Source organism: Wolffia australiana, chromosome 5 (assembly GCF_029677425.1).
Source record: "Wolffia australiana isolate 7733 chromosome 5, ASM2967742v1".
Lineage (NCBI taxonomy): Eukaryota > Viridiplantae > Streptophyta > Magnoliopsida > Alismatales > Araceae > Wolffia > Wolffia australiana.
The window spans coordinates 613,702-685,268 of NC_135839.1; the positions used below are offsets into that span (position 1 = coordinate 613,702).

Genomic DNA, 71,567 nt, shown 5'->3' on the forward strand with positions numbered 1-71,567 from the left:
TAGGCCCATGTATCAGTCTAGTTAATGACTGGAGCAGCCCAATAACCTTTATTGGCCTTCCAAATTAATTAACTATATCAACATACAAATTAATTAATGTCGGATCGATTTAACCCAATCGATAGGTTGAGTCTCCAACACGTGTAGCTCGTGATCTAGAAGATACAAAGGAGTGTGTTTCGATTCACTCATGGAACTTGTTTGTCATCGATTACCGTGTAGTATAGTCCCTCATCCACTTGACACTCTGGGATGAATTAGGGTGTGGTCAACTGTCAAACACTAATCGGTCATCCGAGTTAGCACTAATGAGTTTGGATTTCATCAGAGAACTCTTCTCCGATATTTCACTACCTTGGCCAAGGACTTCATTGCATCATCTTCCTTGAGTTGTCACCTCTTATACTGAGGGTGGACGATCCCATCTTGACCACTCAATCATCTTCATGAACTTCTTGATCTACCCGAACTAAGATCGTTTGGAATCTCATGATTAGAGACTCGTTGGCCATAGCCAAAGTACAACCGTCCATCCACAAGACGTATTTGGTGTCTCAGGTCTAAGAATCACTTACACAAACATAACGTGAATCAACCTGATTGAAAGTTTAGTATAACACCATTCAGGGATTTGTATGGATCAATTAAGTGAACTCTTTCCACTAAAGAGCACCCACTATCTGTCCTTAGTGTCTCCACACTAATGGCTACTGGAATGACCATACTCATTATATGAGTGAGTCTAGATAGTGCTATTCTATGTAGATACTTTGATGTACTTCTCGTGTATCCTTTGAATAGGAATATGTAGAACACATGCTTAAAGACTAGTGAGCTCCGTATTATGATATCATCATAATTCACTAAGTTCGATCATGTATTCATGGACTTCATTATGTGCATCACACGTGCACTATAATGAATATGTTCTATTAATGAACATGGAACGAGATGTGGAATGTGTGATTGGCTTGTTGGACACAGTTATTTTCGTCATAAAGAAGAGATCAAAAGTAGCATCAATCATGTGGATATCCCAAGAGATCATGCATGTGAATGGCTTAAAGACACTCTACCAATGAGCGAAGTAAGAGTGGAACATATTTCAATTTCTAATTAAATATGATATGATTGACATTGATACTGAAATATTTAGCGTTCTAATGTTCAATCAAGCCCAAGAAAAACCCAAGTTGTCTTTCTAATGAAGCACTTTGTGAGAGCTTAGAGCCAATCCATTAGTCTGTGTCATAATGCAATATGTGTGGGCATACACTAATGTGAAGGCAGTTGAATCTGAATTCAGAATAGATAAAGTGGAGAGGAACCCAGAAAAGTTACGAATAGATGGATAAATTAAATAACACTTAAGTAGGAGTATCTTTACATATCATTTTCATCTTCAAATTCGTTGGAAAGGAATGAAGTAGATTGACCATCTCGTCCATAAATAACATGGAAAAAGTTTTAGAATCTCCAAGTGTGAGTCTCCATGAACAGGCATCGGCCTTTAAGTTTGCTTCCTATGTAACATCCTCCTCTTCATGTCCAGCAGCTAGTTAATGCCTACATATTCCTAAACATTGACTGTTAGAACCTTTTCATCTTATTAGATAGACTTTCCAGCTCATAAAGGGACGAAATACATGTGGTGGGAAATTGGTGTATGCAGGCGTGGAAGGAGAGAAGGATACACACCAAAAAATCCTCCACTTGCATTTTTTTATTTTCTACATGGATTTCTTATGAATTCAATGCTTTTGTATGTTTTATTTCCATGAATTCTTGATGTGGAACATCGGGTTGGGATCAAGCAATCATTCCACCATCAATTAGGTGGGTAAAGATGCAGTGAGAATGCCAATGCAGATGCATGTGGAAAAGTTATGAGAAGTAAAAACAGGACGTCAATAACGCCAACGACCAATAAATCACAGTTAGGGGATCCTGGGTATGCCACTAGGCTCCCAATGACCCGGATAACAGGTGAAGGCCGATGGTGCGAGCAGGGCTACTACCGATAGTGTGATCAAACCAAGGGCATATCAACATGAATCCTATCCCTCGAGACAACAAGCCTATCTAACCCTGTTAGTGAGATAGGCCTTATATGGCTAATGGGCCTTGTTCTATTAGCCCATTAGCCCTTTATCCACATTCTCTCTCCTAGGGTATATATACCCTTTCTCTTGTAACCAGTTGGTATGAGAGTATTCTTCTTCTCGCTCTCATCACTCTTCTTCTTCTCCTAACCTAACCTAGGTTAGGATTCCACATGGTATCAGAGCCTTGCTCTTGATCCGTTTCTCGTCCCTAGCCCTTGCTGCCACTGTCTGCCAGCCAGACTCACCAGCCAGCCAGTGGACTCTTCTCCACTACCTCCCTGACCGCCAACCACAGCCGCAACACGCCGCAGGCTGCAAGCCGCAGCCGCAGCCCGCCGCAGGCCGCAAGCCGCAGCCCGCAGCAAGCCGCCGCCACAGCCTGCAGCCGCAGCCCGCAACCAGCCGCAGCCCGCCAACCGCAGCCCGCATCAAGCCGCGCGGCCGCCGCCGCAGCCGCCAGCTGCAGCCCGTAGCAAGCCGCAGCCGCGCGCGCCGCGGCCGCAGCCTGCCGCAGCCGCGCAGCAAACCACAGCCGCAGGTCGCACGCCACGCCGCGCGCCGCGCGGGCCACCAGCCGCAGCCCGCGGCAAGCCACAGCCGCAGCCCGTCGCAGGGCACACGCCGCAGCCTGCAGCAAGCCGCAACCATAGCCCGCCGCAAGCCGCCCGCCGCAACCCGCAGCAAGCCACAGCCGCAGCCCGTCGCAGGCCGCACGTCGCAGCCTGCCACAAGCCGTAGTCGCCGTCCGCCGTAGTCGGACCAGCTGTTGTAATCGTCGCAACTAGTCATGACTACCGACTCCACCATTCACTCAGGGTCTTCTCTCCCTGAGCCCCACCCGACAACGTCTCCCATCTTCACGGTTGCCGACTTCGGGCGAGATCTACCCTCACCCAAGATTAGCCTTCCTCTCCCGCCTGCCTCGGACTGTTGTCGGCTGAGTGCTCCGCAACTCTTGGCCTGGATCAATTTTGTTGAGTCTACGCTGAAGGGCCGTCTCCTCCACAAGCATTTGTTATGCCCGTCCCTGGCGTCGACCGATCCGCATTATGTTGCATTTGACGCCGAGCAGAATTTTGTCCACTCCTGGCTGCTGAACCACATGCTATCTCCCTCGGTCTACGACAAGTTCCTCCACTTGACCACTCCGAAGGAGATTTGGGATCATGCCCACAAGTACTGTGGTCACGATGCCGACCACTGGCGGATTTTTTCCCTCGTGGAGCGTGCTGGTGCCCTTCGCCAAGGAACTATGTCCATCATGGACTATAGTTTGGCTCATACTGCACTCTGGCGGGAAGTCGACTACTACATGCCCATTGGCGATCCGAACGGGGTTGATAGACGTCACACCCTTCGCCTTCGGTTTCTGTCATTCCTTGACCGCCTCAATCCCGAGTATGCCGACGTTCGCCGGCGGACTTTGCGCACCAAAGGTACTCTCTCGGAGTTCGAAGCGGTGGTCAAGGAATTGATAGAGACGGAGAGCAGCCTCCATCGTGATCGCTCTGAGGTGGAGCCCTCGGCTGACTCCACTGCCTTGCTCTCCCGCCCTGGGGATTCCTTTGGTCTGCTGTCGCGTCCACCGGAGCAACCCAAATCTCTTGCCTCGGAGCCGGCCTCAGACCCGCGGGACAGCTGGTGTGTACCTACTGCGCCAAGCGTCGTCACACGGCGAAGCGGTGTAGGAAGAAGCAGTTTGATCTTCAAGCTGCCAAGGATGCCAAAGCCCATGTCGCCGCCGCGCCCGACAGTTCTGTCGTGACCATGGAGCAGTTGCAGACTGACCTTGCTCGCTTGAGTGCGCAATTGACCGCCTTGCAGACTCAGCCTATGGCCCCCTTCTTCAGACCAGTGGTACTGTGGACATACGGCTCTCACAGTCCCTCTCGTGTCGGATACCACGTGGGTGCTTGATACGGGGGCCACGGAACACATGACCCCATTCAATAACCGCTTCGTAGCCTACGAGCGGCATGTTGGGACTCGACTGTCCTCACCGCCGGTGGTGGACGTCTTTGAGTGGCTGGCATCGAGACTATCCACGTGGATGGTCTCGGTCTCATTCACAACGTCCTCCATGTTCCGTCTCTCCGTGCCTTGCTTATGTCACCGCAGCACCTTGTTGATGCGGTCCAGTGTTCCTTCCATATCCAACCCAATGGGATCTTCTTGTCTAACAAGGTGCGAAAGACTACACCGATTAGGCAGGACCGGGGGTTGCTGCTGTTCGATGATGGGAGCCGATCGTGCCTCATGGTGCAGCGAAGTCCTCGTCCAGCTGCTGATTCTCGCAGCGACCGCCTCCTACTTGCTCACCAGCGCCTCGGGCACCCCCCCCCCCTCTCTACTTTACAGCGTCAGTTTCTGTCTTTATGTATGGGCTTGGACCTTAAGACTGTTGTTTGTGAGGCGTGCCGGTTAGCCAAACATCGACGCTCGTCTTTTCCTCCATCTGCTTCCCATACGACGGTGCCGCTGTATCGTATTCACAGTGATGTCTGGGGCCCGGCCCCACAGCCCAGTCTGAAGGGGCACCGGTGGTTTCTGATCTTTGTTGACGAGGCCACCCGCTACACGTGGACTTGCTCCAGCCAAGTCAGTTGTGGCAGCCACAGTTTGGCAGTTTTGTGCCATGGTTCAGACCCAGTTTGGCCGTCCCATTCAGCATTTCTGCTCGGACAATGCCCGCGATTATGTCAACCAGGAGTTGGCGTCCTACTTTGCCGAAGGGGGTGTCCTGCATGAGACGTCGTGCGTTGCCACCCCAGAACAGAATGGCATGGCCGAACATCGTATTGGCTATGCGACGTCCACTGCCCGCACCTTGCTGCTGAATTATTGTTTCTCCTGGACTTATTGGGGCGAAGCCATTTTGACGTCCACTCATCTCATCAACTGCCTGCCCTCCCAACCTCTTCATTTCTGCAGTCCGATTGATCGGATGTCCACTGCATTTCCTGCCGTCACGTTGCGCACCAACCTCCTTCCCCGTGTCTTCGGGTGCACCACGTACGTCCATGACACCACACCCACCTTGACGAAGCTTGATGCCCGGGCTCTCAAATGCATCTTTGTCGGCTACTCCTCTCTCCAAAAAGGGTACAAATGCTATCACCCCTCCACTCGACGGTTTTTTATTTCTGCGAACGTCACCTTTGCTGAATTTCAACCCTTCTTTGGCTCCTCCTCGTCCGGCCTTTCGCTGGGTGAGGCCTCGTCGTCTCCCACTTTGGACCCCTTTCCTGTTGTCGAGCCCACGCCTTCTCCCACGGATGTCGCCTGTGATCCTCCTCTACCTCCTCATGACTCCTCTCCTGTGGTGGCCTCCGACCCATGTTCTTCCCCGAAGTCTCCTCCTCAGTTTTCCTCTATTCCCCCTGAGCTCACCCCCCCCCCCCGATTCCTCACCTCTGCTCTCCCCTTCCTCCGAGTCATCCGTCCCTGCTGCGACATCCTCTCCCTCCACCGCTTCCGCTCCCTCCTCCTCTGACCATCCCTCTCTGTCGGCTCCCCCTAGAGCTGACGATGCCTCCCTTGGTTGGTCGATTGCTCGTCGCAAAGGGGTCCACAAGTGAACTCACACACCTCTTTATCCTCTTTCTCACTACCTTTCCTACGACCGCCTGAGTCCTCCCTACCGTTAGTTTCTGACCCCCCTTACGTCTATATCCATCCCACGCCGCCTTGTCGATGCTCTTGCTTGTCCTCATTGGAAGGCAGCCATGGATGAAGAAATGCATGCCTTGGTTGAAAACCACACGTGGGATGTGGTTCCTCTTCCGCCTGGTAAGAAGGCCGTAGGGTGCAAGTGGGTTCACACCCCAAAGCATCGTGTTGATGGGTCCCTTGAGCGTCGCAAGTCTCGTCTTGTTGCTCGGGGCTTCACGCAGTCCAATGGGGTTGATTACTTTGAAACCTTCTCTCCCGTGGCAAAGATGGAATCAGTTCGTCTACTCTTGGCTCTCGCTGCTCATCATGGGTGGCTGATTCGGCAATTTGATGTCAAGAACGCCGTTCTCCACGGCGATCTTGAGGAAGAGGTCTACATGAGCCACCCTCCCGGGTACCCTCTGGGTCCTCTGAGAATCGTCTGTCGATTGTGGAAGTCCTTGTACGGACTGAAGTAGTCTCCGCGGATGTGGTTTGGTCGCTTCTCCTCCGTCATGCGTGCTGAGGGGTACACCCAGAGCAACGACGATGCTACCATCTTCTTCCGTCATGGCCCGACGGGGGTCGCTATCCTGGTGGTCTACGTCGACGATACTCTGATTACTGGTTCGGATATTGTTGAAGCCTCTCACCTCGGACTTGCTCTTGCTCGGGAATTTGAGATTAAGGCACTCGGCCCCCTCCGTTATTTTTTGGGTCTTGAGGTCGCCTACTCGTCTCGCGGCATCTTTGTCTCCCATCAGAAGTACACCGTTGACCTGCTGACACTGACTGGTATGACCGATTGCTCCCCACTCCGGACGCCCATTGATCCCAACGTGAAGTTGGGTGACGGGGGTGACTCTCCACCGGTCAACCACTATTAGTATCAGCAGCTGGTGGGGAAGCTCTTGTATTTGACCCACACTCGCCCCGACATCAGCTTTGCCGTCAACTTTCTCAGCCAGTTCATGCATGCTCCGCATGAGATCCATCGCCAGGCCGCCAATCTGGTCTTTACATACCTGAAAGGCTGCCCCGGGAAGGGCCTTCTCTTCCCACGGAGCTCTGACACGACTGTGAAGGTCTATACGGATGCTGATTTTGCCGAGTCCGTCGTCGACTACCGTTCCACCACGGGGTACTGCGCCTTCGTGTTCGGTGGCCTTGTCAACTGGAAGAGCAGTAAGCAGGACAAGGTGTCCCGCTCCAGTGCCGAGGCGGAATTCCGGGCTCTTGCCGATGGGGCTTCGGAAGGCCAGCGGATCTACGGGATCTTGCGCGAGCTTCGCTTCAAGTATTCCGGCCCGATTCACTTCTACTGTGACAACAAGTCGGCTATTGCCCTGGCCAGACCAGCCGGATCAAGCACATGGAGCGTGACCACTACTTCTTCAAGGAGCGGATGGACGAGGGCATCTTCGACCTCAATTTTGTGTCTTCCTCCGACCAGGCCGCCGATGTCTTGACCAAAGGCCTTTCTTATCCCCTCCTAGTGCGTGCTGTATCCAAGCTCGTCATGGACGACATCCATACCTCGCTTGCGGGGGGCTGTTAGTGAGATAGGCCTTATATGGCTAATGGGCCTTGTTCTATTAGCCCATTAGCCCTTTATCCACATTCTCTCTCCTGGGGTATATATACCCTTTCTCTTGTAACTAGTTGGTATGAGAGTATTCTTCTTCTCGTTCTCATCACTCTTCTTCTTCTCCTAACCTAACCTAGGTTAGGATTCCACAAACCCAATCGTAACCCCAGTGGTGGGACGGGTTCGGGAGGCACTGAAGGAAATAACGAATACGTAATAGGGAGAGGCATGAGTGTACAAGGATAGTGATAAGCCAAAAATAGGGGTAGAAATTATGCAGTTTTTAGCCCTTGTCATTGTAAATTTTGGCTTATGCAATAAATTTATAAAGACTCTACTTAAAGTGTACAGTGATAAGTACGAGTGTCGTCCAAGGGAAGCTAGTAAGGAATTCAATTTGATGGTTTTCTTGGTAGTTTAACCCTAATTAGAGTGAATTTGATCTTCAAAAAGGATCATTCACCCTAATTAGAAGAGAAATTTAGAAAGGGGGGTAGAAGAAATGAGATGAAAAGAAGAAATGGGGAGCTCTAAATTGGCTTGTTTGATCCAAATAAAATGGTCAAAGAAGTCAATTAGAGAGGTTGGAAGAAATTTTTGATTTCAGTTTGGTTGGTTTTGTGAGTTTGCTGATTCAGAAATGAAATGGGGGAACTTTAATCTCCTAAAAATTAAATCTAATTTTTTTAGAATTTTTCTTTGGGAATGCAGTTGAATGCCTAGTTAAATTCCTCACTTTCTCCTCTCAATCCTGATTAGGGCTTGTACATGCCACTCAAGCCAAGCGATTTAGAAGTTCAGATCAGAGTCAAGAAGAAGGAACAAACAACTTAACTAATTTCATTCAAAATGCATCAAAATTCAAATACAATGAAGGAAAAAAGTACCAAACAGGTTGATCCAGGCTGGGCTCCTCTCTTTCTAACAGCTGTGATAGAGAACCATCATAATGATCCCCCCTTCTCGAAATTTGGCTTTTATACCAAGGTAAAATGGAAAATACGACCATTTTACCCTAATTAGTAATTCACTAATATCTATCAATGTAGGCTTGATCTCACTGATCCAACCATACAGATAGAAAGAGGGGATCATTACGAGAAAATCCATAAAAAAAATCGTCTCAATCGGAGTTCTGGATCAAAAGTTATTAATAAATGAATTTAAACCTATATTAACCATTGGATTTAAATCATTTATTCATTTTTTTTTTCCCTGATCGCTGACGTGTCGTCCGCTTATTGGACGATGACTCTTCAACGCACGTCCATGTGCGTTTCTTCACCGATCTCCCCTTCAGTAGTTTGCCACGTCACCGCCCGTGCATGCGCTTCGCATGCGTCCCACGGGCGGTCATCTTACCGCAACTGGCCTCTATCACTGGTCGCCGTCAGATTTTCATCTGACGGTCGTGATGAGGCCACGTAGTCGCTTCAAGAAATCGGCCTGCAATTTTCATGTAAGTCCTTTACAAAATAAATATTTGTTATCCGACGCCGCCCAGAAATAATTATAGATATACCCCTTTGCGCATTCTCTCTCCTCCGCTTTTCTTCTAAAATATTAAAACAATAAATAAGTAATTGCAATAAAACCCTAGAGAATTTTAAATTAGATCTTTACGCCTGCAGTGGCGACTGAGAGCTGTTTTCAGGGACTTTTTGCAACGAAAGTTTTGTAAAACGGCCCTTCAATGTTCAAAAATTATAAAAATACTTTTTCTTTTCTCATAAATATACCTTTTTTCCTTGAAATAAATACATTTCCTCTTCAAATAAATCTCAGAAAAATCCTAAAAATTCGTAAAAAATTCTAGAAAATTCTAAAAAATTCACTGATTCATCCCCATGCTGATAAATGTCGAAATTAAATATTAAATTTGCCATTTTCATTCAAAAATAGTTATTTTGAGTTTCAATAATTCCTTTAAAATTCATAAAATTAACATAAAATTAGGGGAAAATCAAAAATCACTTGACAACACTATTTTCATGTGAATATATGATAAAAACCCCATTTTAAGCTCTTTAAATGCATAAAATTGTGACTAAATACTTAAATAATGTTGTCTCTTGTGAAAGTACTTAAATTTTCATTACTTGACTAAATGATGAAGTTTATATTTTATCTAAGTACTTTCACAAGAGATAAAATTATGCAGATATATATAATAACATTACTTAGTAAATTCCGAGCTACAAAGGCATTTATGACCAGAAAATCTGTCTATCCAAACATCTAAATTTTATGAATCAATGACAAGTTATCCCCTAATTAGCATTCAATTAATGATGCAGTAGAGTTGGTGGATGAAAAAAGCAAAGTATCATATACTTTATCATCTGATGACAAGTTGAGTTAATTTTGGAGACTGCAAGACCGAATTCTTTGATTCTTTTTCTTTTAAAATTTGTTCATCTTTAAATTGTACAATGACATTACATTTGACTTAATTGAGATTAGACAAGTCACATAAACGTATTTATTAAAGATATTTATAAAATGAAGAGAATACACGTAACCTTACTATACATGGATTAGGCTATACAACTAGAAAAAAAGCTGCATAACATTTAGCCACTCCTGAATGTTTTCAAAATTACATAAACGTTGGGCCGCAGTCATTAAGGCTAATAAACCATACTTGATCCCTTGGCCATTTCCTTATCATATGTGAATAGTTCCCAATTATATTTGCTCACTAATGTCACAGAAAACTATGATCAGATTATACATCTAATTTCACATGACTTGGAAATTCGACTAAAATGCAGATATACACCACTGAATTGCACTAATTGCTTTCATGAGTAATGCGGACAATCTTTAATAGATACAACGTAAAACAAAAAACTTACTAACTATATTTTGCTCAACATTGCTTTTATATTTTTATGAACGCCTACTTTGTCAACTGCTGATTCATTAAAATCCAAATAAAATAGTATCATTTTAATAATCATTTAAGATTTAGGGCATCGGCTCAGAAATAAATAGAGGGAACAAACAAAATGTATAGAATAATTTTCATCACAAATGACAATACATTGCTTCATAATTAAACAGCTATGAATTCATATTGAATGAATTTCAGGTGGTATTTTAGTTTCTATCATATTCCTATGGTACATCCGTTAAAATAGGAAATAAATAAAAGAAGATAAAATTAAAAAATGAAGTTTTAATCATCAACAAAAACAGCAAACTGCTACGTAATTAAACAGGTATGAATTGAGATTATGGTATTTTAGTCCTTCACAGAAGAAGCTATCGAAACTTTTTCCATCGTTTTCATTAAAATTGTCAAAAAGAAAATAAAATAACGAAGTCTTAATCAGGAACCCAAAATTAGAAAACACCTAATTTTCTCAGAAAAAAAAAGAACAAATTTTGGGCATAGGGAGAAACCATGGCTCAAGAGTTGATCATTGTAAAAGAAAAGAATACATTCATACCCAGCTACGGTTTCCGGGATAGAGCTGTTCGTAGGCAAACCGCTTGCTTCCCCATTTCCACCAAATCGGCCCGAGCCTGAGACGTCTCTTCTTCTTCGTCTTCCTCTCATCTGATCATCACAAAAATGTGATTATCACCAAATTTCATTGATACCCAGATAACTGTTCGGCCTGACCTCGTCTTCGGGCCCATGGACTTTCCTACCTATTTTGGGGGTGTTTTGCGATAATTACCATGAAAGGTCATTTAGGGTTTAAGCAAGAACTATTATGATCGGCAAGGTTGAGGGCCGCCGTTCTCTTCAATCAGTTGTACTGATCAGATCAATCTACTTGGATAGATCGAGATTGGACCAAGTCGGTTGATTTGATCAAGATGATTGATCAGAAACAGTACATAGAGAAGGATAAGGAGCGACTAGGATTTTCATCATGATCACAAGAAATCCTGAAGATCCAGGATCAAATGAAACTCCGATCGATCGAAACAATCAATCAGCTGATTCAACTAAGTCGGATTGCGGTAGGACTGGTTTGGCTGATCCGATCGAGAGCTCGATGGTTCAGCAAGAAAGTGAATGATAGATAGATAGAGAGAGAGAGAGAGGGATTTAGATCATGATCAATCGAAATCTTGAACAGACCAGAATTGATCTAAAACCTGATCGATTGAATCAATCCTAATAATTCAACCTCATAAAAGAACGCCTACTATTACTCAATTAACACAGCCAATAAAGGCACGGTCAACAAGGAGATCCACAAAAGCAATATATTTAACTTTTTACGCTCAAATATATTTAATGATCAAGAATGTTCCACAAAAGTTGCTTTGCTTTAAAAATAAGGTCTTTTTTTCTTAATTTATCGCTTATGTAAATGTAAAGAATGAAATTTCAAAAACAGATCCAAAGATAGATTTCTGACCTATCTTAATGGGAGACAGAGAATCCCACTGAAGCTTTAATTTCTTGAAGATTGGCATCAGCATGGGCCAGAATTCAAGCTGTGCAGCCAATACTTCTAAGACTGTCTGCAAACCTGTTCTTGACGGCTGTATATCACGTATTTTGCCCGTAGGCACTTCTCCCAGAAGCACCTTCAAATTGCCAAGAGAAGTAAACCAAATTAAAACGAGAAGAAAAAAAAAACAAGAAAGAGAATTAGAGAAATAAAAAACAGATTTTTGTAAAATATTGATACGCGTGCTAAAAATCGTCTAAAGTTATTTACTCGGTCCGATTCAGTCTTCCTCCTCGTTGCCCGTCTTCTTCCCTTGTTCCCTTTCCTATTGCCATTCCATTTTCCTTATTGTGACATTAGATTACGATCTAGAATTGAATGGTTTTACGATTTCCTTCTACAGTTATTTTCTCGGTCCGACACCACAGTTTACTCTGATCACTCTACATATCTCTACTTCTTGATAGATCCATGTTGGATATTATCAAACTGGTATCAGAGCAAGGCGTCCTTGGAACACACTATGGTAGGACTTGAAGCAACGGTTGAAAAAGCTCACTCAGGATCAAATTAGGGCGACAAATGCTCAGACGATCATTTATGGAACAATTAGAGGTGCTGGATGCAAAAAATATATACTAAAAATTTAATCACTATCAATTTGAATATCAAGACGTAACAGTTTAGGGAAGAATTATATTGGCAGAGACATTTGGTGCAGATCTCTATTGTGGAAGGTCTTGGAAGAGATGTGTTAAACTGCAGTATAAATATGTCACTCCCTATATAATTTTTTTGAAAAAAGTCACTCTCTATGTTATAAGGGGGTTTTGCGTAAAAATGTATGGCTACATTTGTCTGATTAAAACAGACAGAGCGAAGTTAAACACCAGAGATTCTATTAGTTTCCTAGGGTTTATTCTCTTGTTCCAAAGTTGGCAAACTCTTCCGGTCGCCCTACCTCTCTCTCCTCTGATCATTCCAGAGTTTGACGGTATGAGAGAGATAGAAAGATAATAATGGGAACAAGGTCTTTCAGTTACTACAGACTGGAACAAGTCGACGATGATGACTCCTTAATAGAATTGATTGTCAACTTCTAGGATACTCGAAGTTGGTACAATCTATGATATGTATTTCGAGTCACAATCTCAATCACTGAAGTAGACGTGGTCGTTCTGTTCTTTTTGTGCGAATTTGTGAGAAATTGTTCGCTCTGTTCGGTTTTCCAAACAGAACAAAAACGAACTCGAACAGAACATTGCACAGATCCGTGTGCGGTTCTTTTGTTCGCTTTGTGCAAATTTTGTTCGTTTTTGAAAAAAAAAGAACAGAACAAAGTACAAGGCCCTGTGCGGTTCTTTTGTGGGAATTTTTTGTTCTTTTCAAACGAACAGAACAGAACAACCATGTCCACACTGAAGTGAAGAGAGGTGGATGATGGATCAATCGATTTATTAATATAGAGAGAGAGAGAAACGCGCAGTGAGACGGATTGATTAGAGGTAGGGATGATCTCCCACACGCAAGCCAGGCTGCGGCAGCAACCATTTCAAGAAGATACCCCATAAACGTGTCATGGATTTCCCTAGCTTATTTGTAGCTTGAATCTTCCTGCCATTTATTTGAATTTGCTTTGCACGTGCTGCTTACTCAACACCAGTCACGTGGAGAGGCATGTTTCTCGTTTTCCTTTGATAGGTCTCTAAAGGGTTATTAGAACTCGTCATTCATTTCTATCGAGATAATGTAACCGTGACAACTTTGTCGTAGGCTTTCACTTAACTCAATGACGATGATGATGACATCAACTCGTCATTGTCATTGTCTATTTTTACTTTCGTAGATGACGATGGCAAGATGAATCATCAATGTCCTCATCTTTAGACCGTGGCTAGGGTGACGATGACCATTGCATCCTTGTCACTCAGGCCGTGGATAAGCAGAATGAATCCTTCATAGATGATGAACCCTAGATATAGTCCAGGATTGATGTGATCTTATATCCCAAGGATATCTTATGCATCTTAGCTCGTTAAGGACACATTCATCATTTGGTGTTTTAGGGCAGTCAGGGATAACGGTAAGACCAGCCGCTTGGCTCAACAACTTAATCCTTCACATCTCAGTCTGGATCCCTCACCTGTCCAGCGATCCCCTAATCCCGCAATTGCCTCATCTGATCTTCACTCGGCTCCCCTCCAGCCGATCGGTTCTCTTCCAGTCTTCAGCAATCACTGCGATCATCAGCACTTCACCACGTCTCCGGGCAGTTCATCCTCGGTTGATGCTTTCTTTCTCTGTTCAGGCCTATGTTTCCCCCTTCTACGATACAAACCTAATGCTCAATTGGGCCAATTAGACAACTTCTTGACAGTCACTCTCGGGGGACGGGTGAAGGAATTAAACGTGAAACTAGCCTAAAATATGACAGAGATTCCCCAGAAGGACATGCCCCTTTAAATTGACATGGCCACAAAAGATATCACTCGTAGGGCCTACTCCAAAAATAACCTTCAAATGGCCATGAGAGAAGTAACCCTTCTCCCAATATAACATAATGGCACTGAGAATGTTATCTCGAAGGAGAGAAGAAACAAAAAAGGAATCCAAGTAAAAAAGAGATCTAAGATAAAATGTTTTCTCTGAGACACAGAAGATCAATGTTCAAGAGTCGAGGGGAGAATGACCATAAACGAGGCAAACCAGAGAGAAAGCAATAACAACCAGAGAGCAGGAGATAAACTCAGTCATCAAAGAATTGGTTTCCTAGTCCCAAATGAAAATATGACGTGGTCCAGTTAATGTGGAAGTGAATGAATCCTACCTTTACAACAGCAGTGGCCGAAGAAGATATAGATCGAAGGTTGTAGCTGCAAATATAACAAAGTCGGTGACACTTTAACAAAATATAGAAACATTGAAGTCTCTCGACGCAGCAAAAATGAAAAAAATAGCTCACCCCCCCTCTAAAATGACTAGTAACCGTCCCTTGGAAACACTATTCAGCATATGCGTCATCTGGGCATAACCATCAGGTGTTACCTGCAAGTTAGATTTTTATTATTAAAATTATTTAAGAAATGTAAAGTTATAATCGTTACTATATTAAATAAAATAGTAATTATGAGTCAAACCTGCATCTCTTTCGGCAACAATATCATAATCCCTCCAAGAAGTATTTATGAGTACAATATACATTATCCCCGTGTAAATAACATAAACCAATCTGCACTATGTTTGTACAGTTAGATAGATATAGGCTTGGCTATCAAATTTGATCGCACTGGATCGAAGATTTGATTGCTCTATCAGCCCTGAATGTGATCGATCTGATCCAATCAATCATATGGGCCAGGTAGAGATCGGACGGATCACTTGATCTGACCAGTCAGATCAAAAGATTGGATTGATCAATGGCCCTGATCGTGGAGAGATCTGATCCAATCAATCTGATTGGCCAGCTCAAGATCATATTTTCATCTCATTGGTTCAAGATCAAAATATCTGATTAACATGATCAAACAGATTTGATTGGGCAGGTTGAGATTAGGTTGATTGCAGGTCTAACCTATCCAATCAAAAGATTGTACTGATTGATCTGATCTGACCCAATCAATTGGACTGGCCGGATATGGATCAGATTGATCAACGATCAGATCAGTTTGCTCAAAAGATTTGACTGGACAATTGGCCTATATCGTAAGATATCTAATACAGTCGATCAGATTCGAGAAAACGAGATAGGGTGGATCTGATTGATATGATCGAAGATCAGATCGATTGCCAATGCCCAGATATATATTTGCGTTCCTGCTAAAAACAAAAGCTCCTTCACACAGGGCAAAAGACTGTACGTCGCAGCCTCCTAGAGGATCACCCCTCGCTGCATCAAACCCCGCTGATATAATGGTCAGATCTGCAGCAAACTCTGAAGCTGCATAAATAAAATGATTATAATAAGTCACCCTACACACGCACAGGGAAAATGACAAATCGAGGAAACACGATGAAATTTCCAAAATAAACCAAAACTTTCTACCCCACCTTTTTAAGGTTCTTTTTTTTTCCACATTTGACAGATAACATTAGAAAAACTTTCTCAGCCAAGAAGACTTCATATGGTGTGTACAAGAAAAATACAAACTAAAGTGTTTTCAAGCGTAATTTTGAAGATGTACCGATGGGAAGAATGGCATGCTGGAAAGCAAAGATGTAGTCATTGTCCCCGACACCTCCATTCTTCCAAGGGATGTTTACACAGTAACCTTTCGCGTCCACTGAACCGACCTGGCAACCCAACGGGAAGGAAAATGATGGAAGCCACATGAATATTATTAAACTAAAAAATTGGTGATCGTTCTGTATGGACACAAATCAGAACTTCAAAAGTAAATAAAATTTCTCAACTTATAATAATCCAATGGATCGCTAAAAACATTACAGTATTAGAGTGCAAAAAAAATTCTAGTCGGATATCCATCATATTGATGGTGAAACATAGCATTAATATGAAAACTTATCCCTCCTGGGTATATCCATCATTTTTTAGATCTTAGGGATATTTTGGGTATTATCCTCCAGGTTAGTTTTCTCATTTAAATAAATGTAGCCCCGGGTAGCAAAAGAAACAATGAAGTTGTCGTTCCTCTTCTCCTATCTCTCTCTTCAGGTGAAGTCCATCACGCCCTCTAATCCTTGCAGGAGATTGGGGTCTGGGTAATTCGTGTTAGGGTTTCCTACTCCAATGTAAGGATGGGGAACTGTTAAGATCCTGAGAGATCTTACAAAAACTGATAGTAGAAATCCTTGAATCGTCAAGCAAATCAATCCAATGTAAGCGGAAAATGTGCGTACTCCAAGAAGGAATCGAACAATCAAGTTGGATCAGTCTCTTACTCTCAGTGAACAAGAATAGAGACTGGAAAACAGAAAGAACGATAGATTAGAGAGACGCTGGATCAGTTTTCCTCTCCTCCAGATCGGGATTGCAACCCCGAGCTCCAGCCTTTATATATATATATATATATACCCCTGAGAAATGTGAAGAGTGGAGTTCTACAATCCACTCTGGGTGACGTCCACTCTGACAAATCTCTCTCTCTCTCTCATCTCTACCTCATCCACTTCATAAAGTCCTCTCTCTTCTTACAACTGGTATTTTGTCTCTTCCCATCTTCTCCCTCTTGATCTACGCTAAACAAAGAATCGTTCCTCCCTTTAATAAAATCAACTTACATCTTCCATCGCCTATCGAAGGAATAAATTCTCCCTATATGCTGCACCAATGCAGAAAAAATATGGAGTACTATAACCAAAGCAACAAATCCAGTAGTTCAGAGAGATTCTGAAGGAGATTTTCTGCAACACAGGGTAAATTCAATAACATATAGTACAAACGTTATACGCTGCTCTGGAACATTTCAAAAGAAAAATTAGAGTTTAGCAGACATCAGATGTCAAGATGGTGAACCTCTTTCAACAAACAGAAAACTAAAACCAAAGTTGTGAGAGATAGATAAGAATTTGAATGCATGAACAATTCGTTAGTGTTGACGAATATGGCCCAGGCCCATAAAGGATGCACATGGGCCCCCAAAGGTTTTGCCCCATTTGCGTAAAAGTCAAATCGGGTAAGTAACGGCTAGTCAAACTAGCCGTTACAAAGTAGCCGTTACAAGGCTAACTAGCCGTTATAGCCGATGTATATATAAGACTCTTGTATTTTGTTTTTTAAGTTAAGTTTTATGCTTCTTCCTATCTCTGTCTATCTACTCCTTAAACATCAAGCATTCCACATGGTATCAGAGCAGGAGTGATCTACGAGAGTACCTGAAAGTCCGATTGAAGCTAAGGATCATCCTACGGGAGGATTCTGGTTCTTTTTGGGAAGATTCTGTTCATCATTTGAGCTGACGATCATCCTACGGGAGGAAGTATGGCTGATGACTCAATGAAGCTCCCAGATCCATTTATATCTTCTGCTTCCGCTGCGCCATCTTCAGGGAATCCGTTGCTAATCCCTGATCGATGGTTGACCCATCTTCCAGTGTTCGCAAAATGCAACATTTTTAATGGAAACAATCTTCTTCTCTGGGAGAGGACTATCCAAGCAGCTTTAAAGCCTCGTCAGCTCCTCCATCACTTAACCGAGGACCGTCCAAGTGAAACTCATCCAGATTACCCAAAGTGGGTCATGGAGGAGGAATTTGTGTTTGGATGGATGTTGGATTCTATTTCGTCAGAGCAGCTTACTCAATATTCCTCTTATGAGACATCTAAAGCTCTATGGATGGCTGTTCATCGAAATCATTCTAAAAAGAATGACAAAACGAAGATCATTACACTGATCATCCAGTCCTATACCCTCAAGCAAGGCGATATGGACGTACTTACTTACTCGAATAAGCTAAGAGAAATTCACGATGAGCTCGATCACTGCCGTCCACCTTCTACCGATCCAGTGGCTAGAAAACACGAGGCAACTAATCGCCTCTGTCAATTCCTCCAGGGGCTTCGACCCGAGTTTGAACTACTAAGAAGTCAACTCTACAATCCGGAAGACGAACCCACATTTGATGAGGCTGTGTCCAAGGCAATGCAAGAGGAAAGCCGCCTAACTCAGTCAAAGAAGCCGTTGAAAGTACAGCCTATGTAACAAAAGGTCAACAGAAGGGAGATCAGGAAAAATCTAACAAAGAAGAAATTTTCTGCAACTACTGCAAAAAAAGAGGCCATACAAAAGACATGCTGGAAATTACATGGCAAGCCTCCACATCCAGCCAAGGCCCACTTCACACAACAAGGAGCATCCCAAACAGGTAATGCTAATGAACTTCCCTCAGCTCAAGATTTCCAGAAGATGTTTCAAGAGCTCCAGAACTTTTTTTTTTTGAATAATATAGAAGATCACCCAGCTTGGTGACCCTCCGTACACATGGACGGGTCTAGGCCAAAAAGCCCATCCTTCCGCCCCTATCCACCCCCTCATCCAGGACCAAACCAACAAAAAACCAGTCTCTCAGCATCATTTTTTGCCCTTTCCACCGACATTGCCGCCCCCTTGAAAACGACCTCGTTGCGGTGAGTCCATACCACCCAAAGCACCGCGAATCTTAGCCCCCGCTCCTTGTCAGTCCCCTGCTTGCGCCGCGGCAGTGTGGCCCATAGCTGCGAGCTCGACGTAACCTCTGCCAGCCCCTGGCTAGCCCACAGTGCCCGAGCAAGCCGACACTGGAAGAACAGATGCTCGCACTCCTCTTCCTCTTCCGTACACACAAGGCATAGTGAGAATTCAGCAGGGAAGAACCTTTGCCATCTCACACGGGTCATTGTCCGCTTCCTGGCAAGCAACCATACAAACACCCAAAGATGTTACAAGAAGAGGGTATATATATATACCCTAAGTGAGAGAAGAGAGATAAAGGGCTAATGGGCTTATAGAACAGGGCCCATTAGCCCGATATAGGAATATATCACTAACACCCCATGGCGAAGTATGGATGTCTTCCATACCGAGCTTGGACACCTGCGTTGGAGAAGTGGGCGAAAGTCCCTTGGTGAGGGCGTCCGCCGCCTGATCAGCGGATGCAACAAAGTCAAGATCAAAAATCCCTTCGTCAACACGCTCCTTAAAGAAGTAGCGATCACGCTCCATGTGCTTTATCCGTCCCTGCTGGCCCGGATTTAAGGCCAGTGCAATCGCTGACTTGTTGTCACAGTAAAAATGGATGGGACGGGAATACTCCACCCGAAGATCGTGAAGGATCCCGTAAATCCACTGACCTTCGGATGCCCCATCGGCGGCGCGCGGAACTCAGCTTCGCGCTTGGCGGATATCTTGTCTTGCTTGCTGTTCTTCCAGCTGACTAGGCTGCCAAAGATGAGCGTGCAGTACCGGTGGTGGATCGGCAATCCACAATCGAGCCGGCGAAATCTGCATCAGTGTACACTTTCACTTTTCTGTCCGAACTCCGAGGAAGAGCAGTCCCTTCCGGGCAACCTTTAGGTATGCAAGTACCCGGTGGGCGGCCTGGCGATGAACCTCTCGGCGAGTGCATAAACTGACTAAGTAAGTTGACTGCAAAGCTGAGGTCGGGCAGTGTGTGTCAAATAGCAATTTCCCCACCAGCTGCTGATACTGATAAGGATTCACCAGTGGAGAGTCCTCCCTTTGCCCAATTTGGACGTTGGGATCAATGGGAGTGCTCACCGGAGCACACTCAGTCATACCAGTCAGGGTGAGCAGGTCAACGGCATACTTCTGCTGCGAGGCGAAGATCCCCAGGGGAATAAGCCACCTCAAGGCCAAGGAAATATCTGAGGAGGCCGAGAGTCTTAATCTCAAACTCCTTGGCCAGGGCAGCACTGAGACGGACAGCTTCGGCAGCATCGGAACCCGTGAGCAAAATATCATCGACGTACACTGCCAGGATAGATACACCGGTCGGCTGATGACGGAAGAACAATGAGGCATCACCATTGCTCTGAGTATACCCTTCGGCTTTCAGAACGGAGGAGAAACGGCCGAACCACATCCGAGGTGACTGCTTCAGTCCATTGAGGGACTTCCGCAATCGACAGACGGTGCCGGGAGGACCAAGGGTGTACCCCTCGGGCTGCTTCATATACACCTCCTCCTTCAGATCGCCATGTAGGAAGGCGTTCTTCACATCAAACTGCCGAATCCCCCAATGGAAGTGAGCTGCCAATGCCAAGAGAAGACGAACCATTTCCATCTTTGCCACCGGGGAAAAGGTCTCGAAATAATCCACTCCATATGATTGGGTGAACCCCGGCGACGGCGAGACTTGTACCGCTCCAGGGTGCCATCCGCATGATGTTTCTTGGTGTGGATCCACTTGCAATCCACCACCCTCTTGCCAGGAGGAAGGGGACCACATCCACGTGTGGTTCTTGAGCAAAGATTGCATCTCCTCGTCCATCGCGCTTTCCAATGAGGAGAAGCGATAGCATCAGCTACACGGCGAGGAATGGGATCCGACTCGATGCAGTGAGAAACAGCCGGTAGGAGTACTCAGCCGGTCGAATGAGAGAAAATGAGATAGAGGATAGCGGGGTGTGCGAGTGCACTGGCGAACCCCTTCCGAAGAGGCGATAGGCCAACCCAGCTGTTCCTCATCATCGATAGAGGCTGAGCGGAATCGTCCGACGGAGGATGAGCGGAGCGAGAGGTGGGAGACAAAGGTGCGGGAAGGGAAGTGGAGTCACCCGCACAAGGGAGGATAGGATCATCCTCGGATGGGAAGAAAGAAGCCAACTCACCGGGAGGAGAGGAAGAGGACTCACCGAAGAGGGAGATCCTGTGGGGACGGAGCTGGAGAATCCTGGCCAGTGAGAATGCCCGGGGGAGGAGGCGACAAGGGTGCCGGAAGCAAAGGAGGAGTGGACAGCACGTCCAAGGACCCCTCAGGTGTCACCGACGGAGAAGAAAGGACATCAACGGGAAAAGGATCATGGAGAGACGAGGGTGGCGTTGGAGCAGTGGGCTCCACACTCGGAACAGGCCCCAAGTGGGGAGCCGAAGGAGCCTCATCCAACGGGAGGCGGGATGAGGAAGAGTAGTCCCCGAAATAGGGTTCATGCTCGGCAAAGGTGACATTTGCGGAGATGAAGAAACGCCTTGTGGGCGGATGGTAGCACCTGTATCCCTTCTGGAGGGATGCGTAGCCGACGAAGATGCACCTCAGAGCACGAGCATCGAACTTCGTCCGTGATGGAGAGGTATCGTGGACGTAGGCGGTGCAGCCGAAGACCCGAGGAAGGAGACCCGTCCGCAGAGAAATATCCGAAAAAGTCGCATTCATCCGGTCCAGGGGGCAGGAGAACTCCAATGTAGGGGAAGGAAGACGATTGATGAGGTGGGTACTCGTCAAAATCGCCTCACCCCAATACTGCCAAGGCACCTGGTAGTTCACCAAAAGCGTCGGGCGGTGGAAGTGACATACCCAATGCGGCGTTCTGCCATACCGTTCTGCTCGGCGTAGCTACGCGAAGTGTCGTGGAGGATTCCACGATCCGCAAAAAATGAGGCAAGTGCGGTATTGACGAAGTCGCGGGCATTGTCCGACCGGAACCGCTGGATACCACGACCAAACTGAGTCTGGACCATGGCGCAGAAATGTCGGACGGTGGATGTGACCTCTGACTTCGTGGTCAGCAAATAGACCCACGTATACCGGGTGGCCTCATCCACAAAAATCACGAAGTAGCGGTGCCCCCTCAGACTAGGCTGCGGGGCCGGTCCCCAAACATCACTGTGAACCCGATACAGCGGACTCTTCGTATGCATTTCAGAGGGAGTAAAGGAAGATCGACGATGCTTGGCCAACTGACAGGCTTCGCAAACAACACTCGATAAGTCGAGTCCAGTACATAAAGAAGGGAAAACTCGCTGCATAGTAGAAAAAGGAGGGTGGCCAAGCCGCTGGTGAGCCAACTGGAGACGTCCTCTACACTGCTCGTCGGCTGGTCGAAGTGCCCGGTGCACCAAGAAAGTAGAAGAGCGCCCCCCGTCGTCCAACAGTAGCAGTCCATGTTCCCGCCTAATCGGTGTAGTCCTTCCCACCTTGTCAGACAGAAACATGCCGTCAGGTTGGAGGTGAAAGGAGCACATAAGGGCATCAACAAGACGTTGCGGAGACATGAGAATGGCCCGCAAATCAGGCACATGGAGGACGTTGTTGACCACATCGAGGCCATCCACAAAAACTGCCCCGATTCCGGCCACCCGGAGGCGTCCACCGCCCGCCGTAAGAACGGTACGGCTCTCACGATGCCTCTCGTACGATACAAACCGGTCATTGAAGGGGGTCATATGCTCGGTGGCCCCCGAATCAAGAACCCACGTAGTATCAGAGACGAGAGGTGAGTGAAGAGCCGTATGACCACAGTACCACTCAGAGGAAGGAGAGGGCTGAAACGCACCAAAACCGCCGAAGTAGGACGTGGACTGGGTCTGGGTCTGAGTCTGAAGGGCAGCCATCTGGGACTCCATTTGGTCACGGAGACGAGTGAAGTCAGCCTGGAGTTGATCGATGGTGGAAGCGGAACTGCTCGTGCTGGTGGACGTGGCGGCAACCAGGGCCTGTCCGTCGGCGACTTCCTTCTTCTTCTGCTTGTGCTGGAACTTCGGGGGAACACCATGGAGTTTCCAGCAGCGGTCGAGTATGCCCCACCTTCTTGCAGTAGGTACAACTGGGGCGAGTCGTGGAGTCGGAAGGTGTCGCCAAGAGGGCCGCCGAGTCAAGGGCCGGCGCGACGGAGTCCCATGGAGTGCAAAATGACTTTCCTCCTCTAGGAGTTCCGGGAGGAGCTGCGTCGATGGTCGGGAAGCCTTCTTTGCGATGTAGGGCGTTGCGGCGAATGTCATGATACTCGCGGTTGAGGCCATTGAGAACCCCATGAGTCGCAAAGAAGAACATCTTTCCAAATTTTGCACGCGTCACATCGTCAGGCGGTAAGTAGTGATCCGCCGTCCCACAATTTCTTGTGGGCTAAGGCATGTCGGAGATGCTCATTGTGCCTTGGCGAAGGTTATGCGCCTGTCCCACTAACGCAAACAGTCGCCAGTAGTCGTTGTCTCGACCACAGTATGCGTCTTCGCTTGATCCCAGAACCCCTTCACCGTCGTCGGGTAAGGAAAGCGCTGCCGAAAATCATGGGACAGCGTATGCGTGTAAGCCACCCCAGGACAAACTTCTCTTCCGCATTCCACGTGGCGTAGTGGACATGCGTCGGTTGGAGCGGAGCCTCGGTGCAGTGCTTGAACAGGAAGCGTGATTCCAGGGTGGTTTGGGCGTGGCGGGTCCATTCCAGTAGATTCGGGCCCGAAGAAGAGTAGATTCGGGGACCGCTGGGAGGACTCACAATTTTGTAGGAGAGAGGCTTCTCGAGGAAATCGGCATCTTGAGCGGCATGATGTCAAGTTTTGGGTGCGGGGCGGCAACCGGTTAGAGGCGACCGGCGTCGGAGAGGCAGGCGGCCAGAACAGGGCCTGGAGGGCGTAATGGGGCCGTCCAGGGGGCGGATGACGGAATGGATGACGAAAACAGTCTCGGGATGACGCACAGATGAAGAGGATGACGGAAAAATCGTCCGGATGACGGTTCGGACGGGTCGGTTGACGGTTCGGACGGTGATCGATCGGATCGAATGACCGGTCGGACGGGATCGGATGACGGTTCGGACGGGATCGGTTGTGGATCGACTCGGGATGACGCGCCGGGATGACGGTTCGGCGCTTGCTGCGGCTGCTTCGGCTGCGGGCTCCGGGCGGCCGTCAGGCGCCGGAAATCGAAGGAGGAAGCGGTATGGAAGATTTTGAGGATGAAAATCGGAAGAGGAGCGATTTTAAACCGAAAAAATGACTGGAATGAAGAAGAAGAAATTGCGGAAGCGGAAGGGAAGTTCCGCAAGAGAATGGAGCGAAGTTCAGCGTGGCGAAGATAGTCTGCGCGGGGAATGTTCGTCCGGTAGAGGGATCTCACTCCTTAGAGAGCCATTGGCTCTGATACCATGTTAACCCTAGGAGGGGGAAGTGGATCAAGAGAGATGGAGTGAGAAGGAAAATAGAATAATGTACCAAAGATGTTACAAGAAGAGGGTATATATATATACCCTAAGTGAGAGAAGAGAGATAAAGGGCTAATGGGCTTATAGAACAGGGCCCATTAGCCCGATATAGGAATATATCACTAACAAGAACAGATGCTCGCACTCCTCTTCCTCTTCCGTACACACAAGGCATAGTGAGAATTCAGCAGGGAAGAACCTTTGCCATCTCACACGGGTCATTGTCCGCTTCCTGGCAAGCAACCATACAAACACCCAAACCTTTAAGGGAATCTTTTGCCTCCAAATTGAGCGACATGCCCTTAAGATGATTGGGTCCTCATAGTGGTGTGGTCTCAAAATCTGGTAAACACCTCGGCTGGAGAACAGACCCGATGCCCATACCCACCCATCTGTCGTCCCCTCCATTGGCCTCCAGTTGCTCAGAGTTTGCTGAAGGCGTAAGAAATCCTCCACCCGTTGACTAGATAAGATGGCCGCAAAAGTAGAACACCACACTCCATCCCAACACTCTTCCACCAAGGCATGCCGGTGACGGGCAAGGGAATATAGGCGAGGGAACAGATCACAGAGTCGTCCATGCGACGACCAATTGTCCGTCCAGAACCTGAAGCCGGTGCCATTCCCCAATTGAGCCCGGAAAAACTCCTTGACCACTGTCCATACCTTCCTCAGCCCTCTCCAAAAAGCCGACTCCCCTCGTACATTACACATCACCTTCTCCCAATCCAAATTGGATCCGTATCTGTCCCTCACCACCTCCTTAATCAAGTCATCCTCCGGTCCCACAATCCGTCTAACCCATTTCGTCAATAATGCCACATTTAGTGTATTTAGGTCAGGCACCCCAAGTCCCCACTGTTTAGTTGGCGAGCAGATGTCATTCCATGACACCAGCGTCATGACCCGTCCTTCCCCCGCATTTGCCCCCTTCCAAAAAAATCTCCACATGATCCCGCTCAGGCATTTCTCAACACCCATCGGGATTTTAAACACGGATAGATAAAAAGTTGGAATTGCTGATAATACCGATCACAGCAGCACTAGTCTCCCCCCTCGCGACAAGAGCTCCAGAACTTGAAGTCCTTGATAAATTCTGGAACTATCATTGGGTCAACATCAGTGGCAAACACAGGTAAACACGAGCTCCTTAATAGTATTGCTTTACTTGCTAAGGAACCTGCAAATGCATGGATCCTAGATTCCGGGGCAACAGATTACATGTCCTCTAAAAGATCTTCTTTTATGGCATATGAGGTTGTTCCTCCTGGCAAATATGTTCAAACTGCCGATGGATCACTACTTCCAGTAGTTGGTATTGGTAAAATGAACATCAAACCAATAGGAGAACTAGGAACTGTACTACATGTTCCTGAGTTATTTATAAATTTAGTGTCAGTACAAAAATTGGCAAAACTTACCTATGTCACAAGGAACTCGGGTGGAGGATTGGACTAGCTAAGGTTTATCAAGGACTGTACTACCTACCTGTGCAAAGTCAGGAATCACTAAGGGAGGGAGAATCCAAGGCGATTATAGTGATGAAATCATCCCAAGAATCGATGGTTGAGATGCACCAAAAAATGGGACATCCCTCCTACTCTCTCCTAAAGTATATGTATCCCAAATTGTTCAAAGATGTTTTAGTGGAAAATTTGACTTGTGAATCCCGTCAATTAGGGAAATTTAGGCGAGCTACCTATCCACCCATTGACACCCGGATGACTAAACCTTTCCAAATGATACATTGTGGTGTATGGGGACCTTCTCCTCAAACAGACATACTAGGACATAGATATTTCTTAGTGTGTACTGATGACTATAGTAGATATAGTTGGATTTTCTTACAAAGAACTAAGAGTGAAGTCACTAAGAATATCAAAGGATTATGTAACCTGATTAAGAGACAGTTAGGAGATCAGGTTCAAGGCTTGAGGACAGACAATGGCAAGGATTTTCTAAACAATGAGCTGACGAAATTCTTTAGATCTGAGGGGATAAAACGCGAAACTTCATGTCCATACACTCCACAACAGAATGGAGTGGCTGAGAGAAAGATAGGTGATGTTGTAGATAAGGGAAGAACCTTACTCATCCATGGAAATGTACCAGTAAATTTATGGGGATTTGCAGTAATGACAGCCGTACACTTAATTAATAGGCTGCCGTCAAGAATTCTGGATTTCCAGAGTCCCTTGGAATTACTAGAGACCTATTATCCAAACGTTCGACTAAAAACTGGATTGCAAGTTAGAGTATTTGGCTGTGTTGGTTATGTATACAACCATGCTTCTAAGCAAAACAAATGGTCTGCGAAAGGATTAAAGTGTGTTTTTGTAGGGTATTCGAGCACTCAAAAAAGGTTACAAACTATATCATCCTATCACTAGGAAATACATTGTATCAAAGGATGTATTCTTTGACGAAAAGGTCTTTTATTACAAGCCAAGTGGTACAGAAAAATATAGGGATGTCTCCCATTTACTTACCATAACTGATGAGGAGAAGAACAATCCTATGACAGACGAGGAGCCTGTGGCAGGCAGGAACCAACACTTAATGGAAATAGAATTTGAACAACCAGATGAAAAAGGAGATGGATAAGTCGAAAATAAAGGGCAGAAAGAATCAAGTACGATTGTCCCCTACCCCAAATACTACCAGAGGAAAAAAAGGGAAAAAGTAATAGAATCCATGGAAAGAATTGAAGGGGAGAGACAGTTAAAGAGAATTACGCAGAGGGGGAGATATCTAGCCAAGAAAAGGAAGATGCAAGTTGGCCAATTGCCCTAAGGAAAGGAACTAGAACATGTGTTAAAGGAATCTTACCTCACTCAATAACTAACTACTTAAACAATCAGAAGGTATCACCTGCGTACAAAATGTTCCTCGCCACTGTCCAAGATATTCCGATACCAAGAAATCCTCAAGAAGCTATGACAAACAGAATGTGGAAAGAAGCAATGGATGAAGAAATGAAGGCACTACACCAAAATAACACTTGGGAAATAGTCGATCGACCTAAAGGGAAGAAATTCGTTGGATGTAGATGGGTATATACTCTTAAGTATAAATCAGATGGTACTTTAGACAGATACAAAGCACGACTTGTAGCTAGGGGATATACTCAAACATATGGAATTGACTACCTAGAAACATTTGCTCCAGTAGCCAAGATCAATATAATCAGAATTCTAATCTCTCTAGCAGTAAACTTAGACTGACCATTGAACCAATACGACATTAAGAACGCCTTTTTACATGGAGATCTAAAGGAAGAAATCTACATGGAGATCCCACCAGGATATGCAGATGAAACGACTCAAGGAAAGATACGTAAACTAAAGAAAGCACTGTATGGTCTGAAGCAGTCACCTAGAGCATGGTTTGGGAGATTTACCCAAGCCATGAAAATTCTTGGATACAGTCAAAGTAATGGAGAACATACAATGTTTTTTAAACATCAGGGCCAGGATCCAATAACAATCTTATTAGTATATGTAGATGATATCATAATAACAGGAAATAACCTCAGGGAAATCAGAGTTCTTGAGGATCACCTAGATAAAAACTTTAAATTAAAACAATTAGGACCTCTAAAGCATTTTTTAGGGATAGAGTTTGCAAGATCCAGTGAAGGAATACTAATGACTCAACAAAAATACATGCTTGATTTACTGAATGAAACCAAACATATGAATTGTCATGTGAGTGAATCTCCAATCGAAGTTAATCATAAATTAACTATGGATGAGGATGAACTTAGGGTAGAAATGAGCTCATATCAGAGTATTGTAGGAAAATTATTATATCTTTCTCATACGCGACCTGACATATGTTTTACAGTAAATGTGCTAAGTCAGTTTATGCATTCGCCAAGAAATTCTCATTTTCAGGCAGCTAACAGAGTACTCAGGTACCTTAAGGGAACACCAGGGTTAGGAATTGCGTATCGCAAGACAGGTAAGCTTGATCTTGTTTTATATACTGACTCTGATTTTGCTGGTTCCCGTCTTGATTTTAGGTCAACAACTGGATATTGTACAATGCTTGGAGGGAATCTAGTAACGTGGAGGAGTAAAAAACAAAGTGTGGTCTCAAAGTCATGTACTGAAGCAGAATTTCGAGCTACGTCGAAAGGCATTGATGAAGTGATGTGGATTAAGAATTTGCTGGACGACTTGAAGATTACATACTCAAAACCGATTATAATCCGGTGTGACAACAAGTCTGCAATCAGTATTGCACATGACCCGGTCTATCATGACAGGATGAAGCACGTAAACATTGACAGATTTTACATACAAGATCATCTTGAACAGGGGATTTTGAAGACGGAGCACGTTAACTCAGAAGAGCAGTACGCAGACATCTTCACCAAGGGGCTACCAATTAACACTCTCCAATATCTAGTGTCCAAGCTTGGAATGACCAGTATACATTCCTGCACTTGAGGAGGAGTGTTGACGAATATGGCCCAGGCCCATAAAGGATGCACATGGGCCCCCAAAGGTTTTGCCCCATTTGCGTAAAAGTCAAATCGGGTAAGTAACGGCTAGTCAAACTAGCCGTTACAAAGTAGCCACTACAAGGCTAACTAGCCGTTATAGCCGATGTATATATAAGACTCTTGTATTTTGTTTTTAAGTTAAGTTTTATGCTTCTTCCTATCTCTGTCTATCTACTCCTTCCTCTTCTCTCTAAACATCAAGCATTCCACAGTTAGAAATGACCGCAGACTTTTGACATGTACGTCAACTACAATCACTTTTTATGCATAAAAGGTAAATATTTTTTTTGAAGAAAATAAAAGGCAATTATTAGGCATTATAATGCGAAAGACATGAGATGTAGACATTAAAAAATATACTTTATAATGTTATTTGTTGACTATGGAAAACAATGATAGCAATAACGAAACTTAAGTGAAAATATACATCTTCAGCGGCCCCTGTTCCAGGATAGAACCTTCCATTTTCATGCCGATGTAGAGACACGTATAGCACCTACATAAACAAGAACAATAAGAAAAAGTGAGATTGGCTAAATAAAGCAACTGTTTTTTGATCATGTAAATATGAAAAAATCCAGCAGAAGAGGCATATGGAATGTAAAATAGGGATAATCAGTAGAACCTTATAGTTTCCTAATTTTGGTAAAGAAACAAAAGAACTGTGCGGAAATATGAAGCTCTCAAAAAAATAGAGACGTAGAAGCACATTTCATATTATTCGAGACCCCGATGCAATAATAAGAAACGATATGCCAGATGATCCAGAAAAAAGTTGAAGGCACTAGATTCTAAAACAATTCACAATGATTGCATCAAAAATATGTATCCCACCTAATTGAATTTACATCAATCCATAGAGGATTTGAAGATATAGAGCGAGGTAGGTATATCTATCAAGAGAGAAGGTGAAGGAGAGACAATCTAGGTGGAGTGGAGATCATGATGAATCAAGAGAGAGAGAGAGATCCGAGACAGTAACTGATCTTTAAAGGAAGCGAAGGTAGGAGGAATTAACTTCAATTCTCTGCTCTGTCCCCCTGAGGGGAATGCAATGCAAGACAAAAGTACCGAAAATATACCAACGATGAAAAGGGCAAAATTACCCCTGCATGGGGGGGGATCATATCAGACTCACCGACTTGTTTGCCTCAAATATTTCTTGCGTACCATTTCCATGATGTACGTCCTACAGATCAAAGGAAAAGCCGACAATAGATCATCAACATAGAATGACAGAATAAAACGAAAGGTAATCACAAAAATAAAAAGGGTTACCCAGTCAATAATCAGAACTTTCTTGGCACCTGCAGCCAAGGCAGACAATGCAGCCACGGCAGCATTATTGTGCAAGCAAAACCCCATTGCTTCTTTGACACCAGCATGATGCCCAGGAGGTCTAACCTAACTTCCAGAAGAACCAAGTCACGTGTCACGCATCCAGTAATAGTTAAAAAACTAAAATAAAACGCATAATAATGATGATTTGTAAGTAACCTACCAGAGCAAAACCATTTCTAGCTCGCCCAGACATGATAGCCGAAGCTAGGTCTGAACATAAACCTGCTGCTAGCCTCGCAGCACATGCTGAGTGTCGATTGGCATATGTATCCGAGGTAAAGTAACTGGTTATTTATTCGCAAAATTAACATAGGATACATGATTAGAGCAGACCACACATTTCTTCCACACAAATAAAACATCAGAATCTTTATAAAAAAATGTTTCTTTATAGAAATATATAGCAGCAACAAATAAAATTACGATTCCAGGCCTGAATCCATGAATTATGTATGACGAGTCATTTTACAACTTGAAAATACTGCGACTCATGAAATAAGGAGAAGGAAAGAAACATACAACACACAGTACAATAATGAAACTACATGGCCGGTAAATACCATTCAAATAGAAATTGAGTCCCATTAAAACCAACTTACATCATAATTTTTTATTAAACTCTTATGACCCAAATGACACAATTGTTGGCTTTGAACTTCAGACAAAAACACACGAAAAAAATAATTATGATAAATCGGAAGAAACAAAGGTTTTGAGCTTACTCAAAATCGACAGAAAGATAATATGGAAGATCGATAAGAATTCCAGGTTCACCCACTATTGATAAATATTCCAATAAAAAAAACAGAAAATTCTGTCTTGTAGGATAAATTTAAAAATCAGAATAAAATGTCAATGTGAAACAATGCAGAAATCTGATTGGCATAAATGGGCAAATGGCTATGTGTAATGAAGATAAATATAGCTCTACGTAAACAGTCAGCACCTCAGAAGAAAATGTCTAGTGCTCTCCACTGATTGAACATGATCCATAGAATGAACCTGAAAGTACATAGATATGAGAACTTTTGTTTCTCTTTAAATTAAAAGGACGAATGTTGGGTTTTGTTCAGGACTTTAAAATCAGTTTCTTTTGAACTGGTGCAACACGGAGGCCCAAAATGAAATGAAAAAGCAATAACAATAAAAATAAAATTCAGGAGACTTACTCTTTGAAGCTCTTCCATGGTGATTTCTCTAGCAGGAAAACTAGAACATTTTCCAGGAAAGAGACCTACGAAAATTTGAGAGAGAAAATAAAAAAAGTGATTAAAGAATGTAAAAAAAAAGGTTCTGAAGCGTACAAAAAATACAAAAAGTTGACAGACAAGTGTGATTACCGGCAGCAGAAAGGCTAGCCACAATTGCTCGAAGACGATCAGGTCGCTCAGGATGTGGATGAAATTTCATTTCAACCTGAAACATCACAGTAAGACCTATAAACATCACAGTTTGTAAGTACATCCTAAAAAAGTCTTCGTAACAACTCAGCAACTACTTCCGCGGAAAAAATCACATTTGAACTCCTATACGGCTCGCTAGGCATAAAAATATTGAATATATTAAGATTTACATAGCAGAACATGTCTTAGGCTTCAAGTTCTCGTTCTTAGACTACATTTTTTCCAGATCAACGATGGCAATAACTAATCATCATCGTCATCTGTTTCACAAAAGCTGCCATAGTTATCATCACCATCATTCATTGGTCGAGGGAAAATCGTCAATGTCATGTGGTTTCAAAGAGCTAACGAAGAGCTAATCAAGTGTCATTGCCACTATCATCATCGTCCATCATTTATGAGCTAATGAAGAGTATCTAATCAAGCAGTCATCATTGTAATCTGATCCAATCTCCGAAGCCCATCATCTCATCTTCGAAGTCATCTATCAATTGAAGATAAATCATAATTGACAAGGTCATTCATCGAAGCAAAACATGGATGTGACGTTCAGAACAATAGATTTGTCTTTGCCATGCCAACATTAATCTCAAATGTCACTGTCTCAGTGGCTCAAAGAAAATCATCTAGGAATCTGTCATTTCATACATTTTCATAATCAACATAGTTATGAAAAATTCAGATTATTTATCGACAGTTAATGCAAAAAGTGTGATACCAATAAATGCTTACTTCAAAGTGCAACAACATTCTCTCATCAAACCCGATGGCAGTGCCCTCTGGATCCATACCTGCACGTGCTTAAAGTATACTCAGCAACGACATCCATTGCTATCAAAAGGATATAATATGATTCAACCCATTTTAACAGTCAGCAGAGATTCGACACAATGCATCCATCAGCAAAATGATGGATAAACTAACCAACTAAACTTATCTTACTCGATGTTGTTATAGTGGTTAAACTACCTAGTCAAAGAACAGGTCGCCCCAAACAAAGTCCAAGAGTAAAATGAAATGATTCACAGTTGTAATCTAGCCTTTTATTGTATCAATTATCACTAACTACTTTCTCAAAATTTCGAAATTTAGGGTCTAATTGGCAGAAAATAAACGGTCAATCTTTGAAGGAAAAGTTTTACAACGATCAAACTGCTTTGAAATAATATTCCATTTGTTTTGAGATGACTGTCCCAGGAAACTATAATCACACTCGCTTGAACTGAACGGATAATCAGAATATCTAACCTGGAGATCTCCCTTTGAGATCTAGCTTAAAGGGATTCGTGTCCTCCGCAGAATCAGAAGCAGAACAATCATGCGTGAGAACTTTGTACTCTCTATGTTCTCCACAGCTCTTGAAAAATAATAGCAAAAGGCAATTAGATGACACGATTTTCGAGAAAAAACTGAGAATAAGACGCACATCACAGTAGCAAACGTCGTCAAAGTTCCCCATTGTGCAGTTGACGCAGAACCATTTCTCGCTGATCATCCGCATTATAGGTTCCTCCCAATCGCTATCCTCCTCATCATTGTAGTCGTCGTACTCTTCATCCATAGTAGCAAGTTCTTGAATTGTGCTCCTCGTATGCTGTCTAGACAATCTCTGGCTAGGCGCTGCATTGCGAGCTTCAAAGTCACCGTTCACCAAGGTGGCCTCTTCTTCCTCGACCTCAGATTTCTCTTCGGAGATAAGATTCAAAGAAGCCGCCGCAACTTCACTATTGCCATCCACTCGTCCATTGCTGGCCGCCATTACTCAGTTCTCAGATCAGAGCGTTTGCTAATCAGATAGATAGAATTAACAAAACCGTTAATGATCAATCCACCAAACACGGCTGGAGAAAACTCTTGATTTCCAGTTCCAAGCGGACTTTGAAAACAAGATATCCAGAAGACAGATGGACCGCAGAAGTTTATGACATCAAACGAACAGAATGGTCCAAATGGCCAAATGGAGAATCAATCGACTGCGATTTCGCTAACAATACAGATATGCTCGTAAAAAATGTTGATAATCGATCCGCCAAACACTGCTGGATCATCGAATTTGAAAATAAAAAATCCAGAAGATTAAGACATCAACTGAAGCAATGATCCAAACAGTCAAAGATCGTACGAATCAACAGCGCACCTGAACTTCACTGCAAAATCCACTGATCGCCAGCAGAGATGGAGAAAAAACGGGATTCCGACAGATCGAGATTGCGAGTGAGTAGGGTTAGAAGACGTCAGAATCCTACAAATATACGGAATGCTTGAAAGTTTCAAATTTCCCCCCTTTTTCATATTTATAGTGGTAGCTTTCAAGACCAATAAGATGTTCCGCAAGCGCAATGTAAGCTATTTGGAACCAAGCAGGGACTGGATAATGGTACGGAACGGCACGTCCGGGACGTGACGCCCCGGACTTGACGAACAGTGACGGACGGTGACGTGATGAAACTTTCGCCACGCCACAATCCCGTCACGCGTCCCAGCCTACGCAAAAAAAACCGTTACATTCTCGTCACGCGTCCATCCATAGGAGCGTCCCGTCATGTCCCTGTCACCGTGACGGCGTCGTCGTCACCTGTGACGTGAATAAAACCTACAGTCGAGTATGGCCCCTCGTATTTATAGTGGTTTTCATTATAATTGTTAAAATTTCTAAAGTAAGTACTATAATTGTTAAATTTTCCTATGGTTTTTATTATGGAAATTTGGAGGACAGAGAATAGGAGGGGTATATCTCCAATTATTTATAGACGGTGTCAGTTCATGCGCAAAAAAAACAGGGACTTTTGTGAAAAATATCAGGAAATCGAAATGGCGACGTCACCTGGCAAAATCTCTGCCATCAGACAGCTTAAAAATAATGATTTTTACATGTATTTTCTGTTTGTTTTAACTTTTCAAAAATTCTGTCACAGCCGTCATCTGTGAACAGCGTTCCGTCACGTCACGCGTCCAGGGCACCCCGTCACCGTCACGTTCCCATCACGATCACATCGTCATCCGTCACCGTCACAGTGATATGTGACGTGACGGCTAACGCGTGTCGATCCCTAGCTAATTGTTGACCCAACTTTCATAGGTCCTTTCTTGCAGAACCTCCTAATGAGAAATGATGTCCGGGTGTCTCTTCCCTGAGACTTGCTTGCTCTTGATGGAGTGGCCAGTGCTCCTTCGAATGCAATCAATTAGGGCGCTATTTGCCACTAACCACTCGCTCGGCGACTAATCAGGCTCTGCATTTCGTATCATCGTCATCCGATATCTAACTAGATATTAGATATTGGAAAATTCTGATAGGGATGCCCAACCAACCTACGGATCGGGTCAAAGTGGGATTAGTTCTACCCAATGTCAGTTCGAGTGGATGTACTAAGTTGAGTTGTCCAAGTTGGCGGGTTAGAGTCAAGTTGACCTTGAATTATGGGGTTTATGATGTTTCGGGGTGGAATGGGAGGATAATATTAGATGCATCTTCCCCTATGTTGCCTAGGTGCATTAGGGCATTTTGTCTTGTCATGAAGTTGTGCTGTCATTTGTTCGCCCTCCAGTTTATAAATCTCTTCATCTAATCGTGTTTGAACATCTTCTGTGCCTTTTTACATCTCCTCTTGCCTCATTATTTACGCATACCTTTTTTCAAATTCATAGAATATCATAAATTTGTGTAGTGTGGGTATTGTTACCAAAGCATGTTCCACTATTTAGATATCACAGTGTATTCAAGAGTAAAGTCTATCTAATCCATCAGTGAAAATTTGGATGACCAGCCCTCTTCTAGTTTGTTAAGATGTACTTCAAAATTTTCCATATTACTATTGATCTTATTTTTATCACTAGTAGAATATTCAAAAACATCTAATATTCGGTTTAAGTTGAATTTGTCTTGTCCTACCCATGCACATACATTTTCCTATAAACAAAATGGCTTAAAATCTTGGAACAATCGAAGATTCACCAGACAAAATATTACATTTTAAAATTAAAATTTGAGTTGACTCTATCGTCTTGCTAGTCCTTGACTATTTTTGTTGAGTCCACTTTGAGTTCCATTATGGTTATTTAATTGAGTGGTGCGGGTTCAAATAGGACAATTTTTTTGCTATTGTTGGGAAGAAAGAGTTGTTTTGGGATGTGTCCATGGGTGATCGATAAAGCTTCATTCTAGTGCAAGCTTGAAAATGTGATATAAGATCTTCAAATGGCAAGCCTACACATGTAGTGATATTGCTGTCGGACGTCCTTGGGGGCGCCATCCAATGGGGTATCGAGGCGATGCTCTAATACCAAGATGATGATGGATGTCGTCGGGGACGTCGTCTGATGGGGTACTGAGACAATTCTCTGATACCAAGATGATGTCATACATCGTCGGGGATGTCGTCCGATGGGTAAATTCCCTAAGGAAAATGTAACTACTTGAGTGAAGTGAACCTAGGCGGATGTACGTGCATGCCCCGACTCGTGGGGTTTCGCCGAGCTCCGGGGCGAACGAGCGATAACGGTGACAGTGACCTTCTGACCCTCGTCAGAGCGACGACGGTGACTATGACATCGAATGAAATAATTCTGTTGGCGCTCGCACGTAACGGACGGGCTCGACCCATACCAATGAGCTCACTCAAGTTGTAGTTTTCAATATATAAGCTCTCACGTAATCTAACCCAAGCGAAGTGGAGCGCAGTCGACAATATACTAAAGACGGTAATATAACTGACGAGTAGAGAAATGACGTACTGCGTTAGCGGGTCGATTGTCATCATTGTCTTCGTTGGTATAAGGGTCGGTGCGGGCAGGTAGGGAGGAGGCATACCGGAGGCGAGCATGGGCATCACTTGACATGCAGCGGAGTCACGGCCGGAGCATGACGCTAGAGATAGTCGAGGATGAGGAAGAGAGAGTGTCGTGGTGTCATGTCAACCTGACAAGTGCAAGCGTCTGAAGGTGGCCAACGCATCCAGGTCGGATGGCACACACCGTGTTGGCGAGGCGTACACAGGAGGCGAACGTCACTCAGGGCACGACTTGAGCAGCGTAGCGGCACAAGCGAGGCGCGATCGGGCGTTGGCAGTGCAGGTAGCAGGTGCGCCCAAAGCAACGGGAGCAAGTGGCATCGCGCGGGACGCTAGGGAGATTATCTTAGTTTATGTTTGAGTAGTTTGTGGATGACGCCCACCGATCAACTGCCACTGTCGCGTCCAGTTCTACGCCGCGAAGATGATACCACTACCGGAAGAACAGCTGCTGCTGCCACTCTCGACGACCTAAATGTCTGTCATTAGTAGGGTCCTTCTCAACATAAAATAATTGACGTGCCGTGTCCTGTCATCGTCACCTTAACTGGATCACCCTATCGCCTGAGACTAATGAGCTTCCCGCAGTTGAATCTGGCCATCCCGGCCGCCTCCCACCATCTCTGGTCGCCTCCGACAGTCCCCGGCTGCCTCTGGCCGCCCTAGATGCCACACACAAGGACCACTCCAGCCCTCACTTGCAACGATGCCCTAGCAACCACCGTCCCCGTGGTCATTGCCCTAGCAATCCCCGTCCCTACTATCATTGCCCTAGTAGTCATGTGTTGAGCCGCCGTAACCATCGACTGGGAGGGCCACCCTTGCGATCGCCTGCTAGGGTTACCCTTGTGGCGATGACCGGTGAGGACCGCCCCAGCGGCCGCCCGTGAGGGCCAACCCTACGCCCACCCCTGAGGGCCCTCGTCGCGACCGCCGTCGCAACGGCCATCGCCACAACGGCTACCTCCCAGCAACTGCCAGCCTTAGCTCCGCCCACGGCAGCCTATTTGCAGCCGCTAGCCTTCTCGTCGCAGCCTGCTTGCTTGTGGTCTCTAACACATTGCCGCCACGCCCGCTACCGTGCTCACCACTAAGTACGACACCGCACCTACTGTCATGCCTACGTTGCACCTGCTGCCGTGCGCTCTGGCCTGCTTGCCACCATGCCCACGCGAGTGCCCAATCGCGTACCTGCCATCGCCCCTTTGCCGATAACTGACGATCACATCAGCGTTGATTGATCCTATGACCCTCTCTACAACCGACATTTATGCCTGCCTTGAGCATCCAGGCCCGCATGTCACACAACTCTTCCCCTCTATTTTCAGTATTATTATCTTCAGTATCGTTCTTGTCTGCTCTGTTGTCGAGAGTTTTTGAGTCATAGGAATAGCCATCGAATTCATGTTAGGGACTTTTATTTTTGTAGTCAGATTTCTATCGTTATCGGCGATGGTCGTGGACGCTCATAGATGGTGATTGTTCCCCTCCCGTCGGCCTTTGAGCTGATTACTCAGGTAATTTGGAGCATGTCACTGCCCTAGACCCCTCGTGTCATTACTCTGGTCTTACCCCTAGATCCGCGACGTCTTTCGTATATTTTCATTGATTTTACTCTGCTTGCATCACGTCTGCGTTGCTGCATATCTGATCTTACGCTCCTCCCTGTGGTGTAACACGATCTGTTCAATCTTGGCATCCCTCGTGTTACGTCAAAAGCTCCTTGCAATTCCTCAAATAGTTTGTCTACTACTGAGATAGGATATTGGTTTGGAATAGTGATTTTTTTATGGCCCTGTAGTCAATGCAAATACGCCATCCACCATTTTTCTCTAACTAAAAGAGCTGGGCTAGAGTAAGGACTGGTGGAAGATCGGACAATGTGGGAAGAAATCATATCCTGAATCAGCCTTTCATCCCTAATATTTGTGAAGGTACGAATAATGATATGGCCTCAAATTAATCGTTATTGATCAAATGCACTATATGATCTATATCTCCTATTGGAGATAAATGTAAACAGATGGATGAAGAATACCGAAAGTATCAATATATAAAGATTTTAGTATTGTAAATATCGTGGGTTTTTTTGGATCACATGCTGTGTAGAGTGCCCTGATAACATGCATGTATAGTGCTTTAATATGATCATATTTACATGTATATTTGCATTAAATCACTCATATGTGCATGTTATCAAGCTTAAAATGACTAAATCTATTTTTTGAATGATTTTTTAAATTTTCTGTATTTTTTTGGGATTTTGCTAACAATAGTTTCTAAAAGACTATAATTTTTGACACAAAATATGATTTTTCTGGAATTTTTCGACATTAAATTAGGAAAGATATGATTTTTTTAAGTCGAAATATATATATTTATACATATTTTTTGGGCTTTTATTTTATTTAATATAAAATTTTGAAGTATTTTTGGCTTTTTTTGGCGCAGGATGATGTGGCCCGCTCACGTCCATTCATTTAAAACAAAAGAAAAAGAAGAGAGAGGGTGAAGTGGCACGTTGACGCGCCGCCATGTCATCCTCGAGAAAGCGTTTTTTTATGCTTTTTCTTCTGCTTTTCTTTGTCCTTTTTTCAGGTACACGTCGCGCAGAATAAAAAAAGCGCTCGAGAAAAATACAAAAATTGCAGAATCTCAGGCGCTGTGACTTCTTAACAGACATAGAAAAAGAGGATGGTGACGAGGAGAGAGAATAAAATCACGGGCTAGGATTGGCTCAACTTCAAACAACCATAACTTTTGATCTACAACTCGGATTGAGCTGAAATTTTCAGCATTGCTTCATCTTTGCCTCCTCTTTACATCCATACCCTCCGATCTATAAATAGAGGAATGAATCATTGTGAAATTCATCTTTAACTTGCTTCCTACTTGTGTGGGCTGATTAAAAGATAGTGAGTTTTGAGATCCATCAAGTGTGTTCTTGGTGTCCTGGGGAGAAGCACTGGACAAGAGGAAAGCTTACCAAAAATCGTAAATTGCCATAATCCTGGCGGAATGTAAGGATCTAAGGTATGCGTCTTTGCCTTACGTTGTTTCTTTCCCGACATCATAATTTGCTTAATTAGTTTTTTTCATTATATTTTCACTCACATTTTACACTTTTATACCCTCTTATATCATCTCTCTATCCTCTGCATCAAATCATCTACATTCGACCACTATCATCATTGACATACTCGACCACCAACGTATCCTTAACGTTCACTTGATGTTAAATTAACATATAACTTACATCCTTTTACTCAATATCACTAGCTCATATCCTCTACTCTGGTCTTCATTTTTTCTCTCGTTAATCATCAGTATCATAATAAATTAATTCCTTAATCATTGTTCCTTGTGGAGACGATATGTACTCATCACTAATTAAGTAATCTTAAGTACGGTTAAATATAATTTTGATTTAATAATCTCAATTACCAACGCCCGAAATTGAGATTATCATGCCCGAAATTGCCTTTTGCTGTTGGTGATATCATGTGCACTTGGAATTAGTGGTGTTGAAGCAGATAATAAATATGGGTCCGTCTTGAGTTGGTGTACAACTCCTTGCCATAAAATCTTCAGAGTTTGCTGGTTGTAGTTACTCAGGAACTACTAAAGTGTTCTTAACCACTTTGCCCCAAGTACCACATATATGACTCCCATTGGTTAAGGATACATATGTTGGATAACATCTATACCCTGCATATAAATCGGCACATCCGGACTAACGCCTACTGATGATTGCATAGTTCCATTGGCCAGTAAGGCATCGAAACGTGCCCCTACAACAACTTGAAGTGAATCTGCTGAGATAATATCAGGTCAATAAAATTGTGTGAGGCTCCACTATCAACAAGGATTCTCACTGGATACCTCGCAACATGTCCCCAAAACTTGGTAGTGTGTTTGGGAGATGGCCCTTGGGAGATGGCCCTTGGGAGATCAACACAGTCAATTGGGCATTCAGCTAACTCTGCTAATTCAGTTCTATCCACCACCATGATTAGGTTTAAATCCTTCTTGCAACGGTGACCTGGCAAGAATTTTCCATTACAATGGAAACAACACCCCCTTTCCTTCCTTTGCTGGAATTCAGTTTTAGTTAGTCGTAGGTTTCTTTTCCTCTGGGGTCGTACATTATTGAGAGAAGATGGCATATGTTGAGTGTTTTGAGTATGAGTCATGGTGTGATTTTTCTTGGGAGGTATAGACGTTCTTTGATGGTTTGGTTGGTGGTTGGGAGGGGCCTGTCCATTGGTTGAGCTCTAATATTGTAGAGGTTGGTAATAAACAAGAGAAATTTGTCCGGCAGTATATAGCACTCATAAGTCAATTTCAGCTTGGACAAACAGGTCCATCATCTCTTGTAATCCAAAAGGCCTGAATTTCCATACCTCAGTGTGGATTTTGGGCTTCAACCCATGCAGGTAAGCATGCTCTTTGGTTTCGGGAGCTATCTTGGGAAGCTGAGCCAAGATCCGTTCAAATTCAACCCTGTACTCAAGAATTGATCCAGTCTGTCGTACATCAAATAATTCTTGATAAAGCTTGTTAAACGAAATGCCATAACAATTTGCAAATAAGAATTTCAAAATTTCCCAATCACGAGACCCTGCTTATTTCTCTGTGTAAATGAATCAATTCTGAGCTGAGTTATCTAGATGAAATGAGACCAGATTCATCTTATCTTTGTCATCCATTGGATGAAGGTAAAAGAAGCGGGCAGCACATGTGATCCATCCATCTGCATTATCGCCTTGGAAGAGACGTAGATCCCCACATTTAAATTGAAAATTCAGATCTGACCTTTGATTTATGATTTGTGGTTCTGGTTGAACTCCTCCAAACGCAGATTGATAGAAACGATTTGCTCCATTACGTGTTCTAAGACATTGGCAGTGCGTCGTTGGAAATCCAATGTACCGTGCTCAATTCTTAGATCTTGCTCCATCTGGCAGTTACTCAAGGATTTCAACAATCAACTTCAGAGAAATCAGGGTCCAGTTGTAGAATTCAAGAGAAGGAAGAGAAATAGTAAAATTAAGGGTGGCAAGACGGAAATGGAAAGAAAGATCGAACTAGGGAAAGTCGGATTTTGCGACAATCCCTCCTTCTGGATTGGGCAGCTCCCGCTCTCCGGTCTGCAGCTTCTGCAACAGAATTTCAAGATGCCCTTCTCTCTTCCCCGGGCGGGTTATTTATAGACTATTCTGTTGACCAAATAGTTCTTGGTTGACCGATGACGCTTGGTCCTCCAGTAAGTCTGAGGTAGCAAGAGAGAGAAAGAGCAAGAGAGAGAGAGAACAAGAGAGAAGAGCAAGAGAGAGAAAGAGCAAGAGAGAGAGAGAACAAGAGAGAAGCGCAAGAGAGAGAAAGAGCAAGAGAGAGTACAAGAGAGAAGAGCAAGAGAGAGAGAGAGAAAGAGAGTCTAAAGTTTAATTTTATAAAGAGATCAGACCGACGTTCTTTTTACTACAGTATAAGTGCACGCGTGGTGGACTGATCCATGTCGTCTCTTCTGAAACGAGATGATGATGAGAGGAGGACGCCTCGATGAAGGAACTCTGCGGGTGAAAGTGATCCGGGGATGGAATCTCGCCGTTAGAGACTTCCTCACCAGCGATCCCTACGTTGTTCTCACCAGCGGCTGCAAGGTTCATCCGTTTCCTCGTCTAAAATCTAATTTTAATTTTTGTTTCTACCGCAAAAATTCAATTGATCTTGATTTCAGGCGCAAACAGTTTCTCTGATCAGCTTGCTTATATTTTCGGTGTTGTTTATCCATCATTTCCTCATGATATATCAATCTTTTCGCCCTCCTCCGCAGCTTGTGTCGTCGTTTAATTTTTGTTTCTATCAAGAAGTTTCGTTTGATCTTAATTTCAGGTGCAAACAGTCTCTCTCATCAGCTTTTTTATGTGTTTGTTATTGTTCATCCATCTTTTCCCCCTCCTCCACAGCTTCTGTCGTCCTTTAATTTTTGTTTCTATCAAAAAGATTCGTTTGATCTTAATTTCAGGTGCAAACAGCCTCTCCCATCAGTTTTTTTATGAATTTGTTTATCCATCTTTTCGTTATTGTTTATCCATCTTTTCGCCCTTTCTGCAGCTTTTGCCGTCGTTTAATTCTGTTTCTATCATAAAAATTTCAATTGATCTTGATTTCAGGCGAAAACAGTTTCTTTGATCAGCTAAGTTTATCTTTTCGTTATTGTTTGTCCATCATTTCCTTACGCTAGATCCATATTTTCGCCTTCTTCCGCAGCTTCTGTCGTCGTTTAATACGGTTTCTATCTAATTCTTTCAGGAGAAAACAATTTATCTGATCAACTCGTTTATGTCTTCGTTATTATTTAACCGTTATTCTAATTCTAATTCTGCTCAATTGCATAATTATAATTATTTCTCTGCGCTGAAGGCGCCGATCTACGTTGTTTTCTTGATTCAATGTCAATAATCATCCTAACTCCGACCCATGTGGAATTTCCTTTACTTTCCATTCCCTCTCTTGTTTCTGTGGATCAATTGAGAGAATATGGATAAGGCCAAGTTGTGCCCTTGTAAAAGATTCTTTCTCTAGGATCTTTTATTAAAATATTCCGAAAGGGACTTGTTTATCCGGGCAGACCTTATGGACCACCAAAAAAAAAACAGAATTATTCGTAATGGGCAAGAGCCTTACCAATGACTATCCACTAGGGTTTCACTCTTTTGAATAACATGATTACTAGTTGATTATCAGTTCTTCTAGTTTTTGGTAGTTTACAGAGCTCATTACATTAATTAGTTATAAACTTTTAATTATGGGTTGATCTCTGTCCCTATTATAGAATGATTTCATTCGTTTCTTTTCAGAGAGTGAAGACAAAAGTGATTAACAGTAACCTCAACCCAGTGTGGAATGAGGAGCTAACTTTGTGTGTTGTAGACCCGCGTCGTCCCATCAAGTTGGTATGCTTCGTTAATCTTTGTCATGTTCTTCATGTTATTTATCATATAATTTTTATTCTCTATATTTTTAATATAAGTTGTCTTCATCTACTGTGTTCGGTATAAGGATAGAATAAACTCAATTTTAGAAATATTTGAATTTCTTCTAGTCAAATTGTACATCATGTAGTGAATCAATCAATTTTTTACCACTATATTTGCCGAATTAATACTATCAATTAATCAAATGTTTTGCGTCTTTCAACTTATCATTGATATTGGGCATAGCTGCATTTAATCATGAAGTCAACCCTTTCTTGAGTGGAAAATTTGTGAAGCTCCTGTAAACTCATTCTGAGTTGATGAAGAAACTCCATAACAAGGGAAACCCACAAGAGTCCCACATGAAAATATTTTCAATTATTATATGATATGATCTAGGCATTCAATCTATAACTTTCCTGATAACTTTAAAAATAACATTAGCTCTTTTTCCCAAACCTGACTAATGTATTATAGACTTGATTACCATATTGCTTTCATAGAGCTAAAAATATATGCTTGAGGACGCTGTCAGTTGATGGCGCTCCCAAGGGTGTTATATATATGAAGAGAGTGAACAGTACATATGTTATGAGGGGTGGCTTAGACGTGATGAATATGGCTCAAAAGAGAAGGGTGGCAGAGCCCTCGAGGCAATATGGACAAGGGATAAGGAGGAAATAGTGGTATAGCCAAGAAAGATGCAAAGCAACAAACTAGGGATATGATTGAATCTGTTGGACCCCAGTTCTGAAAGTCAGTGCCGTACAACCTAGTCCTAGGTTTAACCATTAATTTCTCTCCTGTTTTAATTATCAATTTATGTCATCATAAGCTTTCTTTAAATTCACTAGGTATTTTCTACCATCATAGCTTAATATATTATATGAACACATATTTTATATATGCTTATTCTTGATATCCTTATTATATATATCTTTTGTATTCATGTGGCTATAGTAGTTAGCAAGTCTTTATTTTTTTGGGTAATGTAGGAAGTCTTTGACAAAGACACCTTCAGTCGTGATGACCCCATGGGTAAGGGAGAGATTGACATTCAACCACTTATAGAAGCTGGGATGTTTTTAACAGACACTAGGTTGAGTGGGGACATTATAAATGTTGTGCGTCCTACTCCAAAGAACTGTTTGGTGGGTGATAGCAATATATATTTTAGTGATGGAAAAGTGGTACAAGATATGATCTTAAGACTAACGGATGTTGAGTGTGGAGAAGTGATGCTGCAGTTAGAGTGGAGCAACTCCAGGAGCAGTAGACGATGAGGATGGGCTTTTGGAATTTTCAAAATGTAGTATGATCTTCATATGGAAGTGTGATCATTAAGGTCTTTTTGGGAGTTTGAATGTATTTAAACCTTGTATATATTTTACTTTAAATTTACTGTACATGATATTTTGTAGACGAGGTCTTCATCAAAATCATTTAATTATTAAAAATCAAAATTAAGCTTTCAGAAAATAAATGAAGTTATAAAATCATTCGTCTTGGTTTTTAATTTTCATTACAATCAAAACGTTGAGATGATATGTGCTTATCTGCATGTTTGTAAATATTTTTTAATAAAATTTTGGATCATTTTTAAAATGAGTACATAAAACTCTTTGAGACTCATAGGCTTGAAAATCATTTAGATAGTAGATAAATGCCACAATAATCATGCATGTTTTTTAATATTAAATATTAGTAATATTTAAAAATAATTATGTATTCATACCTGAAAAAATAGATCAGTCAATCAATCATTAAGTGTGATATTATTGATGACGTGTACTATTTAGTGGCACCATGCTTAGGTGAGTTAATCATCACCAAAAGATTTTTATTCATTGTCATACGATTAAAACCATTTGTAATTCTAATAAATAAAATAAATTCATATATATTCTGATTTGGAAAAATAATATCATTGAGTTCTGGAAAAATATTAATTCCAACCTAAAAAGTTATTTCATTTAAGAATATGATACAGGAAAAATCCCTAAACTACAAAATAAATCAATTAAAATCATAAAACGAATCTATTTATTAATATTTTATGCTTAATAAAACATTTATATTACCATTTAAAGTAAATAAATGTGGAGAACTCATTATTATAACCTAATAATTAGCATTTTTTCAAAGTGCATATAAAATATTAGTTTGGGGTAGTACATGTTTTGATTTGGAGTCTTGTTTGGGGTATTTTTATGCGCCAAATATAAAAAATGTTCTCTTGAATAAAAAGAAATTGGAGAACATAATGAGATGAATATATCATGTATTGGACTCTAAATTATGGACAAAGGAAATAATTCGTTAAATACAAAATAACTGGTGTCATAGGAAATATCATAAAGTTTCAATTGCGAGGGAAACCATTTTTAATTGGCTTATTAAAAAAAAACTATGTTATGTTGTAAAGTTTTTGAATCTTATAATGAACAAAGATCTATGAGAGAAAGGATTTGTGGAAGCTTAACTACATATTACAGGATTACATACTCATCAGACTCATTTTGAAAATCGTATCAAAATCCATCTCTATGTCATTCTTTAGATAACATATATATATTAGCTACATATGCCACCTGAGAATTGTTTATTCTTAACTTACATACCTTCAATTTTTTTGGCTTTAATTAAATTTTTTCGATAGAATTCAATTGATTTTGAAACATGAATCTATTCTTAAAATTTAACTAAATTTTGTATCATGATTCTTTTTATTTATTAAAATGATAATATATCATGAATTATTAGTTATACATTACCTTTAAAGACATACACGAATAAAGATGTTTTTTGTATTGCACATGCACTAATATATCATGAATTATTAGTTATTACTTGAACATGCAATGTTATATTTTTAATCGGTAAAATTTTTAAAATTTATTTAATTTTTTCCAACTATGACGTTGAGGAAACAATATTCTTATTTCAATGTTTAGGGTTGAAAATATTCCAAATGTTTTTTCTCTTAACTGGTGAAATGGATCATTGAATGCAAAATACCAAAGTTTCATCATGAAATTTCCTTACTATTTAGTTATACATTTTGAATTTTTATGAATGATAAATCTAATAGATGGAAGTTGGAATTGGACACAATCGATAAAACTATAAATTTTAGTTAAGGGATGAGTTGTGTTAAAATTATTCAAATATATATTTATAAAATATTACAAATAAAAGTTACTGGTTTATATGATTCTTTTTCTAGGTTCATGGAGTCCATGATTGCTGAATAGGTCTTAAATAGTTGCACTCTCTTTGGCTATGCTATTTAGAGTCATTCCTATATATATCAATAGCATCAAACTAGCTCAATAAAAATATGATTTTATACTTCTTTTTTTACCCTTGTTTTTAATTTTCACTTACATTATTCACCATTTAAGAATAAAAAGAGAAATTTATGATTTATTTTGTAAGCTATATTTTTTTGTATTTTATTGATTTTTTAGACTTACTCTACTTGACTCCTGAGAGTAAAGTGGATTTCTCACATCTTCTTGGAGTTCTATTTGAAATGCAGGACTCAAGTTAATAAAATGCTTAATTTGGGATACAAATGGGGGGAAAAGAGAAACCCAAACCATCTCCAAGATATTAAGAAGAGTCGTAAGACATAAGAAGCCCACTTTAGAAGCTCATTTCAATTTATCTAAGAACTAGGTAAACTAAAGGCGAAAAATTGTGGAACTAACCCACAATTTGAACCGGTAAGGTCTATTTTTAAATCTAGGAAAAACGGAACGTGGATCCAGGTTAGAAAATAGGTAATTTGGGCTATCCAAACCTTTGGAATTAAATCCATTGGCTGAGAGAGTTATGGACTTCCATTTTCCCCCTCTTTGCATCTCATCTTGGATTTCTTCTCCCAACTTGTTGTTGGATGCCAAGTGCATGAGATTTCTTTGAATCATTCTTGTTGTACAAGAGTGGCGGAGAGAGAATTCAAGTGTGATCAAGATTCTCGGAGATTAAGCACCAATTGGCTTTGAGAAAAGTGATAACATGGTTTATGTGATCTCATGAATTTTTTATTTTAATTTCTCACCTTTTCGTCTAGGTAAGCATTCAAATTGATAGCCTAAACTTCAAGCTTTCTAATACATCAAATGACATGAAAACAATCCGCATGCAGCAAAACTTGTAGCATTTTATCCATTACTTAGTGCTGCCCAATTCTGCTGCTCCGCCATGTGCAGCCAGCTGCAAATTCTACGTCGGCTAGCGCAGCCGCCCGCAGATTTTGCTGAGGGAAAAAGTAGCCTAAGATGATCTTCACCTTACATTTTATTTCTAGCCCTAGAATTTCCAAAAAATACCTAAAGTCGCATTAAATTATTATAACGTATCTAGAAAAAATATTTATTTCATTTATTTAAAATAGTTTTGACTCGTTTTCCTTTATCTGATTGATTTTACTCTTTAGAAAATAGCTAAAAATCCATAAAAATATCATATCATTAAAAAATATTTTAGAAATTATTTGATTTGGAATTTATTCTCGCATTATCTGCTATTTGTGGATTCCACCCTTACTTACACTGTACCATGTAGGAAAATTTTATAAAATTGTTGCATAATCAGAGCCTTAGAATAATTTATTTAACTCAAATTATGATTTATCTTCTGAGATATTCGTAAATTACATTTCTCTTTTATAATCTTTTTACTTCCAGATACTATTTGTTTACATAGAAATAGGTAGCACTTTCCTAAAAATAAGTACAATATAGAGATAAAAAGTAATTAAGATTTAGTAAAGTTATGATATGCCTTTATTCTGTAAAGGGGTGGTATGGGGTCCACTATTTAATTCTCAGAAGGCGGCTTTTATGGTTCTTGGAAAAAGATGAGCCAAAGCAGGATAGTAAAAAATATTTTAATGTACATGAGTCATACAAGGACACATTGGTCAAATAAGTTTTTTGTCATATTTTGTGCGCATGAAATTTTGCATGCACCACCCTCTCATCTGGAAAATGAAACACTCTTTCAACTCAGGCCATGTATATCAACTATAATAACTGAATTATTGTCGGAACAAAAGTGAATTCTGCAGAAAAATCCTCTCGTTCAGACTACAGTAATAAAAATCCCATAAATAGCATATGTTGAATTCCATTGCCTAGTTGGATTCAATAGGTAAGGCGGATTCTTGTAATTGTAATATTTCATTCGAGTATGCTGATTGATGTTATAATCAGAAGGTATTTTGGATTTGCAAATGCCAACTTCATCATTTAGTCCAACAAGGACAACGTGAGAAGCAAATAATTACAATCTGCAAGAGAAATGAGCTGAAAAAATGATGCTCAAATAGAGTCATGCAATCACACTTAACCTCAATCCATGGCCGACGTGATTGAATGAACATGAATGTTGGGGCTGAAATTGATGTAGCTACCAAGACTTGTGTAAAAGAGAGATAAGATAGAGAAAGAGATAGAAATAGAGTGAGGAGGAATAGAGAGGGAAAAGAGTGATACAGAGAGAGACAGTGAGAGAGGGAAAGAGAGACATATTGGAGACAAAGGAAAAGGAGAAGAGAGGGGCGTTGCCTGAGTGAGAAAGAGAGGAGATAGATAGATTGAGTGAGACAGAAAGAGAGAAAAGAGAGATAGATGGAGTGAGAGAGAGAGAAGAGATGTAGATGGAGGGATATATAGAGAGAGAAGAGAGATAGATGAGGAATCAAAAAAGAGGAAGAGAGACAAATATGGAGAGCGGGATAGATATGGATAGAGGAGGTGAGAGAGAGAGAACGAGGAGTGAGAGAAAGTTAATGGGAGCTAGAATGAGCGAGTGAGAGGGAGCTAGAGGCAATGAGTTTGTTTGAGTGTGAGAGAGAGATAGACATAGAGAGAGAGAGCAGAGACAGAGAGAGATAGAAAGAGAATGTGAGATAGAAAGAGAAAGGAAGTGACTGAGAGGGAGATAGAGGCAATGAGTGCGTTTGTGTGTGAAGGGAGATAGATAGATAGATAGGGGGACAGGGAGAGAGAGAGAGAGACAGAGACAGAAAAAGAGAGAGAAAGACAGGGGGAGAGAGGGGGGAGAGCCAGGGGAGAGAGAGAGACAGGGGAGAGAGGGGGGGAGAGCCAGGGGAGAGAGAAAGACAGGGGAGAGAGAAAGACAGGGGGAGAGAGAAAGAGATAGAGAGATATTGACAGGGGAGAGAGAAAGAGATAGAGAGAGAAAGACAGGGGGAGAGAGAAAGAGATAGAGAGAGACAGGGAGAGAGAGAAAGTGAGAGACAGGGAGACACAGAGAAAGAGAGAGATATATAGAGAGACAAGGAGAGAGAAAATAGAGAGAAAGAGAAAGTGAGAGAGATAGAGAGTGAGAAAGATGAAGAGAAAGTGAGAGAGATAGAGAGTGAGAAAGATGAAGAGAAAGAGAGTGAGAGAGAGGCAGGGAGAGAGAGAAAAAGAAAGAGAAAGAGATATAGAAGAAAGGGAGAGAGAGCGAGAAAGAGAAAGAGAGACAGGGCGAGAGAGAGAGAAAGAGAAAGAGAAAGTGAGAGAGATAGAGAGTGAGAAAGATGAAGAGAAAGAGAGTGAGAGAGAGGCAGGGAGAGAGAGAAAAAGAAAGAGAGAGATATAGAAGAAAGGGAGAGAGAGCGAGAAAGAGAAAGAGAGAAAGGGGGAGAGAGGGAGAGAGAGAGAGAGAGAGAAAAGAGGGAGAGAGAGAGAAGGATAGAGAGAGAGAGAGAAAAGAGGGAGAGAGAGAGAGGGAGAGAGAGAGAGAGAGAAAAGAGGGAGAGAGAGAGAAGGAGAGAGAGAGAGAGAGAAAAGAGGGAGAGAGAGAGAAGGATAGAGAGAGAGAGAGAGAAAAGAGGGAGAGAGAGAGAAGGAGAGAGAGAGAGAGAGAGAGAGAGAGAGAGAGAGAGAGAGAGAGAGAGAGAGAGAGAGAGAGAGAGAGAGAGAGAGAGAGAGAGAGAGAGAGAGAGAGAGAGAGAGAGAGAGAAAACGAATACAAGTCAAGGAGCTGGGGGCACTGCCGGCGGACCTGGAGACGCTGTCGGCAGAGCCTGGGCCACTGCCGGCAGACCTTGCTGCACCGCCGGCGTAGCCGGGCTGGCAGAACTCGGTGTGTATCCAACGCCATTTCTCTTATTAGGAAACAGCAAGAAGGCGACGCTGGCAATTCCACCAACAAAGAGAGGCAGAACGACGAGAAGCTTCTGGCTGGACTCAAAGGAAGGGTAGAGGCAGGACACCGAGTTGGGGTCCAAGAGACTAAGTATGGCGAACACAAGGACAGAGATAATGGCGTGCACCAAGTCACCGACGCGAAGCCTGTATTTTGATAGGTCCGTGGCCGTTGGATTGGGATCGCCGAAGGATAAGAGACCTCTGGGTGTGACAAAGCCGTGGTAGATTTTGCCGTCGGCGCCGACGTAGCTGTCGGTGAAGCAGGAGAAGAAGCAGAAGAAGCCGCAAGAGCCAATTAGACTGATGGAGATGATCTTGTCCAACGTAGTGCAATTGCCGTTGTTTGATACGAAGGGATTGAGGAACTGGAACAAGAAGACCGTCCCCGTTGGAAGCAGCCTGTTCAGTTCTCCCAAGCCCTGGAACCCCTTCCCTGCCTGATTCTGCGCCATCTCTCTCTCTCTTTCTCTCTCTCTCTCTCTTCTACTGGGTAGCTTCTTTCTTCTTCTTCTCTCTTCTTCTCTTTCCTATTCTGTTCCCTCTCTTCTACTATGCCTTACCCGCTTCTCTCTCCTATCCTTTATCTGCTTCTCTCTCTTTCCTGTCTCTCCCGCCGTCAAACTTCTGTCTTGTTCTATATCTCTCTCGCTTACCCTTTTCCTATCTCTCACTCCCCTTTATCTTCCGTCTCGCTGCTTCCATTCTCTTCTTTCTTTGTCCTTGTACCATTTTATCTCTCTTTCTCTCTCTACCTTCCTGATTGTTGACCTCTGGGGGGTGGGAGGGATGGCTGCTAAGTGATGGCGACAGCAGTATGGGATGTCAAGATGGTTGCATCTCTGGAAATCATGATCGGACCGCTCAGCTGGATCTGAGAGTCAACTCCACAACGCTGGACCATTCAATTTATTTTTGCTGTGCGAGATTTGGCCCACCACGAGCGCAAGTAACACTTAACTCAGTTCTCTCTCTCTCTCCCTCTCTCTCTCTCTCTCTCTCTCTCTCTTTTTCTCTCTCTATCTATATTTGTCTCTTTCTCTCTCCTTCTCTCTCCCTATTTCCCTTTCTCTCCCTCTTCCTCTCTCTGTCTTTCTCTCTCTATATATCTTTGTCTCTTTCTCTCTCCCTCTCTCTTTATTTCTTTTTCTCTCCCTCTCTCCTCTCTCTCTTTCTCTGTCCTTCTTTCTCTCTCTATATGTATACATATCACTCCCCCTTTCACTCTATCAACCCATATATTTACCTCTTACTTTCTCTCCCTCTTCCTCTCTGCCCATCCGTCCCCCTCTCCACTATCTAAATTTCCACCCGTCTCTTTATCTCACTTACTCTTCATCTTTTACTCTGCCCATCCCTCCCCCCTCCCTCTCTCGGACTGTATAACCTTATATTTATCTCTCCCTGCCATTTTCTCACTCGGACTTTCAATCAATGCTGGTATTAAATGTATATTAATATATGTTGAATGATCATTTGAATAATTCACTACTACTTTTATTATGACGACCATTATTTTAGGGATCTGAAAAGTACATGGAGACAGGTCAGCCCTGAGACCCTTTCTCTCATCTTGATGTTATCCATCGCTTTTGGAGCTTTGAGGAGGTTCGACCAATGGAATTAACCTAGCATTTGAGCTGCTGGAGATTCTTTGCATGGGGAGGAAAGCTAGGATTTACCATTTCTCTTTGTTTATTTTTTATGCAACGTTTTTCTTCAACATTCTTTACTGCTCGTGAGGGAGTTTTTACTATGTTTTTTTTTAACTTTGTACTAGTTTTGGATCCAATGACCGTGTTTCTTATGTGATATACCAAGATCCGTAGTGTTCAATCCTATATTGATTTTAAATATGAATTGTTCTGAACGATAAAGGTGCATTGGGTTGGGGACAGGAAGAGGCAATGTAATTGCGAGGGAGTGATGTAAAGCTGCCTGAATTTCTCCAATAATATAATCCAAGGGTCTCATTTTATAGCTTAAAAAATTATATCTGTTCTTGAGGCTATGAAAAGGAATACTCTGATTTCACATAAGTTGCGAAAGGGAATATGCCCACGGTGCGCTACCAGATCCTCCAGCATGCATCCCAATCCAAACAACCTGGTTGCCCCCACCCATGTTGCCAACCATAGTCAAATGATGTGCAAGCTAAAATATTATTTTATTTAACTAATATTGAATAAATTATAAAAAACTTATAAATTGATATAATTGCAAGACCTTATTATTCTGAATTTAGAGATACAAAAATGTACCAAACAGATATATTAAGTTTCATTATAAATTTTTATGTTTTAAAGATTAAGAATTAGAAATTAAATTCCGCCATGTGGATCAACACCTTTCTAGCATTATATTAATAATAGAGTAGTTAAGGTAAAAATTACGTACATTGTTGGCAAAGTATGAAATAAATAATGATTAGAATATTATTAAAATCATTTCACACCCCAAGCATTTATACTTGGCAACAGGGTGATAACTACAAAAATGAAAACAGAAACTCTTTCAGAAGCTCTAAAATTATCGACTTCCAAGTTTTTCACAAATATCCCCCAGAATCTATTTCAAGATTGATCCTGCAGGCCTATCTAAGTTGGCTCCCAAAGTCATATAGGATACACTGATTTCCTATCTACTAAATCCTAGAATGGTCACCAATAATTACATAATTTAATTTGGATAAGTATTTCAATGTTTTTAATTTAGACCAACCAAATAAATACTCTGCAACTAGTTTTACAAGTAAATTAAGAAAATAGATAACTAAAATATGTAAATAGAAGAAAATTCCATAGTTAAAGTTGAAAATCAAATCACAAAAAATTCTAAAATCAACCCCAATTGATAACTTAAAATATTTAGTAATTATGCTTAAAATAAAAGGAAAATAACTTAATATATTTTTTCAAGTCTGATTTCCTTTTTTTATGACTTTACCCTCTTCAATCTTCTCCTTTGTTTCTTATATCTCCTTCTTCATTTCTCTTTTTATCTCCTTTCTTGTCCTTATTCCAAGTCCTGTTAAATGATATCTTCAAGTCTCTTAAATATTCTGCTTCAAATATTCCCCTCTTTCTCTCTATATCCTTCAATATAACTATATGTCTGTCTTTTATATTTTTTGGAAAAAAAAAATTCTCTCAATTCCTTGAAGATGGTCATTTTTTTCAGATTAGTAAGTATAAAGTGGTGTTAAAATATCATTTGAAATAATTTTCCCAAATTTTTATCTTTCTGGTGTTCCATCTATCCCTTTAAAAATAGAATTTCTCTAGATTGCACGAAGATGTTCATTTTCACAAGAAATTTGACTTTTAAAGTGGTGGTATTAATATAAAATTTCATCCATCCTTTCCCTACTTTTGGCCGTGTGGTGTTTCTGCCAATAAACTCCCCTTATGGTTTCTGATGGGGATCATCTAGCCCTGAATACTGCTCTCAGCTAGCTCGTCGAGCGTGGGCTGAAGGAGAAACCCGGTGTTCAAGTATTTGGCCTAGTCAACAGGCCCTCGGACGTTGAAGCTATCTTCGTCATGTTTTTATCACTTCTTTCTAGTTTTTACAGACGTGTATGTGGCCTACGTGCTCATATGCATGGGCCTACCCCTGAGACCCCTTTAGTCGGCCTCGTTTCCCTTCACTCGAGAGGGGGGCCCATATGACCTCCCTATGTAAAAAGGGGGGCCACCCCTCGTTGAGTAGAGAAGAATTGAAAAAAGAAAAGACCCCGTTTATTTATTTTATTCCTTTTATTTTTCCTTTATTTTTCATTGTTTGTCAAAATTATGAAAATGTCATTACATATTTGGAACCACCACAAGGATACCTACTGTATCGCTGGATCACTACTACGGAAATCCAAATCGCAGTCACCTGTTGCCGCTCACCCTTCGCCATCGTGCACCCGAGCCACCCCACGCTTTGCCCACCGCGTGCCCACGACCCTCCCGTGCACATCACTGCTAGGCACCCTACACCCGTTGGCTGCCCGCGCTGCCCATGCGTCGTTCAACCCTGTTACCCTGTAGTGCATTCACACACACCTTTGCAGCCTCGCACTTGCCAAGGTCACTACAGCCCCGTGCTCATCCACACCGCTGCAGCCCTACACTCCCTCGTGCCACCGCAACACCACGCTCACCCACGCCGCCCTGCCTTGTGCTCATCCCGGCGGTCTCAGCCCTATCTTCGCCAGCATAGCTGTAGCCCCAAACCGCCATGCTAACTCCACGCCGCCTCTGTGTCACCGCGCTACATTCACGCCACTATACCATATCCACGATGTTGTGCTGTCGCCGCGCCATCATGCCATTTTTGTGCTGACGTGTCACCTCCATGCCGTCGTGTTGTTGACGTTACACGCCGTCCATGTCACCAATGGGTCACTGTCTGACTCCCATTATCGCTGATGCAGATGACATGGTCACAACTAATCTGGTATGCTCGCACCTCTTCCCATTCACACATTCACTACTTCTTTCAGTACCTCCTGAGCATGTCTCCACCTCTAGGGGTAGGATAGGTATAGAGAGGATTAACGTTCCAAGCGGTAGGATTTCTATTGGTACATCCTTGGTTGGACTGGACGAGGGTGTGCACACTTGCGATAGTAGCCGTGCTCGTGCGATCGGTGTTCCACCCGATGTCCGCGTCATTGGGAGCCTAGTGGCATACCCCAGACCCTCTAACCGTGATTTATCGATCATCAGTGTCTTTCGATGTTGAGTCTATACTTCTCGTTGAATTTTAACATCACATAAGCATCAATTCCCACTTGCATTTCATTCACCCAATTGACGCTGGAATGGATGATCGGTCTCGTCCTTTGTTCCGCATTTTTTTTCCATCCTGAATTATTCCCGCATTTGCACACCTAACTTGGTAGTTCCCTTTTTAAGGATATCTGTCGATGTATGTATCTAAGGATTTATGTATCTACATGTTAAGGTATCTTTGTATCATCACATTTTTTATCTATGTATACATGTACCTACATAACTATCCATGTGCCTCTTTATCTCTAAAAGTAAATTTATATTTTCTTTCTTTTTTGGAAAAGAAATGATCTTGTATTGATTGATAGAATTATGAATATCCATGATTATACTCAGGAAACCTAACCATCTTACGAGATCAGACTAGGACTTGAAGTGATTAAACTCAAAATATGGTCATAATCTTCATAATTAATTGTATTTGATGTAGTCCTCCTCATGCTTGGCATCATCCCTCAATTTGAACAAGTTGTTTCCCATTCAGCCATCTTCTAGTCATTCCTTATGGATTTGGACCTCCCTGCTCCACCTTCCTTGCCATGTGCTTCCTTATATAGGTTTACAATTCTTCTTACCCTGTGCACCTATTACATTGCCAGATATAATGTAGTTGAGGTAATCCCCTACAAAAGACAAGATAACTTAAGTATTTGTATTATATGGGTGATAAAAAGTCTAGCTTATTTGGTGAGAAAAGCTCAATACTGGATGTACTACCACCTGCTGCCATAATGAGTTTGGTATCCAAAACTTTTGACAGGAGATAAATAAGCAGTATTTATGATCACCTTGGGTCTGAATCATGGACTATGATTTAGATGATAACATATCTGTTTAATCAACTAGGTCATGTGAGTATACTCCTGCTCTCAGTGCACTTTTTCCAGTAATCTGGATTTGAAAAATGCTAGTTTTGCATCCTTGAGGGAAAAGGAAAGTCTTGACATCAAATATGTTTTTCCATTGTTGACACCACCAACTTGGCTTGTGCGTTTTTCTTGCTTCACCACGTTATTTCTTCTTAGGTACTTGAATTATTTGATGGGTATACCTAGGAGTCTTCTGTTAACTCTTCTCATTTTCCTCCAAATTAGGTATTTGGTTTCCTTGTTCTCTTCCAATATGAGCAAACCACCACAATTTCTAGAGAAAGATTGCACCTTGATATTATAGTAACACACAATATGAGAAAGCTTATCATTCTAAATTATAGTGTCACATGGTCAGATCTTGAGCTAGGAATATGAGAAAGCTTATCATAAGACGATGGGAATGGGCCCATAAAGTTGACACCCCACACATCAAAGATTTCTACCACAATAATTGGATTTAGTGGCATCATATCTTTGGCTGATATATTCGTGGATGATTGACACTCTAAACAGCCTTTTGAATATTTATGGGCATCCTTAAACAATGAAGGCCAATAAAAACCAGATTGTAATACCTTTGCTGCTGTTTTACGTCCTGAGAAATGCCCTCCGCTCGGTGAAGAATGACACATTTTGAGGATGTCTAACTGTTCCTCTTCTGCCACACATCTTCGCAAAATAATATCGGATCCCAAATAAAACAAGTAAGGTTCATTCCAAAAGAAATATTTCAATTTGGCAAAGAAAACATTTTTATCATGACTCGACCACCATGAAGGAATTTTTTCAGAAACCAAGTAATTGGCAATATGTGGATACCAGGGGTTAATATTGGAGATGGTCAATAACTGTTCGTCTGGAAATGTATCGTTCAAAGAATGGTGGGTTCCATTAATTCTTGATAAATGGTCTGCAACGACATTTTCAAACCCCTTTTTATCTTTAATCTCTAAATCAAATTCTTGTAGTAGTAAGATCCACCTAATCAATCGGGGTTTTGATTCCTTCTTGCTTAGGAGATGCTTCAAGGCTGAATGGTCAGTGTAAATTATGACTTTAGATCCAAGGAGGTATGATCGAAACTTTTCTAAAGCAAATACAATTGCTAGGAGCTCTTTTTCTGTGGTAGTATAATTCTTTTGTGCTTCGTCTAGAGTTCTACTAGCATAATACAATACAACTGCTTTTCCATCTATATTCTGACCTAAAACAGCCCCCATGGCAATATTTGATGCGTCACACATAATTTCGAAGGGTTTGCCCCATTCTGGTGATCGTAGAATGGGAGCTTCTGTTAATTCTTTCTTGAGTGTATTAAAAGCTATTAGGCAGTCCTCTGAAAATATAAAAGGAGCATCTTTGACTAGGAGTAAGCTTAATGGTCTTGCAATTTTAGAAAAATCTGTTATGAATCTACGGTAAAAGCCGGCATGACCTAAAAAAGATCTAAGGGATTTAAGGTTGTCAGGAGGAGGTAATTTTATGATTACATCCGTCTTAGATCGATCAAACTCGATTCCCTTCTCGCTCACCATGTGTCCTAACACTATTCCCTTCCTAAACATGAAATGGCTTTTCTCCCAACTTAACACCAGATTTTTTTCTACACATCTTGAAAGAACTCTCTTCAGGTTCTCCAAGCACAGGTCGAATGATGATGCAAATACAGAAAAATCATCCATAAAGACTTCTAAAAAATCTCCTACCATTTCTGAAAATATAGACATCATACATCGTTGAAAAGTGGCTGGGGCGTTGCAGAGTCCAAAGGGCATCCTTGTATATGCAAAGGTTCCAAAAGGGCAAGTGAAGGTGGTTTTTTCTTGATCTCTGGGATTAATAGCAATTTGATTGTACCCAGAATAGCCATCTAAGAAATAATAATAACTATTCCCAGCGAGTTTTTCAACAATTTGGTCGATGAAAGGAAGAGGAAAATAGTCTTTTTTTGTAACGGAATTCAATTTACGATAGTCTATGCAAATGCGCCATTTAGTGGGCAACCTTGTTTGTACTTTATCTCCTTTCTCATTAACAACCACAGTGGACCCCCCTTTTTTTGGGACAACTTGAACTGGACTTACCCATTCACTGTCGGAGATGGCATAGATGAACCCCGCATCCGGCCACTTTATTATTTCCTCTTTCACCACTTCTTTCATACTTGGGTTTAGTTGTCTTTGTATTTCTCTGGTGGGTTTGGTATTCTCTTCTAAATATATATTGTGCATGCATGTGTCTGGATCAATACCTTTTAAGTCTGACATACTCCATCCTATTGCATCCTTAAATTCTTTTAAGACTCCAAGAAGTTGCCTTTCTTGATCATGATCCAGATCCAATGCAATTATGACATGCATGGTTTCATCTTTTCCCAAATATGCATATTTCAGGTTTTCTGGCAAGAGCTTAAGGTCTAAATTTGGATGTCCATTATGGTTGGGATCATCATGTTCCGAGCTGATCACAGATATCTCCTGCAGACCACTAAATGTGGGTTCAAATAACTGGTTTATCCCATTCACTTCTTCAACGATAGTTTGAATTTGATCATATTCTTTCTCTTCCTCAGCGGCATATTTTGCGGCCCTAAAAACATTTAAAGAAATTTGCTCATCTCCACAGAACATATCTACAATCCCTGTTTTGCAATTGATATTAGCTTGGGCAGTAGCTAGGAATGGCCTACCTAATATAATCGTTGCTTCTTTCAAGTCTTTTGGAGGAGTCATATCCAATATCAAAAAATCTGCTGGAAAATAGCATCCTTCAATATTTATTATGACGTCCTCAACTAGCCCTTTTGGATACCTTAGTGAGCGATCTCCAAGCACTAGTACAATAGGCGTTGGGCGTAGTTCCCCCAATTTGAATTTGTCAAAGAGATAAGTAGGTAAGATATTAACACTTGCTCCGAGATCTAATAATGCTTTGCTAAATATCATCCCCTTGATACTACATGAAACTAGAGGACTTCCCGGATCTTTCCTTTTTTTAGGCATTTCATTTAGAATAAAGGCACTGACTTCTGCCGATAAATTGACGGTTTTAGTTTCCCTCTGGGGAGTACACAAGGACTTAAGGAACTTGGCATAAGAGGGAACATGTTTGATGGCATCCAATAAGGGAATATTAATATGAACCTGCTGGAATAGTTTTATTAGTTCTTCATCCTCGACATTTTTCTTTTTTGGTTTTGTTTTTGGAAGGAGTGCTGAAGGAAATGGTATCGATGGCTTATAATCAGCCTTTTGTGTTTTCATGGATTCGTCCACATTGTCATCATTTCCTTCCTCAGATATTACATATTCTATGGGCTCTAATTCAGGCTTACCTATAGTCTTTCCATTTCTAAGCCTGGTTACTCCTTTCAGTTCTTCCAATTGGGTTCCTTGACTAGAGCTTGCCTGATTATGTGACACGGATGCAATAAGAGGAGGAGCGAATCCGGGGGGATGGTGCTTTGGATTCGGTATGGGTTGACTCGGGAGTTGACCCCTGGGGTTTGGGTCTGCATTTTGGCCCTGCGATAAGCCTTTGCACAATTGTGAAAATTGATTTTGGAACATTTGTCCTTGAGATTGTATGATTTGGTTTTGGGCTTGTATTTGAGACATCATTTGAGCTAGAGTCTGTTGTTGGCTAGCTAATTGTTCTTTTAGAGCTTGGATTGTAGGATCAAAGTAGGTGTGTGTGATGCTTGGAGCGGTATTTTGAAAAATTGGAGGATTTTGTGGGGCATGGTTTGGCAATGATTGGGTATTTTGCGGTGTATACGGGTTTTGCGACATTGTGGAATTTTGAAAATTGGAACTGGGTTTCTGAGATGAGTAAGATTGAGTGGGATAGTTCTTCCATCCTTGATTTGGTTGTTTCCAACCCTGATTATAAAAGTTGGGTTGGGAGACTGCACTTACTTCCCTTTGCATATTGAGAAAGGCTACACATTCAGTCTCCATGTGGTCTTGACTTGCACAAAAGCAGCAAATTGGTGCTTTTGGAGGGGTATTAGGTTTTTGGGCAGCCAACAGTTTTTCTAACTTTTTACTAATTTCACTAACTTCATTCCTTAACTCCTTGTCGGCATGTCTTACTAATTCATATACTCCCTCTTTCTTAAAGGTAACATTGGCTCTATCATATGTAGATGAAGTGGTGTAGTTGAATGAATTTTGGCTTAGTTCCTCTAAGATACGAAAAGCTTGATTTTCACTTTTGCTACCTATGGAGCCTCCACAAGAAGCATCTATGATCTGTTTATTTTGGTAATCCATTCCCTCATAAAAATAATGGGCTAATTGCCATCGGGAAAAACCATGATGAGGACACTTCCTTAATAATCCTTGGAATCTGATCCATGATTCATGGAGTTGCTCGTTAGCATTGTGGGAAAAACTCATGATCAATTTCCGCATCATGTTGGTTTTACCATGAGGGTAGAATTTGGTTATAAAATCATTGAAAAGTTTAGTCCAATCGGTAACTTCTAAAGTAGAAAACCAATAACTAGCCTCTCCCTTAAGTGAGAATGGAAAGAGGGTGAGTTTAAGGGAATCATCAGCATCTTTGATGGTGGCACAAATCTTAGAAAATTCTTGCAGATGATCATATGGATCCTCATTAATATTTCCATAGAAACTAGGGAGAATTTGAAAGATTCCTGGCTTAATATCATGGCTACATGAGGGTTTGTCAAATAATCCACCCCCTATTGAAGGGTTCAAATAGTCTTTAAGGAGTTTGGGTGGATCTTGAGGATTCATGATGAGGGTTTTGGCTCTAGCGGTTGGAGAAAATTTCAAATTAATGAGTGTTGGCTTTAACGACCTTCTACCATGCATGCAATAAGTTCAGGCTTACCTCTTGGAGAGACCACCACTAAAGATTTTGAGTTCTCCTCCTTTTTATGTATTTTGGGCTTCTAGGCTGTTTTTTTTCCTGAAATAATAAGAATAACAAAAACAGAGCAAGGGAAAAAAAAGCAGAATACCACTAAACAAGGAAAATGATAATTGATATTTACTGTACCCAAAATCCCCGGCAACGGCGCCAAAATTTGATAGGCCCAATGTTGTTGTGTGCTTGAACCCACAAATTGTTATTTGTATCTAGAAAACTGTTGTTCTTGTGAGGGGTATTGTTGTATAGGTTTCTAGGTCGATCCTCAGGGATTTCAGAGTGTGGTAATATCAACTACTGTAGGGAGATAGATGAATTAGACGATAGAAGAGACAAAAAAGAGAGGAAGTGATGAATTGGACGAGGATAGAGATCGAGAGATAAGTTCACAAACAATGGAAGATGCACATTGTACTTTGATTACTCATTGTCCTTTCAAAATCAACCCTTCAACAAAAATACTCAACAGTCAAACGAAAGAAGTTCCATGACATACAGGTTTGATGAGCACGGGAGTCCACCGTTGACCAGCGAAGGATAGAGGGCTTGTTCACCGACCTGCTGAGGGCAAATAGCAGCCACTGGATTTCACAACTATAGGGAGGAGAAGAGATTGGAATAGAGCAGAAAGAAGAGATTTCAGAAGGAGAGGAGTGATAAGATTCAGAGCTATAAGGGAGAGAAGCAATAATACAGAAAATAGAGTAATTAGAGCAGGCGAGAAGAGAGGTTTCAGAGAAGAGACACAAGATTAAGAGAAATTATAATAATAGTGTTTCAGATGAGAAGGCCAGGAATAACAGAAGATAAATGGAGATGAAAGAGGAGAAAAACAGTACGAGAAGAGATACGACCAGATCAGAGATGAAATTGCAGAGAAAAAAGTGTAGGGGTGAGAGAGAAAAACATATTAAGAAGGGGGAGAAAAATAGATGGGAGAGAAAGATAGAATGAGAGAACTGGAAGAAAAGGGGGAGGAGCTGGACGAAATCTGCAGAGAGGAAGAGAGAAAGAGAGAACTGGGCGAGACTATAGAGAAAGAGATAGATAGGAGAGGAATGAGGAAAAATCAGAAAAACAAGGAGAGAGGGAAAAATATAATAGAGAGAGAGCAAAATGAAGGCAGGCGAGGAGGGTAAAGATGATAAGAGAGAAAATCGCTGGAAAGGGAGAATAGCGAAGAGCAAAGAAAAAGACAGATCGAGAGAGAAAAGAGGCAGAGGAAAAAGAGGAAATGGATAGAAAAGAAGGAGACAGGGAGAAAGAACGCAGAAGAAAAAGAAGAGCGAGAGCAAGCAGGGAGAAAGAACGCAGAAGAAAAAGAAGAGCGGGAGAAAACAAGGAGAAAGAACAGGAGAGAGAAATGCAGAAGAAGCACGGGGGCAGACAAAGAGACAGCTTTTATCGTTTTGGAGAATCCCTTCTCCTTCCTCCTTTTAGGGCTTTTCTTCTTCATCTCCAAGCATGTTTACTTCATGCAACTGAAGTCCTTTGACTGCTTCTCTTATGTACTCCCAAGAGGCCTTGCTGTTGGTTTGTGGTTCTCTCTGAAACAAATAATTCCGGAATCATGTAGAGAAGTTCATCTTTTCATGGAAATATACCATAATATTACCAAAGTGCAAAGATGATGAGCCTAGAGGCATATTTATGAGATTATTGTAACATATAATAGCATTTTTGATATACTTATAGATATTTATTATGCTATTATCAAAGACCAGGGATGATACCAAAGTAATGAGATAAGGCGCTGCGCACTTGAGCAGTGTTGCTCTTGTACATTGATGGCTGCAACCCCTTGTGCGTGACTATTGGCACCACCGTTACACACGTGTCCCCGGGTCATGCGCCGCACACTCATGGGCCTTAGCACTCGACACACCTGCCAGTCCAACCCCATCCTTGATGATCGCTGTGCCACCAGAACATGTTCCGACACCATCATGTGCATTCCCGTAGGCACCGCGGTGCACAACGCCCCAACACTACCCTTACGGGCGCTGCACGCCCCACAACTGTCTAGGCAATTTTCGTGCTCCAATGCCTTAGTCCCATGGGGGTATGTCGCCCATCCCGCGCCCCGCACACGCAATGTGCATGACGTGCCTGCACCGTCCCCACATCATACACACGCGTGCCCACGTGTTTCCCTCGCACAACGCTGGCACCTCTAGTGCACAACCTGCGCATCCTGTGCACGTGGCGCTTGGTGCCCGCAGACAAGTACTCCTGGTGGCCGTGTGCGCAACACACATGCGTCTTGACCTGATTCGCCTCCTTTGCACGCGACGAGCACAAGCACCAAAAGGGCTTTGGCTTTAAAGATCAGGGTCAGGTGTCACCACCCTAATGTATGTGGTGTATAACGCTTAAGGACTCGATCCCCTATTTTGAGTCCGAATACACGGACATATCCTCACAATACGCATGCAGGCCTTTATGCATGAAATGCTGCCTAATTTGGGGTCGTACTCAAAGTCTGACATAGTCCATAGATGTGCACAGATAATTCTCACTAACCTCACTTATATATTCCTACATAGCTTACCAATGGTGGCAACAAGAGGGAGTTTTACAATTATATGATGTTCTTACCCCAAAACGAATGTATGATGCAGGTGATGTAAATGTCTAAAAAATTGACAAGCTGGTTTTTGGATTTTTTCTGAAAAAAATTCCAAGCTGATTGTGTGCTAAATTCACAATGTGTGCTAATACTCCGAATGGATTGATCCTTCTCTTTTGGTAAAGTAGTATTCCTAGCTCTACTTTTTGTGATAATACTGAGGTAACCTTCCCATTCTTATACTAGAAGTTTTTTAACTATTAATATTGGCTCATGACACATGATGCTCGAGACTTCTTCCATGCATCCTATTCCTGTCCGATTTGTTTTCAAAAAAATTATGGTGCCTAAGCACACATTTCACAACAACACTTCACCCATTTCCCACCATTTAGTATTGTGATTCTGAATTCTATGCAGCAATCTATGTTCTGTAGAATTCAAATCCCAATCTCCATATTTAAACTTAATTATGGAGAAATTACAAGGTTGTTTCATACAAAGGCATTTCATCATATCCTCAAGATTTCAGATTCCCAATCCATATTCATCCATAGGAAAGCATATGTTTCCCCAAGATGTTCAATGCTGCTATTTTTGGCCTTCATTATTTGGCCATACAAATTGTGGAATGAATCTATTAATTAATGTAAAGAGTTTTTTGGAAAATTCGTACACATATAAGGTATGAATTGGTATGCTATTCAGCAAAAAAATTATCAAAATAATTCTACCTCCTACGGACAACAGTTTACATTTCCAGCTTTCAAGGTTTCCACTAATATGCGTCAAAATAGATCAAGATATACAGATTTAAATTCATCAGCAAAGATAGGGAAGCCCAAATAGGTGAACGGAAACGAGCCTACACAACAAAAGCATGTATCTGATAGGATTTGTATATTTTTATGTAGAAGGATTTTGGTTGACACAAAATTTATATTATATTTGTTAGTTTTTTGGCCTGATGATTCACATAATATTTCCAAAAAAATTATTTCCTATTCATGCGTCATGCATAGTTGGAAGGAATCTTTTTTTCTGAGAAATATATATTTTAAGAATCTCATCTTGAGAAAATCATTATGATGCAGGATGACTAGGGAAAACTGGGTAAGAAGACTATCTAGTGTGGGGTGGGACAAAACAGACCACAAATCATACGATCAAATTTGAAAATTTAATTCCGGTGTAAATACTGATGGTGCAACCCCTTTCCTCGTCAAGGGCGGGAGTACTGTCTTACAACCACAGCGGTGAAATCAAAGCAAATCAAAGCAAGACTTTCAATAAATTCGAACGGGCGATCACTAGAAGATTCAAAGGCCTATTCAGTCTAATCGCTTGAAGATTCAAAATCTAAAACTAATCCGACGGCGGTGGATAAACACTCAAAGAATACTGCATGAAGAACATGATCACCAAGGAGTGCAGAAAGTACCTCGGCACTAGAGTAGTGTGTCGTGGCGATGCGGGAAATTCTCAATGCGCCGTTGGCGGGACAATTGACGTGCGCTTTGATAGGGTGTCACGGATCCAACCTAAACAGTAAATGGGGTATGCGCTTGCAGAATGAAGGATATGAAGCCAGGATGCTGATTATAGGGATTGTGTGGGCGCGAGGTGGCTGCGTGGACGAGTGGTTGTGCACGGCGGCCGTGAAGGGCAGGCGGCTGTGCGTGGCGGTTGCGTGGACAGGTGTCTGTGTGCGGCGGCCATGTGGATGGACGGACTGCGTGTGGTGGTGTGGCGGGCAGCTTGAGTGGGCGTCGTGCCTGCCTGCGAGCGGGCGGCCTGCGCGGTAGACGGCCAGCGTGGGTGGGTGGCCTATGTGGAGGGCGGTTTGCGCGTGCGGGTGGCCTGCCTGCGGGCGACGTGCAGATGTTCCACCCCTGGCGGCGGCAGCATCGGTAGTGGCGGCAGCGGCGGCTTGGAAGGGGAGAAGATTAGGGCAAATTTCTCAAGAAGAAAACTTCAACTCTTGAAATAAAATTCACCAAGTGTTTCAAGCAACTTTGGCCTATGTATAGGCCTTGGAGGAAAGAGAAAGTAAGAGAAAAAAAGACAAAAATAGACGACGTGTCGACGTGTCACGTCAAAGGCAGTTCTGGAGTTGGCGTTGACGACGTGTCATGACACGGAATGTCTCATGTGGAGGTGGAGGTATGTCCGGTTCCAATGTGCAGTTGTGGTCGCCACCACATTCCATTATTGATCTAAAGAGATTGAATTTAGAAGTTAAACTCATTGAGTACATCATGAGCTTTTCAAAGTGATATTAACCTTGATTTTAGATAGTATGTATGATACTTCCCAAATAGTAATGATAACTATTGGACTGACATGGGCAGTTCAAAAATCAGAGGGTGGAAATTCTATGGGTATGAGTGATGAGAGTGACTAAAAGTTGTTAAGGAACACCTCCACCTCTTATGATGGATAGCTAAACCTACTTCAAGTGTCTAGTTCCTTCATGAAATGAAGTGTCTAGTGTCTAGTTACTTCGTGAAAAGGGAAGGGGTCGGTACTTCTTTAAGTTCTGAGCAGAAAATCTCTTTTTCTTGTTCCACCAAAAAAATAACTTCAAAACCTATATATGTACCCTCTTCATCATTATCTGAGCCCACCCAAAACCATCCCAATATGCCTTTTTACCTATAGGAACCTATCTCAAAACCTTCCCATTATTACTGAGGACGTGCTTTCTCCCAAATCTTTCTTCCTTCCCCTTTGAAATATCATTGTATATTATTTTATTTTTATCCCTATTTCTTATTTCAATCTTCCTCTTCTTAATCTCATTCATCTCTCTAACTTTATTTTCTTGTTCATTACATCTCACTAGGAATTGATGTTTAATGGTCTTACATAATTTACATGGATTGGTTTTTGACTTTGGAAACTTATTCAGCAGTTGATTTCCATTTTTAGTAGCCTTTAGAAAAAAAGAGAAGAAACAATAATAAAAAATAATTAAGAAAGAAACAATAATAAAAAGAACAACTAGGTTTTTGAACTTAAAGTTTACCCTCTCTTGATGAACTGTCAATCATTTGACTTTATCTCATGCGAGAAACCTGTATTTCAGTTTCATTCTTGTGACATATATATCTTTCTCATTTTCCTCATTGAATATTTTTTCTACCTTCCCCTTTTTGTCCAAAATCTTGGGAGTAAGCTATCTAAAGTAATCTTTGCCTCAACACATGTCCTCCTTTATCTTATCTTTCCCCTTCCTTTCAAGTCATCCATCCTTCTCTTCTCTCTTTATCTAAGTCCATCAGTTTTAGCCATATCCTCATCACCTCACTTCATTGGCAGAGAGAGAGAGAGAGAGAGAGAGAGAGAGAGAGAGAGAGAGAGAGAGAGAGAGAGAGGGAGAGAGGGAGAGAGAGAGAGAGAGAGAGAGAGAGAGAGAGAGAGAGAGAGAGAGAGAGAGAGAGAGAGAGAGAGGATATTCATTGTTTTTACAGAAATCAGAAAGATAACCGATAGAGGGGAAATATATAACTATTTATCATCGTCAGTCCAAAAGAGGTTCAATGGTCACCCTAATTTAGTTGAACTGACTCAAAGTATACTCACATGACCCACCCGAAAGGGTAGGTTGGAGACGAAGTTGAGTCTTTTACTTTAAAAAAGATCACAATGACCATGCATTGTCTTGTTTGTGAGGGCTAAGATGACAACCCATGTTCCTAAGATTTTTAAAAAAGCTCGACTTGTAACCGATAGTGTTATTTATAATTCAAAACAAGGCAAACTAATATAACTAGTAAAGTCTACATTTAGTTAGAAAAACTGACATTACCCAGCTCATGGATCTGTCCAAGTGGGCAGATTCACCCTCTGGGCACAGCCCTGGGCTACCAAAAGAAGAGTACCGACAATGTTATTCGTCTCCTTTGACTAGAAGTTGCGTGTTCAGATGGAATGGGTAAACAGATGGTTGTATTTATATACTGCCGCGTAGAAAGTTAGCGTTGAGGCAGAAAGAGATAGCCATTTTCCCGGGGAATTTTGGAGGTTTAATTCAGACGATGAGCAGCGGTCGATCGAAGGCGGGATCGTTGAAGGTGCGCGTGATCCGAGGAAGAAACCTCGCCATGCGCGACATCCGTGGCAGCGACCCCTACGTCATTCTCAGCACCAAGAACCAGGTTCTCTCTCTCTCTCTCTCTCTCTATCTATCTCTGTCTCTCAATCTCTCTCTCTCTATCTCTCTCTATCTCTTCCTCTCGCTCTCTATCTCTCTCTCTATATTTCTCTCTATCTCTTCCTCTCGCTCTCTATCTCTTTCTCTATATCTCTCTCTATCTCTTCCTCTCGCTCTCTATCTCTTTCTCTATATCTCTCTCTATCTCTTCCTCTCGCTCTCTATCTCTTTCTCTATATCTCTCTCTATCTCTTCCTCTCGCTCTCTATCTCTTTCTCTATATCTCTCTCTATCTCTTCCTCTCGCTCTCTATCTCTTTCTCTATATCTCTCTCTATCTCTTCCTCTCGCTCTCTATCTCTCTCTATTTCTCTCTCTAGCTCTTCCTCTCTATCTCTATCTCTCTCTATCTCTTCCTCTCGCTGTCTATCTCTCTCTATAGATATGTCTCTATCTTTTCCTCTCGCTCTCTATCTCTCTATAGGTATCTCTCTATTTCTTCCTCTCGCTCTCTATCTCTCTCTATAGGTATCTCTTTATCTCTTCCTCTCGCTCTCTATCTCTCTCTATCTCTTCCTCTCGATCTCTATCTCTCTCTCCCTATTTCCCTCTATCTATCTCTCTCTATCTCTCCCTCTCACTCTCTATCTCTTTCCCTCTCTGTATATATATCTCCCTATTTCCCTCTCTCTATCTCTCTCCCTCTCTCTATATCTCTCCCTCTCGCTCTCTATTTCTTTCCCTCTCTGTCTCTAAATATATCTCTCTCCCTATTTCCTTCTCTATCTATCTCTTTCTCTCAATGTCTTTCTCCACCTCTCTATCTAATCTCTATCTATCATCTCTATCTACATCTCTCCTTATTCCTTTCTCTCCATCTCTCCCTATTACTCTATTTATCATCTCTATCTACATCTCTCCTTATTCCTTTCTCTCCATCTCTCCCTATTACTCTATCTATCATCTCAATCTACATCTCTCCTTATTCCTTTCTCTCCATCTCTCCCTATTACTCTATTTATCATCTCTATCTACATCTCTCCTTATTCCTTTCTCTCCATCTCTCCCTATTACTCTATCTATAATCTCTATCTACATCTCTCCTTATTCCTTTCTCTCCATGTCTCCCTATTACTCTATCTACCTCTATCTCTCTCTCCATCTCTTCCTATTACTCTCTCTATCTATCTTTACCTCTCTCTCCATCTCTCCCTATTACTCTCTCTATCTATCTATATCGCTCTCTCTCCATCTCTCCTTATTTCTCTCTGTATCTATCTTTATCGCACTCTCTCCATCTCTGCTTATTTCTCCCTGTATCTATCTTTCTCTCTCTTTCTCCATCTCTCCTTATTTCTTTCTGTATCAATCTTTCTCTGTCTCTCCATCTCTCCTTATTAATCTCTCATAATATAGTCTCTTATTCTATCTATCTCTCTCTATATATACCTATCTCGCTTTAGCTCTATATCTATTTACCTATCTCGCTCTCGCTCTCCTTATTTCTCTCTCTATACGTAGATATAAATCTATTTCTCTCTCCCTCTCTCCAAATCTAAACCAGTCCATCTCTCTGTGAGGGTATGATGGTCTTGGAGATAGGAGATGCCGTGAGAAGTGGACAGCGTTTGCAGGATCAGGCTGTTATCATCTAGTTCTAGTTGGACCCAATAAGAGGCAGAGATAAGATTATCTCTCTCTCTCTCTCTCTATATGGGATGGAGGGTAGTCTGTTGGAGTTATTAATAGATGAGATATTGGTTTAGTTCATGAGCCTGTTTCAGGCTTAACTTGGAGAATCTGAGACAGAATAGGGGCATCTTTAATTCTAGTATATTCTTAGAATCTTCCTGATATTTTATACTTCTAAGGAGTATTCTAAACCCTTATAGAGCCCCTTGCGTTATAAATTGAACCATCTTTTTAGAGGTCCTGAGGGATCCATAAGCTTCTAGAAGGGTCTAGAAGAGACCAAAAGATTTATTAGAGTACTTCTGTCTTTCATCTTCCCCATGTCTACTTCTGTCTTTCATCTTCCTATGTTTCTTCTTCTCTGTTTATCTCATTGATTGAGGAGTCAGCAACTTGAAAGCTTAGTCTGCATCAGTGGTGACCAATACAACTTAACTCAAAGAGTAGCTTGTAAGAATCAAATACATACACTATATTATGAGAATTATCAGTCAGGACCAAATCTAGGTTCAAACATAGTTAGGAGCAAAGATAGTTGGCCAGGATTAAGTCATAGATAGGAAACACATACAGTCAGGATTCACCCAGGTCTAGCTTTTATGTTCTGTTATAACAGCTAGGATTAAAAGTGGTAAGTTATTATTAGTTATAACTACTATATGGTAGCAAAAATATCAAGAACGTTAAGGCTAATTAGCGGGTTATAATGATCAGTTGAGAACAGCTTCTCGCATGCACATACTCTCTCTCTTCTCCCTTCAGTTCTTGTTCTTCTTTCCTCTTTCTCTCTACCTCGCCCAATCTCTATATCATTCTGAATCATTATCTTTCTTTCTCTCTCTCTCTTACTTCATCTATCCCTATCCTACAAATGCACACACTCTCTCACCTTCTTCCTTATCTTACCCTCCCTCAACTATATTCTTTCTGTTTTTTTTCTCTTCTTCTCTTCCTTTCTCTCTTTCTTCCTCTACGTCTCCTCCGTCTCATTTTCGTGCACTTTTCCCCCATCTCTCCTTCTACCCCCCTCGTCTAATCTCATTTTTTTTCCTTTTTTATATTTTTCTCTCTCATTTACCCTCTTTGTTTCCTGTTTCCTTTATCTTCATATCTACCTCCATCTATCTCTATTTCTCCTCTCTTTTACATTTTGTTATTAATCTCCTCTCTTTCTCACTTTTTTTATTTTTATGTCTCCTCTCTTTCTCATTCTTTTCTCTATCTCATTTTCTCACTCTGTTATTTCTATGTATCTCATCTCTTCCTGATTTTATTATTTCTCTCTACTTGTATCTCCTCTCTTTCTCCTCTTTTTCTCATTACTTTCTCTTTTTGCATATTTCTATTTCTTCTCCTGTATCTCTAGAAGTATCTCCTCTCTTTATAATTATGTTCTCCATCTTTCTCTATCTCACCCTTTTCTCTGTTTATCTGGAGCTCTTCTTCACATTCATATGATATTGCAGAAAGTGAAGACCAGAGTCATCAAGAAAAATGTCAACCCAGAATGGCACGAGGACTTGACTCTCTACGTCATGGATACCAATGATCCCATCCGACTGGTTAAATCCTTTCTCTATCCTCTCTTCCACCTTCCTTACTATTTCTCTCTCTAAACTGCCAGTTTCTCTCTCATATACAGAGAGGGAGAGATATTCGATTTTTCTCTAAAGTTATTTTCTTTTAGAAAATTTCAATTCTTATAGTTTTCACCTTAAGCACTAATCAGAGGTTGTGAACCATGTGACCATGCTGAACCATTTGACGCCCTACTCTACTATCGTGCATGTCACAGTTTCCTCCATCTTTGTCTTCTTTGCTATCCTGCCCAACTGGTTAAATCCATTATCTACGATCTCTTCTACCTTCCTTACTCTTTCTTTCTCTAAACTGCCAACCTTCCTCTCTCTCATGTGTTTTCCTTGAACAGAAAAATCAAGTAAAATCTAGTATACTCCCTCGTTGACTTATTTGCGATTCACCTGATTGGTTAAATCCATTATCTATTATCTATCCTACCATCCTTTCTCTTTCTCTCTCTAAACCA

The 71,567-nt window shown here is 42.0% G+C and overlaps 3 protein-coding genes, 1 long non-coding RNA gene and 1 pseudogene across 10 annotated transcripts in view; 2 read left to right on the top strand and 3 right to left on the bottom strand.

The window, feature by feature from the left end:
• Positions 1 to 10,612: 10,612 nt before the first annotated feature.
• On the bottom strand, positions 10,613 to 33,874 carry HDA15 (histone deacetylase 15). Its single transcript, XM_078575462.1, has 17 exons — positions 33,748 to 33,874; positions 33,037 to 33,396; positions 32,859 to 32,967; positions 32,343 to 32,401; positions 31,548 to 31,623; positions 31,377 to 31,441; positions 31,154 to 31,209; positions 30,368 to 30,491; positions 30,145 to 30,270; positions 30,005 to 30,055; positions 29,294 to 29,362; positions 15,944 to 16,052; positions 15,620 to 15,699; positions 14,725 to 14,807; positions 14,590 to 14,635; positions 11,727 to 11,898; positions 10,613 to 10,909 (listed from the first exon to the last, which is right to left on the bottom strand). The coding sequence occupies exons 2-17, from the start codon at positions 33,367 to 33,369 to the stop codon at positions 10,794 to 10,796; spliced, it is 1,674 nt and encodes a 557-aa protein (XP_078431588.1). The 5' UTR covers positions 33,370 to 33,396; positions 33,748 to 33,874; the 3' UTR covers positions 10,613 to 10,793.
• An 8,003-nt stretch (positions 33,875 to 41,877) lies between these two features.
• LOC144703224 (GTPase activating protein 1-like) lies at positions 41,878 to 44,800 on the top strand. 4 transcript variants are annotated; one of them, XM_078575343.1, is made up of 4 exons: positions 41,878 to 42,063; positions 43,264 to 43,359; positions 44,376 to 44,531; positions 44,628 to 44,800. In XM_078575343.1, the coding sequence occupies exons 1-4, from the start codon at positions 41,938 to 41,940 to the stop codon at positions 44,661 to 44,663; spliced, it is 414 nt and encodes a 137-aa protein (XP_078431469.1). In that variant the 5' UTR covers positions 41,878 to 41,937; the 3' UTR covers positions 44,664 to 44,800. The 4 variants fall into 4 exon arrangements, with proteins under 4 accessions (XP_078431469.1, XP_078431471.1, XP_078431470.1 ...); XM_078575344.1 differs by having other exon boundaries at positions 41,879 to 42,063; positions 44,617 to 44,800; XM_078575345.1 differs by lacking the exon at positions 44,376 to 44,531.
• Positions 44,801 to 48,660: 3,860 nt separating this feature from the next.
• LOC144703207 (protein DMP2 pseudogene) lies at positions 48,661 to 51,230 on the bottom strand (annotated as a pseudogene).
• A 4,467-nt stretch (positions 51,231 to 55,697) lies between these two features.
• Positions 55,698 to 62,554, bottom strand: LOC144703825 (uncharacterized). 4 transcript variants are annotated; one of them, XR_013581640.1, is made up of 3 exons: positions 61,601 to 62,554; positions 56,781 to 61,321; positions 55,698 to 55,956 (listed from the first exon to the last, which is right to left on the bottom strand). It is a non-coding gene; the product is annotated as an uncharacterized LOC144703825 (long non-coding RNA). The 4 variants fall into 4 exon arrangements; XR_013581638.1 differs by having other exon boundaries at positions 56,781 to 61,401; XR_013581639.1 differs by having other exon boundaries at positions 56,781 to 56,874; positions 61,066 to 62,554.
• A 5,088-nt stretch (positions 62,555 to 67,642) lies between these two features.
• The window catches only part of LOC144703187 (GTPase activating protein 1-like), a 4,442-nt gene continuing 517 nt past the window's right edge, over positions 67,643 to 71,567 (top strand). Inside the window, exons 1-2 of the mRNA XM_078575301.1 lie at positions 67,643 to 67,833; positions 70,987 to 71,082. Of these exons, the coding sequence (XP_078431427.1) occupies positions 67,714 to 67,833; positions 70,987 to 71,082 (216 nt within the window). The 5' untranslated portion in view covers positions 67,643 to 67,713. The remainder of the gene's footprint in view (positions 67,834 to 70,986; positions 71,083 to 71,567) is intronic.

Excerpts from the sequence above, each read along its gene's own strand:
- LOC144703224 (XM_078575342.1), top strand. The coding sequence starts at position 41,938 with ATGATGATGAGAGGAGGACGCCTCGATGAAGGAACTCTGCGGGTGAAA. Across the intron at positions 42,064-43,263 it reads TTCTCACCAGCGGCTGCAAG|AGAGTGAAGACAAAAGTGAT; the intron begins GTTCATCCGTTT and ends GTTTCTTTTCAG. Across the intron at positions 43,360-44,375 it reads CGCGTCGTCCCATCAAGTTG|GAAGTCTTTGACAAAGACAC; the intron begins GTATGCTTCGTT and ends TGGGTAATGTAG.
- HDA15 (XM_078575462.1), bottom strand. The coding sequence starts at position 33,369 with ATGGCGGCCAGCAATGGACGAGTGGATGGCAATAGTGAAGTTGCGGCG. Across the intron at positions 32,968-33,036 it reads ACGACGTTTGCTACTGTGAT|AGCTGTGGAGAACATAGAGA; the intron begins GTGCGTCTTATT and ends TTATTTTTCAAG. Across the intron at positions 31,442-31,547 it reads GGCTAGCCTTTCTGCTGCCG|GTCTCTTTCCTGGAAAATGT; the intron begins GTAATCACACTT and ends AAATTTTCGTAG.